General features: G+C 38.7%; 1 protein-coding gene across 5 annotated transcripts; it reads right to left on the bottom strand.

The window, feature by feature from the left end:
- Positions 1–32,361: 32,361 nt before the first annotated feature.
- LOC111158262 (histone deacetylase 2) lies at positions 32,362–61,895 on the bottom strand. Of its 5 annotated transcripts, XM_022520181.1 has the most exons (15): positions 60,811–61,035; positions 60,545–60,668; positions 52,036–52,148; positions 50,784–50,901; positions 48,661–48,735; positions 47,911–48,049; positions 45,720–45,861; positions 42,491–42,583; positions 42,300–42,408; positions 38,300–38,440; positions 37,971–38,079; positions 37,225–37,355; positions 36,005–36,160; positions 33,332–33,389; positions 32,362–32,685 (listed from the first exon to the last, which is right to left on the bottom strand). In XM_022520181.1, exons 3-15 carry the CDS (start codon positions 52,108–52,110, stop codon positions 32,655–32,657), a joined length of 1,377 nt encoding a protein of 458 aa, XP_022375889.1. In that variant the 5' UTR covers positions 52,111–52,148; positions 60,545–60,668; positions 60,811–61,035; the 3' UTR covers positions 32,362–32,654. The 5 variants fall into 5 exon arrangements, with proteins under 5 accessions (XP_022375889.1, XP_022375892.1, XP_022375891.1 ...); XM_022520184.1 differs by lacking the exons at positions 60,545–60,668; positions 60,811–61,035 and adding an exon at positions 61,624–61,895; XM_022520183.1 differs by having other exon boundaries at positions 47,911–47,968; positions 60,545–61,042.
- Positions 61,896–72,089: the final 10,194 nt, after the last annotated feature.

Genomic DNA, 72,089 nt, shown 5'->3' with positions numbered 1-72,089 from the left:
GGGTCTGTCGGGAATCCACAGTCGCCCCGCCCCCAAGCCGAGAGGCTAGTCTGCAGGGGGCGGCGGGCGGGGCGTCCCCAGGGGTGGGAGGCGGCCGGGAGCGGCTCTGCACATTCCCGCCGCCGCCCTCCCTCCGCCTCCGTCTCTCGCCTCCGAAGCCGGCGACCTCGCTCGGATCCTGTTTGCGTTTTACTTACTTCCTGCGCGGAAGCGCTTTGCGCGTGAGCTGAGCCGCGGGACCCTTTGGAGTTTCCCAGCCGGCGTTTCCTCCTGCTTGTCCTTCTCTCTCCTGCCTGGGTTGTTTCCGAGGGCGGCCGGCCTGTCGGGACCGGGCTCCCTGATGAATTACAGGAAATTGGCCAGGACATTTCTTCTGTCTCTCTCTCTCTCTGTTCCTAGAGAGTCAGAAAGCCTGGGAATGGGTTTGGCAAGAAGGTCTCTGTACCCCCAATCTCGATTGCCTCCAGGGTCACCCACGTCCTCCCCGCTGCAAGTGCAAACCTGCATCCTCCGCTCTCTGGGGGCTTCTGCCTTACCCGCACCCCCGCCCCCCACCCCTGCGTCCTCCTTAAGCCTTGTTTCACAAAAGGGGGCCCAAAAGTTGTTGGAGAAGAGAAGCAGGGATACTGCGCTCCGTCAGCCTGTCCGCGGCTGTGTGGTTGTCCTTCCTGCCAGCACCTTTGGTCATCCCAGGCGCCAGGCCCCACTGGGACGGCTGACGGAGTGCCCGGCCGTGGCCCTCTCTCTGTCTGTCTCTCAGTGTCTTCTTTACTTCTCAAAGACAACTGGATGTTGTTGCTGATTCTCTGGGAATGAGGTCAGTGGACGTTGTTTCCCCCTAAGAATGTTCTACTGTGCTGCAGAGCGGGGCAGAAAGACAGGAGGAATCCATGCGGGGGCCCCGGCACTGGCCTCCCTCCCACCTTAGCTTTACTCAAACCTGACAATACCCTTTCCTCCCAGGCTTTTCACCCATATATGGCCTATGTCAGCTCTTTAACTTTTCAGTGAGCTTTGGGTGGAGGTGGAGGTGGGTGGATAACCAGAGGTGGGGGGGGTGTGGAGCTTCAAAGGCTGAACTAAAATAAGAATGAGGCATTGAACACGTAGCCTCCCATGGAAGTGAAAAGCAGAGTGTCCACAGTTACTGGATGGTTGCCTACGACTTTATACTTGCCCACTCTACATCGTAAGCCAGCCTTCAGTCTCATTTCACAAGGGTCATTAGGGACCCCAATGCCCCCCAACCAACTCCTGTGGCCTTGTTGAGCATTTGAGAATTTAGATGTCTCTCCAGAGCGAGTAAATGGGAATTCCCATCCCCCACGCTGTATGACATCCACGGATGACGGTATACTCAGTGTCCCTCAGAAACTAAGCCAGACTTCCCCGAAGCACAGGCCTGACAAAGTCGGGCTGCTTATACTCACGCTGAAGGATTTAGGAGCAAGAATTTCAGCAAGGATGATGGAAATCTCATGGTCATCCTTTTTGGACCTTGCCTTAGTTGTTACACAGCATCACTTCTGCTATACTCAGACCAAACAGTCAGGAACACCTGCCTGTTTCAGGGGGAGTTCCCTCTGAACATCTGTGTTCCTCCTGATGAGAAGAGTATGAAAGGATTTGTGGAAGTATTAAACAATATTGACTGACCACCTCTCTGTCTTGCAATTTTTGTTTTCACACTGAGCTTTTCCAATTCGTCTGAGTGGTCTGTCTTCAACACCTTCAACACCACCTTCTACACCTCAAATAAAGGCTTTTTCTACACTGGAAATGTTAGCAGGTGAGGTAATTAGGCTTCAAAGATGGCCGCCTGAAGAACCAGGCCAGTACTGTGCTCTCGTGCAGTCCCTTTCCAGGCTGACTATGGGCTGCCACTGTGGAGGAAATGATCCTGTGTGACTTTCAGGGTTCAGTCACGAGAAGCCTTGCTGCTTCCACTTAGGTCTTTTGAAATGCTCATTCTGGGGAAAGTAAGTCACAGAATAAGAAGTCTAACCTGAGCCCACCATTCTTTGAAGAAGGGAGTCACATGCAGGAACCACGGGAAGACGGCGAATGTGTGGCCAGCCCCTGGTGATTTCGGCCATCCTCGTCACGTAAATGAGGAAGCCATCTTCAACGTCTAGCCTGGCTGAACGTTCAGATGACTCTAGCCCGACTCCCTTCTGACTGCAATTGCATTTGAGACTCTAAGTAAAAACCACCCAGATGGGTCTAGTTAACCTCAGAATCTTGAGAGATAATAATAAATTATTAAAGCCACTACATTTTGAGGTAGCAATAGACAACCAGAATACCGGGTTCCATCAATTCCGCCTCCGAATGTCTCCCCAATCTGGTTCTCTTGTCAGACCTTCAAGACCATTTACTTGTTAAGGTAAAGTTTGCTTTCTAGTTTCTGAGCAAGGATTCATGCCTTTAAGGGAGTTGACTTACAGGTAAGATATGCTCGCAAGCAACTATCAAATAAAGGTCAGTACAGAAAAAAAGTGCCATAAGAACTCAAAAAAAGAGATGGAAAGAATTATTGCGTCTGGAGCTGGTGGGCCTGAAGAGGAGGTAATATTGAATTGGATCGTGAATGCCATGTGTGGCTTTGTTTTGTAGAAATAGGGAGCTACTAAAGGTTTCTGAGCAGAAAGGTGATGTGATCAAAAACACATTTCATGAAAATGAATCTGAAAGTGATGTAAAAAGTCAATTGCATTTGGGAGACACGAGACAGGGTTGTTCGGTGGAGTTGGAGAGACCAATAAATGAGCTATCATGAAAGGGCACCCGGTGCCTCAGTCTGTTAAGCTTCTGCCTTCAGCTCAGGTCATGATCTCAGGGTCCTGGGTCGAGCCCTGATTCAGGCTCTCTGCTCAGTGGGGAGTCTGCTGCTTTCTCTGCCACTTCCCCTTGTGATCTCTTCCTATCTCTCAAATAAAATCTCAAAAATAAATAAAAGGGAAAAAAAGCAGCTATCATGAAAATCCAGGGAGGAACAAATTCTTAAGCCAAGGCTTTAGTAGTGAGAACAGGGTAAAGAGAATAGATTAAAGAACATTCCAAATATTGATATGACCCGGAAACATTACTTGTTTCACATACATGTAATAATAAAATCATTAACACAAATGCCCCCATTCCTTGAGTAAGTGAAAACAAAACCAATAATTCCACAGCTTTCACTTTTGAAGGAAATGTGTGTGTGTGTGTGTGTGTGTGTGTGTTCTTAAAGAAAGTATCTTTAAAAAGTACTTTATATTGGGGCGCCTGGGTGGCTCAGTCATTAAGCATCTGCCGTTGGTTCAGGTCATGATCCCAGCATCCTGGGATCCAGCCCCGCATCAGGCTCCCTGCTCAGTGGGAAGCCTGCTTCTCCCTCTCTGACTCCCCCTGCTTGTGTTCCCTCTCTCACTGTGTCTCTCTCTCTGTCAAATAAATAAAATCTTAAAAAAAAAAATACTTTATGTTCTGGGAGAAAAAAAACAACATTAACGTAAGTTAATGAATGTATGATCACAGATTATTCTTCTGAACATTTTTTGCTCACTTCTGATATATTTACACTGGTATACAATTTTTGTCACTTATTCATCCCTCTGAAACGTTAGTAGCGTTAGACACCTTCCCCTCCCCCTCCGCCCCTCCCACCCCGGAAAAATCAGGGCAATGGCATCTGATTTCAAAACCCACAGCGGCCCCTGTTGGGACAATGAGGTTGTTCCGAACATTTTTTAAAGTATGAGCTCCCTCTCGTGGTCAAAATAGTCTTTACATGTGATCAAATCTACCCCAGGCAATTTATATTTAAATAATTTCTGCGAGTAAAGTTTAACTTCCTCTGGAACTCAATTTGCACTTTAAAATTTTTCTTTGCTTTGTATTGAACAGAATCCATAATATTCATGCTGAATCTCAACATCTACTATTATTGTTGTAATTTGTAATGATCAGTTTTCAATAATGTGTTTATTGAGTTTCAGACCACACCAAAACACAGTTATCACCTAATTAATGTAAAGCTCACTTACTCTAAATTTCCCAAGAAAGAGAGGTCATCATTTATCACTCTATACAATGTCCTCGTTGATGAGCCCATATCCTCTCACAACTAGTTCAAGTTGAAACGATTCCTAAAATAAACATTTCCCAACTGAATCCCATCTGAATTCCTTCGGAAAGCAGCCCTGCTCAGCAGATTCCACTGAAATCACCTCTCACACGAGGGAGGTGGGTTGGGCAAAGCACCTGAGAAGAAGGCACTGATAAGGGTTGGGGGGAGAGAAAAGAAAGCGTGAGCACAGACTCTGTGACAGGTGGTAGGTTTTACAGTTTGCGTTTGCTATTTCGTTTGAAGCCCTGGAGAGATATGGTATTTGACATACCATTTTCAGACTCTTACAAGTCATAATAAGGCAGCAAAGTAAAGTAGATGCCGTCTCTGCCTTCGGGGTGCTCAGAGCTCTGGAAGAACCCCAGGTGTGGCTCTCCACCCCCAACTACAGCGGAGGGTGGGGAGCAACAGGGAAGACTTGCCTTCTCGGGGGGCGGGGATCCCAAGTGCAATCCTGAAGGGTACTGGGAGCTGGCCCGGCAGAAGGACACTAGGTCCAAGGGCCTGGAGTCACAACGGGCGTTAGTTCAGGTTGGCTGACACCTAGGGCGTGGGTGAATGATTACTCTCCCATTTTCCACATGACCTATTTGACACTCTGAGATGGTAATTAAGAATCCTGCCAAGACAAAAGTGGGCCCCCCGTGATTGCATCGCTGCCTGCTGTTTACCTCGACCTTTTTCACTGAAGGGAAATGACAGCCCGGATCAAGGCGAATGGCCGGAGGTGTTGATGTAGAAGTAAGTGATCACGGCCCACCTCTGAACATGCCTCCATCTTTGAAGCTAAGAATGGCCAGAGTTGTTTGTTTTCAGCAAAAGGAGACACCAGAAGTGGTTTGGTAGCCACTTATGATGAAAATAGAGAGCTAGCTTAGGGAGTGCAAAGAGGGGGTGGCTCTTCCCCTCAAAGGCTGTCCAGCCTCAGATGGGGACTGTAAGTTCTAACACAACCACCTCTCTTGGACACGATAGCCCACACGGCCGTGTCTGGTAGCCAGCTAAGACCTGAAGTGAGCAGGAGAGCTAAAATTGAGTGTAGTCAAAATTACCCTTGAAACTCCCTTAAGTTATCTGTAAAATGATCCATGTAAACGAAGATCTGTACATTCACCCAGTACCACGAATCCTAGAAAACCTGACGTGTAAAAACGACTCAGCTAGACTATGAAGAACACAGAATTAGCGCCTGTATGCAGATGTGTGGGTATTGGATCCCTTCTGCCTTTAAGATAGCTGTCAAATCCCAGTGAATGGGGCACTCAGGGGGAAATTCTAAATATTCCTGCTCGCCTGCATGGCTTATTTCATTCTGTATTAAAGCAAATTCTCTTCAACCTTGTAAATTACTTTACTCATTGTTCTGAGTTCCTTCAGTTTAGAGCAGAGGCACTGATCAAACCAGAGGTCACAGAGGAGTGTAACTTGCACGTTAACTATCAGATCCAAATCCAGATGTCTGCTGGATTTAAGTCTGAATTTTTTCCCCCTTAGGTTCATATTCACATATTCGTTGTGAAGTTGGAGAAAAGAATTTGGCCACCTTCTTCCTGTCTTCCTGGTTGGCATTTCACAGATGGTTCCCTCGCCTATCAGTCAGCTTCGTCAACGAGGGCATTCGTTGTCCATCTTCCTGAGTACAGTTGGACCTCCTCGGGTTTCTAAAGTCAGCTTCAAGTGATACGAACAGGTGATGCACTTCAGTTACAGCTCCCTTTCTTTGAATTTACAGGACGATTATTTAGTGTTATATATATTGATCAATGTCAATAAGCATTATCAAATGCTGTAAGAGAAAGGGCAGGGAGTTTCACTCTCTAGTCAAGCCTTTGCCCTGTCTTTTCTAAAGTAATACAAATACCATGGCACATCAAATTTCTATCCAACAAACTTTCTATGTCCCGAGTGCTTCCAGAAGCACAACAGGGGACAAAGAAATGAAGAATAGATGGTTCTCTGACCCTAAAGAGAATATTTCTTTCTTTTTCTCCTTTTCAAACATAAAAGCAGTTATTTTGGGCGTGCCTGAGTGGCTCAGGTGGTTAAGCGTCTGCCTTTGGCTCAGGTCATGATCCCAGGGTCCTGGGATCAAGCCCTGAATCGGGCTCCCTGCTCCTTGGAGAGCCTGCTTCTCCCTTCTTCTGCCTCTGCCTCTCTGTCTCTCATGAATAAATAAATAAAATCTTTTTTTAAAGGAAACACTTATTTTTGGTAAGATGCACTCACCACAGTCTGCTTCTCTCTGCTCCTTAAATTAAATTAATAATCATAAAATCAAGTATTACTTATTAAATTAATTAATTAACATTTCTATAACAATTCTTTAGAATTTAATGACTAGATTAAGGATATTTTTTCAATATTTTAGCTTCATGATTGTTAATATTATTAATAAAGGGTAATATAATTTAATTTATCCAATATTCTAGTTTATCTGTTCTAATTAAGAACATCTGGCAACTCACTAATAAGGAAATCAGTTTATAGCCATATTTATGTAAACACTTCTATCATCTCAGTACATTGTTATCATTATATCGGGGTGGAAATAAGAATCTATTTTTATTGAATATAAAAATATTTTTAAAAATTTTTTCTCTTTATACAAATCAGAAAAAGAATGATAAAGTATGTACTTTTACATTTTTCTCCTTCTTTTAATTTTTCTCTTCTTTTAATAGGTGTTTAATCATATGGTTGTAATTTGTTATTCTCAGGCTACTTAGAGATTTTGATATCTATCATGTATTTATCAACCATTTGATTTCTTCTTTTTTTAAAGAGCCTGTTCAGTTCTTCTGGCCATTTTGCTTTTTGATTTGTACTGGTATTTAACATTCCAGATACCAGGCTTTTTGTTGTTGTTCTTTGTATTCTAAATACTTTCTCCATTCTGTTTCTGTCTGTTAGTTTTTAAAGTAATAGATATATATATTTTTTAATTTAGTGTCTGAAAAAAGTATTTAACTTTTGTTTTAAAAGGTATCTTTGCTGGGTATAGAATTCTAGGTAGACAGTTTTTCTTTCCATGTTTTAAAGATGCTGCTTCATTCTCTCCTGGCTTGCATTGTTTCTAGCGAGATGTCTACTGTCATTCTCATCTTTGTTTCTCTGTAAATAATGTGCCTTCTTTCTATAGCTGTTTCTAAGATTTTTGCCTTTTTTTAAAAAAAGATTTTATTTATTTATGTGACACAGAGAGAGAGAGAGAGATCACAAGCAGGCAGAGAGAGAGGGGGAAGCAGGCTCCCTGCTGAGCAGAGAGCCTGTTGTGGGTGAGGCTCGATCCCAGAACCCTGAGATCACTACCCGAGCCGAAGGCAGAGGCTTAACCCTCTGAGCCACCCAGGCTCCCCAAGATTTTTATCTTTATCACTGGTTGTAATCAATCTGTTTATTATATTCCTTGGTGAATTCCTTTTCCTCATGTTTTTTTCCCTAGAGATTTATTGAACTTCTTGGATATGTGGGCTTATAGTTTTTCTCAAATTAAATTTATTGTAGTCATTATTTTATTAATTATTGTTTCTACTCTCACTCTGCTCCTTCAGAGACTATCATTTTGGGTCTATTAGACCACTTAATGCAATCCTACAGTACAGTAAAATTCTCATTTTTCCCACTCTTCCTCTATATTTCATTTTAAATAGCTTCTATTGCTTGTCTCGTTTACTAATGTTTTCATCTGCAGTGGTTTGTTTTTTTTTTAAGATTTTATTTATTTGTCAGAGAGAGAGGGAGAGAGAGCGAGCACAGGCAGACAGAATGGCAGGCAGAGGCAGAGGGAGAAGCAGGCTCCCCGCCGAGCAAGGAGCCCGATGTGGGACTCGATCCCAGGATGCTGGGATCATGACCTGAGCCAAAGGCAGCTGCTTAACCAACTGAGCCACCCAGGCGTCCCTCATCTGCAGTGTTTAATCTGCTTTTACTCCCACCCAGTATTTTTTCAACTAAGACATTATATTTTTTTTCATCTCTAGAAGTTCTACTTGCATCTTTTTCGTATCTTTGATGTTCTCACAAAACATGTTCAATCCTGTTTCTACCACTGTAGACATGTGGAACGTGGTTATAATAATGGTTTTAATCTCTCGTCTATATATCTAATTTTCTTACCTGTATAGTTTATGGGTGTGTCTCCATGATTAATTTTTCTTTTCATTTTGTGTCTTATTATTTTAGTTTTATTTTCTTGCTTGCCAGACATTATGAACTGTACCTCGTTAGAGACTAGATTTTTGTGTTCCAATAAACAATCTTAAGCTTTGCTCTCTGAGACATAGTTTATGGAAAAAACTTGATCTTTCAAGGTTTGTTTTCAACTTTGTTAGATGACACCAAGCAGCCAGTAGTCTGGGGTTGATTTGGGCCATTACTGTGGCGACGCCCTTCTGAGAACTTTACCTGATGCTGCGTGAATTACATGGTTTTCTAGTCGGGCTGAAAGAAACACAAACTACTTCTGCTCCTGTCTGAGCTCCAAGCATTATTCTCTCTGCTTCTGTTGGACAGTTCTTTCTCTGGTCTCAGGTATTTTCTCACAAGCGTATGCTGATCTGTATGTAGCTGAAAACTTGGTGCAGATCTATGAGGCTTTCTCTTTATACACATATACATGTATATATAGGCTCTGCCTAGGAACTCTAGTCACCTGACCTCCTGTCACTGCCAGCTCCATCTTTTCAACTCAAGGAGATAGCTGAACGTCACTTGTGTTTGCCCTTTCCTGAGCTGTGGCTTAAAAACTCCCTCTAGGAAGTAAGTAGGGGCAATTATGGTTATATTAATTTGCTAGGCTGCCTTAACAAAATACCACAGATTGGGTGGCTTCAACAGCTGAAATTTATTTTCTCATAATTCAGGAGGCTAGAAGTCCAAATCGAGGTGCTGATAGCTTTCTCTTCAGGCATCTGTTCTTGGCTTACGGATAGTTGCCTTCTTGCTGTGTCCTCACATAGTCTTTTTTCTTTATTGTGTGTATGCACAACCCTGGTGTCTCTTGGTATGTCCCAATTTTCTCTTCTTATAAGGACAAGTCATATTAAATTAGGGCCTATGCTACTTGCTTCATTTTAATCTAATACCCCCTTTAAATAAAGGCCCTAACTTCAAATACAGTCATATTCAAAGAGTCCTAGAGGTTTAGACTTCAACATATGAATTTGTGGGGGTGGAGGACACAATTTAGCTAGAGCAACGTTTGCTTTCTGTCTCTCATGGATCACTCTACTGTCTGATATCTGGAAACTATTATTTCATGTTTCACCCAATATTTAAGTTTTTTCAGGAGAGAGCTTAAATCTGGTACCTGTTACATTGTCTTGGCTAGAAATAAAATTCTGAAACTATTAATTTTGTTTATTTTTTTATTTCTTAAGAAACTATTAATATTTTTTTTAAAGATTTTATTTATTTATTTGAGAGGGAGAAGCAGACTCCCTCCTGAGCAGGGAGCCCAATGCAGAACTCAATCTCAGGACTCTGGGATCATGACCTGAACCGAAGGCAGACTCTTAACTGACTGAGACACCCAGGTGCCACAAGAAACTGTTAATTTTAAAGTAGTAAAATTTGTTAATTTATTTCTTGCTTACTCCAACTTGTGAAGATAACTCTTCATGTCATTTTCTAAAAGGTTTATGTCATGGCCTCCCCTCTTTAAGTCTTTAAATCTTTAATCTACCTGGAATTCATTTTTGTTTATGGTGTGAACTTGGAGTCCAATTGCATTTTTCCCCCATGAGGATATCTAATTGTGTCAGCCTTATTTACTAAAAAAAGCCCATTCTATATTCCCCCTTGCTATGAAGTACATTTTCATAATAAATCATGTGCTAATATATGTGAGAACCTGTTTCTGAGCCCTCTTTTCTGGTTCATTGGTATAATTTTTATTTCTGTACCAATCCTATATGCTCCTAATTACAAGTAAAAGTCTGATACTATTAATTGTTGATGAGGATGCACAGGAAAAGAAATACTCATAAATGCTATTGAGAATAGGATCAGTACAATCACTGTTTTCATTTCCTAGAGATGCTGTATCAAATTATCACATTGGAGTGGTTTAAAATAACATTATTTTCTCATCGTTCTTGAGGCTAGAAGTCCAAGATCAAGGTGTCAGCAGGGCCAGGCTACTCCTGAAGCCTCTAGAGAGGAATCCTTCTACGTCTTTGCTAGTTTCTTGTGGTTGCCAGCAATGTAGCTGTGTCTCTCCATCTTCTGCCTGTCTTGACTTTGCTGACTTCCCTCTGGGTATGTCTGCTTGTCTCTACATCACTCTCTCCTTGTAAGGACACTAGACAATGGCTTTAGCATCCACCCTAATCCACTATGACCTTGTCTTAACTTGATCACATCTGTAAAGACCCAATTTTGAAATAAGGTTACATTCACAAGTACCAGGAATTGGCACTTCAACATATCTCTTTGGGGGACACAATTCACCCACAAAAATTACTTTAAAAATGTGACATTTATTGGGGCACCTGGGTGGCTCAGTCGTTGAGCGTCTGCCTTCGGCTCAGGTCATGATCCCAGCATCCTGGGATCGAGCCCCGTATTGGGCTCCCTGCTCGGCAGGAAGCCTGCTTCTCCCTCTTCCACTTTCCCTGCTTGTGTTCCCTCTCTCTCTGTGTCTCTGTCAAATGAACAAATAAAATCTTAAAAAAAAAAAAAGTGACATTTATTAATATAGTTGAATACATACATAAGCAATGACTAGCAGCAGTTCCATTCCTAAATATACATCCTAAAGACACAATCACTATGTGCACCAGACTATATGAATATATTTAGTAATATCACTTATACGTTACATAAAGGTGATAAGGATAAGCACATTGTGGCATATTTGTGTAGTGGAGTACTATGATACAATGAAAATGTATTGAATGAATGAATGACTTGAATGAACTTGAATGAATCTTATAAGCATACTGTTAGGTAACAAATACTAGTCAAAAAAGAATACCTATAATGTAATCCTACTAAAATGAGCAATTCGTGTCTATATTTCAGGTCACGAGCTTCTACATGTAAGTTAAAGAAATTCATGCAAGAATTTTGACAAGAAGATGTAAGTATGAATTCTCTGTTAATTCAAGCTGTTTTGAGGAGAAGAGAGTTTTTCACTTTCCAAAGAGCCTGACAGGTTGGTTCATCCAAAGTAGAGTAGAGGTCAGTGAACTTTCTCTGTAAAAAAACACAGATAGTAAAAGCAGCCATAGAAACTACCTAAGAGAATGAGCATGGCTTATTCCAATATATTGTTACTGACAAGAGGCAGTGGGCTGCATTTGGTCCATAGACCATAATTAGCGGCCTCCTGATCAAAAGCACAAATCAAGTTATGTTGCCAACAACTCACGACACCCTTTTTGTTACTGCTCAAAAACCTTTATTTTATGTATTTATTTTTTTTGCCAAATTAAGTCCAATCTCCTTCCCTTACATTCATAACACTGCAGGATTTGAGGCCCCAACCTCTGTCTCCAATTTCATCTTTCTCCTCTGCTCCTCAGTCACATAATTTCAATTTGAATCTAGTTGGGGTCTTAGGTACTCCCTCAACATTCCCCCATGCTCCTGTTCCACGCGGACACTGTTCTCATCATACGGACTATTCCCATAAAAATAATACCATGTCTACACTCAGCTCCTCCTTCCCAAGTCAGCTCACATATGCCACCTCCTCTGTAACAACATTTTAAGTCATTGAGCCAATTTTCCCTTCTCGATTTCCATAAGACTTATTTCTCTCATACCTGCTGTAAGGCTCTTTTGTCCCTCTCCTTTTTGTTGAGCTATAATTTACACCTAATAAAATTCACCCATTGTAAGTGCATAGTTGATGTTTTTTTTTTTAAGATTTTATTTACTTATTTGACAGACAGAGATCACAAGTAGGCAGAGAGGCAGGCAGAGAGAGAGAGAGAAGAGGAAGCAGGCTCCCTGCTTAGCAGAGAGCCCGATGTGGGGCTTGATCCCAGGACCCTGAGATCATGACCTGAGTGGAAGGCAGCAGCTTAACCCACTGAGCCACCCAGGCGCCCCCATAGTTGATGAATTTTGACAGATGCATACAACTGTATAATCACCATCACAGTCAAGATAGAAAACATTTATATTATTCCCCCCCATTTTTTTTTTTTGTGCCCCTTGGAAGTCAACCCCATCCTCCAAACTCTGGCCAAAGGCAGGCTCTGGTCTTCTTGTGGTTATAGTTTTGCCTGTATTAGAATTTCATATAAGTGGAATCATAGAGTATGATGTCTTTTTATATGGATTTCAGTTAGGATCAAGTTTCTGAGGTTCATCCATGCTGTTTGTATCAGCATTTTGTTCCCTTTTAAAAAGCTGTATCACAAAATGTGCTAGAAGACAGCATCTGAATGGCTTCTGCTTTTAAGTCCTATGAATAGTGCTGCTGCGAACATTTGCATACAATTCTGTGTGTGGACTTGTGTGTTCGCTTTTCTTTGGTAAGTATCTAGGGGTGGGATTGCTGGGTCGTATGAAAATGCCAAACTATTTCCCGCCATCGCCGCGTGAGGGTTGCCATTGCTCACGTGCTACTAGCCCTTGGTCATCTTTAATGTTAGCCACACCAGTGGGTGTGGTGGTATGTCACTGCAGTTTTCATTTGCATGTCCCTTGTGACGTGCAAAAAAGTGGGCTACTTTTCATCGTGTCTGTTAGCCATCTCTGTAGCTTCCTTCCTGAAATGTCTATGTGCTTGGCCCATCTTTAAAATTGGCAGGGAGCACAATGTGGGGCTCGATCCCAGGACCCCGGAACACGACCTGAGCCCAAGGCAGACACTTAACAACTGGGCCACCCAGGAACCCTGTAAGTGTTCTTTATAAATTCTGGGTAAAAGCCCTTTGTCAGATATGCTTTGCAGATATTTTCTCCTACTCTGTGGCTTGCCTTTTTGATTCCTTAGCTGTTTTTTCTCTATGAAAAAAAATTAAATGTAATGAAGTCCATCCTCCCTATTATTTGCAAACTCCATAAGGGTAGGGATCTTGAGTGTGTAGCACATCACAGGTACCTGTAAATACAGGATAATAAGACTGGAAACTAATTATGTGGTGGGCACTATATTTGGTGTTTTTATATGTTTCTTTGCATTTAATTGTCACGCAGCTGTAGGTGGACATTCTTTTCCTCATTTTGATTCCTCAGTTAAATTCATCAGTTAAATGACTTGAAAGTGAGGGGGCTAGAATTCAAACCTGGGTCTGTCTGACTTTTCAGTCCATGTCCTTAGACACATTATGATGCCTCCCTTTGTTGGATGACTAAGCCAATGAGTGGATGAATGTTGCCTTATTTGTTCTTAAAGATTATGTGTGTGTGTTCATGTGTATTAGTAATTGCCTTTCTATGCATGAAAAACTCTTCAATAATACAAAGGACTGAAAAGAATGGCTAGCCATGATCATAAGGGAAAGCTGGGGAACCAAAGTAGGAGAGAGAGTTCATGTGTTTGTATCTTTTATTTTTGAACCAGGTGAATGTATTAGGTACTACATCAAAGTATTAAGTAAAAAGAAAAATGAAGCCCCCTATTTAGGACAATGGTATATATTAGAAATCAATAGAAAAAATAGTTTACCCACTTATGAAGAAAATGGTTATTAACGGTTCTTCAAAAGAGAGAGAAAAAGGAATCATTGCATTTCTGGGTGTCCAGAGGATTCCTCTTACAACATTATAAAATTCAAAACCTCTGCATGTGACTATAGACACGTGAGCAATTCTAGGCCAGGGGCGAGAGGCCATGACTTTGGAATTCCTTATTCATTCACTATATTAGTTCTAATGTCCAGTAGCCAAGCCCATCGACCCGTGCACTTTTGGCCCTCGACAGGGGAAGAGTCAATTACTACTGAAAGCTTTGGGTTACGAACATAGAATTTGTACCTGTGGTTGATTGCTGCCCAGATGCACAGAGGGACAAATGATAATGAGTTTTGAAAGACTCCTCTGCAGTTAATGAAAACACAAGGTATAACAGACCTTACTGGCCCTAATGAGAAGGTCTGAGATCGATTTAATTACTGGGCCAGGCAATGCCTACCCGAGATGCTCTGTCAGTTTCACAACTTGTAAGAACCAGCGAGGATTTGGTTGAGTGTGGACACGGCCTCGGTAAGACATGTTGAAGCTATTCATCATTCTGAAGTTTCATTACAGCTGGGACAGACACCGTACACTCCCTCGTGACTGGTAAGCGATCTCACTGAGCTCCTAAGAAGGCAGCTTCCTGTAAGAGCAGGTGAAACAGTGGCAGGGTGTCTCTGGTCTTCTCCCTCCAGCTTCCTGGCGGCCTGGATCACAGCATGCATCATCTGGGGAGCGAAAGTAAGACTCTTAATCCAGAAGGCTGGATGCGAAGGTAGATGAGGTCACAGCTGACACCAGGGACATTTGTAGAATGAGCCAGGTCGAGATGAGCTAAGGAGGAAAGGGAGATTTAGGAGTAGGCGTAGGAAGAACAGTGGTGGGCATATTTATGTATAAGGGTCATTATACATAAGTCATTATTAATGATTCTGAGAAGCAGACAGAGAGAAAGATAGGGCACTGCAAGCATCCCCCCACCACCAGGCCCTAACCCTAATCCTAAATCTAAGCCTCAGCCTAAGCCTAACCCTAACCCTAACCTATGCCATAGAGAGAGAGAGAGCGCCCTCTGCACATACAGTACACTTCGTCGATAGGAAACTCTGTGCAAAAGTCCCGAAGCAATTCCTTAAAAGTCCTCTCTCATCATGAGTTTAGAAAGATCTGGACATGGAAATGTGGCAGTGGCTGTAATGGGTGTAATAAAGCCCATTGGCAGGCCTGGGTTTGAACCCCCTGCAGTGGTAGTCCTCTTCAAATAAGAAGCCCTGAATAGCCTTGTCCCTCCTTAAGTGTTTTTAGAATTATCTTATTATAAAGTAATAATAGCTTTCACAGTGCTGAAAAGAACAGTGAAAGATAAGGGCCCACAAGCAGTGTGGGGCAGTAATTAAGAGTCCAGGATCTGGGAAAAAAATCTCAGCTCTGTCACTTTCTACCCTTAAAGAGATGGAAGCCAAGTTATCACTTTGCACCCCAATCATCTCATCTCAAAAACAGACTAATAATGGTAAGAATAGCATTTGCCTTGGGGCGCCTGGGTGGCTCAGTGGGTTAAAGCCTCTGCCTTCAGCTCAGGTCATGATCCCAGGGTCCTGGGATCGAGCCCCGCATCGGGATCTCCGCTCAGTGGGGAGCCTGCTTCCCCCTCTTTCTCTCTGCCTGCCTCTCTGCCTACTTGTGATCTCTGTCTGCCAAATAAATAAATAAAATCTTAAAAAAAAAATAATAGTATTTGCCTTCATAATGTTGTTGGGGAGAGAAACAAAGTAAGCATATAGTGTGTTTAGCATGATCCTGGGAAATAGGAAGCTTCCAATAAACTCTAGCTGTCGTCGTGATTACCATCGTTGTTCCCATCATTATTATTATTTTTTTTTTTTTTTTTTTGGGGGGGGGGAAATTTTAATCTTTTTTTTTTTCTTTTAAAGATTTTATTTATTTATTTGACAGAGAGAGATCACAGTAGACAGAGGCAGGCAGAGGGAGAGAGAGGGAAGCAGGCTCCCCGCTGAGCAGAGAGCCCGATGCGGGACTCGATCCCAGGATCCTGAGATCATGACCTGAGCCGAAGGCAGCGGCTTAACCCACTGAGCCACCCAGGCGTCCCCCATCATTATTATTAATATTATTATGACTCTAGTTTACCTTCCACTTCCCATATTTAGTCTCTTAACAAATCACACAGTACAAAATCTGATGTCCAGTTTGGCTCAGATTTTTGTGATCTTGAATGAAAATACATATGCCTGTTGGTCCCCAGTCACGTTCTTCTGCATCTCGGAACTTTGACCAGGTGTATATCCGGAGGTAAAGAAGGATATGGCCAATACACTTGTCATTTACATTATCTGACAGTGTGAGTATTTGCTTCCTAGGAGCCTGATATTGAAAACACATAGCATGGCTAAAAGCATTAAATAAGAGTTGATATCATTACACTAATCTGTGCTTTCTAAATTTACTGATGGAGGTGAAGAAAATAAGTTGGCATGGATTTTATACAATTTCTGGATCACACTAACCTAAATGCAAACAGTGCATTCAGATAAAAATATTGTTTCCTCCCATGAGGTTCCCAGTTTTGCAGACAAAAATGCCTCTGTGAAGTACATTGCTTGAGACTGTGAGTGGTCTTGCATTCTGGAGGAGAAATTACACAAGAACGTCACCACCACATTTTCCAGAAATAAAGATTCTCTGGCATTGAGTCAAAACCAACATGGGGTCCCCGGAAGGACAGAACAGATGGCGCCGGTGAAGCCAGCCTCGGGAGAGTGGACAGTAGAGGGTATCCTTGCATGGTCAATGTGGACTTCCTGTTTGTGGTCTGGTCCACTGAGATGGGGGTGAGAGAAGGCAGGAAAGAAACCAGACCCACAGTTGACGGATCAGCCAAAGCTCCGGGGAGAAAATAACCACCTCAGAAACTTCACAGAAAATATTTGCCCTGGAGGCTCTTCCTTAGAATGATGCTGAGGGTTGTTAAATGTATCCTGATATTAGGAAAATGAGAATTTTACTTTTTTCTTATACAGAAAGAAACACCAAGCAGAAAAGCATTGCCCTTAAGAACAATTTATGCATTATAAAAGTAGAAACCTCTTTCTCGCCAAGACTTACATTGAAATTCCTTCATCATCCCATATGCAACCTTGTGGATTAAAGGTTGGATTGATTTTTTTAAGTTCTTAGGATCACCTGTACACATCCTTGTGTGCTCCCTCTGTTCAACAGGAAGACATTTGAAACCACATGTGTATCTGCTCCCTTTCTGTAGTGTGTAGGCTAGTGTCAACACACTTTGTAGACAACTCAGTAGACACTGAAGGAATTAACGTTTCAAAATGAAACCATCATCTCCGCTGTTACCATTATCCTTACTTAGTTCAATTCACCAACCTTTATACTGAGTCCAAATACATTATCATCTTTACACTTTGTTAGAGCCATCTATGCAAAATTGGCAGAAAAACCTAGAGTAAACTAGAGTTAGTAATCATCTCCACATGTTTTTTATTTTTTAACCCCAAATTTCACAGCATTTTAGAAAGAAACACGACTGCATCTTTTTTTTTAATGGAAAAAATAAAGTAATCATAAAAATGAATGCAATCTAAATAATAGCTAATAAAAAGTAAATTATGGTAATTGATAAAATGGTATACTAGGTAGTCATTAAAATTATGGTATAGCTCTATATTAACAGAACACTTTCCTTGGAAAATTTTTTATTTAAAAAAATAAAAGACGTTTAAAATATATAAAATATGATATCTTTATTGTAAAAATATGTATTGGTGTGTGTGTGTGTGTTTGCCAATAGGAAAGTAATTAAAAGGTATTTAATGTTGGTTTTCTACCACGCATGGGGAAAGAGGGCACATTACAACTGATTCTTGTTTTTGCATTTTATATATTACCACATTTTCTTATATATTTCTTATATATTACCCCATGTTTTTATAACAAGGGAGAAGTATCATTTTACACACAGAAAAAAGGTATAGCCAATTTAAAAGAATATGTAGCAATAAAGTTAAAGAATTTTTTAATTATTCAAAATCTCATCACCAACAATTGTTTAAAATTTTTTCATGCTAGCTGTAATGTTTTGTAACAAAGCACGACAAAATTGACTGCCTTAAAATGCTATTATACCTAATGAATCTCTTTGACATTTAAGGATTCCCTGATCTAGGCTGAGTTTGGTTGACGTTATGGGCTGAATTGCATCCCCTCAAAATTCGTATGTTGAAGTTCTAACCCCTAGTACCTCAGAATATGACTTCATTTAGAGAAAGGCTCTTTAAAGAAGTAATTAAGTTAAAATTGGATCATTATGGTGGGCCTAATTCAGTGTGATCGGTGTCCTTACAAGAAGAGGAAATTTGGACACAGACATGCATAGGGAGAGAATGCTGTGTGAACATGAAGATGACCAACCTACAAGCCAAGAAGAGAAGCCTCAGAAGAAACCAAATCTGTCAACCCATCTTGATCTCAGACTTCTAGACTCCAGAACTGTGAAAAAATAAATGTCTCTTGTTTAAGCCCCGTCCTCCGTGGCATTGAGTTATGGCAGCTCTGGCAAACTACTAGAGCTGACAGGAGCCGGTCTCCAGCTGTAGGTTGGCTGGGAGCTCTTGCTCTAGGCCGAGTTTGGCGAGGTTGCTTTAACAGGGGCAGCTCATCTCCACATGTCCAAATTCCTTTTTCCAGCACCTGGCTAGCCCTGGGCTTATCTTTTTCATGGATGGCAGGAACACAAGGGGGAAAGTGGAAATATGCAAAATCTCTTAAGACTTCATTCTGGAGCTAACACACTATCACTTCTGCCTTATTCTATTGGCCAAGGCAATTTACGTGACTAAGCCAAAGGTGGAGATCAAACACAATGTAAATTAGAGTCCATAAGAAGTATGTCTACTGTGGGAGAGCATTGCAAAGTGGCACTGCACAAAGTATGGATATGCCAACGGGAAAGGGGGGTGGAGGGAATTGGGGCAAATAGTGTAATCTATCATGTCTTAGATGTTCACATATGTTTATATGATCTTAAATTGCCTACTATATCTATATATTTCCAATGTTATTTAATGTTTAATCTTATTCCACATTTTTAACAGGATTAATAATTTTCAATTTCATTAGATGTATAATACACCACATTAAACCCACTCTTTTCATTAATCAGGACTATACAGGTACAGAATCAATTGTAGAGTAGGTTAGTGAGGAACTAGAATAAAAGCAAATTTTCAATTTGCTTCTAACCATCAGTCTATGAAATTAACACATAAATTAACCAACATTTTTAATTCAAATGGGAAGTTCATAATAACAGTATAATGTTTTGTACATAGTGAGCATTCAATATATATTTATTGAGTAGATTCTTTGTAAATTTATTTTGAATGCAAGAACTGTTGCTAAAACAACACATTAAAAAATGTGAGAAATCTCATTTGTTAAAGGAAAACAAAAAAAATACATACAAAATACTGATGACAGTATTAACTGCATAATATTAAAATTTGGTATGCACCATCAGCCTTCTGCTTAGAAATACATGGAAGCATTTTATGGAACTGCTAGAACTTTTTATTCACTTTGATGGAAGACTGACTAAAATTTAGCAATCCTGATAGCAATTATTTTTAAATGTGATATTATTTTGCCCTCCAAAAACAGTCCTACATTTATAATGCAAAAGAATGCAAGAAATTATCGAGAATTTTGTTTTCTGAAGACTAATCAGCCTCATTTTTCTAAAAGGATCAAAGAATGACGAAACTTTACTGAAGTTTCCTTTCTAAGAGAAAGTAAGTTCCAAGTTCATTTTCCAAATCAGGAAGCAGAAGATTTTTTTTTGGAAAATATTGAAACTGAGAAGTAGAAAAAAACTTTTTTCCACTGTTTAATTATTTTTATAATTTGGTTTTAAAACATTACCACTATATATATTCCTAAAAAAGATTTTAGTGTCTTATGTAATCTGTAATGCAGTCACTTAAAAAGCATGTGGAAATTGCCGAGCTAAATAGCAGACATATACTTATTACATTTGGTACATGCCCCTACTCTAGGGATAACTAAATGTGTGTCTGTACTACTCCTTTGTCTCCTCTTAGAAACCCCTCTAGAGCTCTGTTATGAATTATATTGTTTAAATATGTCCACACTCAGTTTCAGGAGAGTTATTCCCAAGTCACTTTCAAACTGAACACATGTTGCATCTGTTTTCTGTTTGGGAACACTGAATGCTTGGCACTTTAATTGGGTTATTTTCCTTTGGAATGAAATAATTTCAAATATTTGCTTAATCAAAACATCAGTTTCCTTTTCCAGTTTCCATCATGGATTGTTGGTAGGTTTCCCAGACTCGGTCTCCTGTGCGTTGGAGAAGGACCCACCTCTCCTTGTGTGTAGGGGGGCAACAGAGAGAAATCAGGCGAGAGCTGGACCATTAGCTCATCCCTTCTTCATACCCTGCTCCTCTCCAGATTCCATCCACCTCATATTCAAATACTCTTGAAGTTAGAACTGTCTCACCTTTTTTTGATAATTTATAACCTTTTTTTTTTCCTTGACACTTTTAATGGCAGCAGAAAAAGTTTTCGCACAGGTGAATTCTGTGACGTCACTGAAAACTCAGAGCTCCCTCCCCTGCCAGATTCAAGCACAAGTTCTTGGGGCCCTTGATCTTTAGGATACATGTGTGTGAGAGAAATTAGCCTGGCAGCAGGGACAGGACAGGGCTGGGAGGATCAAGAGACTGGAGGGTAGGAAGACACACTGGTGCTATTGTCCATGGGGAAAAGGAGGAAGGTTATTGAAGTAGAACTGAAATGTGCTTCTGGGTAAAGCAGGTACTTTAAGGACTTGAAGCAAAGCCCAGTCCCTTAGGAGCCCCTGGACCCAATCTCTCTACACCTCCATTTCTCCGCTTAGAAAACAAATGTGAAATTAGCATTTGTAATTGTTTTAAAAACTTAATTATAAAGCTCTTTAAATGCCTAGTATTTTTTAAATTTAACATATAATGTATTATTTGTTTCAGAGGTACAGGTCTATGATTCATCAGTCTTGTGTAATACACAGTGCTCACCATATTAAATGCTTAGTATTTTTTTTTTTTTTAGATTTTATTTATTTATTTGACAGCGAGATCACAAGTAGGCAGAGAGACAGGCAGAGAGATCGAGAGGGGGAAGCAGGCTCCCCACTGAGCAGAGGCTTTAACCCACTGAACCACCCGGATCTCAGAGGACACTGACTGGTTAAAGACCTGTGCACATGATACCTGTCCGGAGATCACCAAGCACAGCTTCACATTCCAGGCTCTGTGCAGGAGCTCCTGAAAATAAATTTGTCGACATTTAAAGGCTTTCCCAAACTGTTTGAGCATGGGGCATTTTTCTTGTTTTATCAAGTGCCAATATGCCATAGAACTAGAGTCCACAGAACCGACTACGGGAGACATGGGTTTAAATGTGGATCCTGGGCTTTGTTACGGATTTTCAACTTGTCCTAAATGAAATTCAGATCAACTAACTGGAGGGCAGCCCCTGGAGACTGGTCTGCAGCCTCCCCAAAGGGCAGGTCCCTTTGTTCTGTGGCAAGTCTTCATCACGCTGGCTCAACAACAGGTTCGGGCTTTCCGTACATGTTCTTTTGTTATCTCTCTAAGATTCTAGTTGAAGGGGCGCCTGGGTGGCTCAGTCAGTTAAGCCTCTGCCTTCAGCTCAAGTCATGATCTCAGGGTCCTGGGATCGAGCCCCGCATCAGGCTCCCCCTGACCCCTGCCTACTTGTGATCTCTCTCTCTCTGTCAAATAAATAAATAAAATCTTAAAAAAAAAAAAAAGATTCTAGTTGAAAACAAAACAAAGCGAAATCTCAAAGTTTGCTTCTCTGTGGGGATTTTTTTTACCTTTAGCTTTCCCACCATTATCTGAAAGCTAGAAAATGTTAACAATATTTCAGTGATAGAAAGTGAAATTAATCACATTTTGTGGTCAGTGAGTTGTTTTAAGAAACTATTTTATCGGGGCGCCTGGGTGGCTCAGTGGGTTAAAGCCTCTGCCTTCGGCTCGGGTCATGATCTCAGGGTCCTGGGATCGAGCCCCGCATCGGGCTCTCTGCTCCGCGGGGAGCCTGCTTCCTCCTCTCTCTCTGCCTGCCTCTCTGCCTACTTGTGATTTCTCTCTGTCAAATAAATAAAATCTTTAAAAAAAAAAAAAGAAACTATTTTATCAAACTAGTATATATTTTCTTTGTAGATAAGTTCAAAATAGAAATAAACAGAAGAAATTAAAAATCACATTATGGACATTGGGGAGGGTATGTGCTATGGTGAGTGCTGTGAAGTGTGTAAACCCGGCAATTCACAGACCTGTACCCCTGGGGCTAATAATACATTATATGTTAATAAAAAAATTAAAAAAAATATTTTAAAAAATCACATTAATCCCATCATACAGAAACAATTACTGTTAATATTTTGACTTTTGCCCTCTGTACCTGAGTATTTATCACTTGAACAAAAATGTAGTGACATTATGTATTTGTTATGTAACCTGCTTCCCCCTCACTAATTAATATCTCTAAACATATTTCCATGTCAAGAATATAGGTTTAGATCATCATTTTGATGAGATAATAAATATCCCAGTGAATTAATAAACTATAATTCCTTACAGAAATTTACAAGAATGACTATTTAGGTTGTATTATAAACCACTACAATGAACATCTTGGAACTAATTTTATCATGTTTGCCAACAGTTTTTTTAAATCAGGCTTAAAACCACTTATAAAAATTTACAGTTTCACACGTTCTTCATATTTACAAGCTCCACCCTCTCTTGGAGAGCATGACACAAGAAGATTCGTTAGTCTTCACGCTTCTGATCAAAGAAGGAAAAGGGACGAGCCTTTTTTTCTCCTCAGCTGTGTTTTCCCTGTATATTTAAGGCACCCAGGAGCCAGTATCTCTGGGGACGATGATACATAACAGCCAAAATGTTGTCATCAAAACCTCGCAACTTGCTTTCAAAGTACCTTCATATCTGGGGCACCTGGGTGGCTCAGGTCACAATCTCAGGGTCCTGGGATCAAGCCCTGTATTGGGCTTTCCGATCAGCAGGGAGCCTGCTTCCCCCTCTCTCTGCCTGCCTCTCTGCCTACTTGTGATCTCTCTCTCTCTGTCAAATAAATAAATTAAATCTTTAAAAAAAAAAAAAAAGGAACTTCATATCTTCATTCACTAACTCTTGTCTTCAAATCCCATGTATAGTTTTGTTATTTATTTTTGTACCTGGAAAGTGTTTGGAGACAAGGTTATTTTAGCCTATGACAAGATGTGCAAGTTTCCAAATCATGATATATTTAATTTTTAAAAGTATATTCTAGCAACAATGAATCTCTACATTGGTATACTATTGAAAAACTAAGTGAATCCAGAAATCACAGATTAACCTTAATTGCCAAATTTTGTTCTGATCTATAGGATAGAATTTAAGTATTAATAATAAGTAACAAGAAAATGGGGCACCTGGGCCGCTCAGTCAGTTAAGCATCTACCTTCAGCTCTGGTCATGATCTCAGGGTCCTGGGATCCAGCCTTGAGCTGGGGAGTTGGGCTACTTCCTCTCCCTTTCCTTCTGCTCTTCCTGCCCCCCGCGCCCACCCTGCTCCCACTCTAGGTCTCTCTCTCAAATAAATAAATAAAATCTAAAAAAAAAAAATCGACCTGTTCTGAATATTTTATATAAATGCAATCATAAAACAGGTGACTTTTTGTCTCTGGCTTCTTTAACATAGTGTAAGGTTTTCAAGGTTTGTCTGTGCTGTAGTATGTATCAGTATTTCATTCTTTTTATGTCTGAGTAATGTGTCATATATACATAAGAGAAGTTGGTCTATAGTTTTTTCCTTGGGGCATCTTCATCTGGCTTTGGTATCAGGAAAAGACCGGCCTCATCAAATGAGTTAGGAAGTGTTTCTTCCTCACCTACGATTTTGGAAGAGTTTGAGGATTGGCGTTAACCCTTTAAATAATGGATAGAATTCACCAGGGATGCCGTCTGGTCCTGGACTTTTCTTTGTTGGAAGGTTTTATTAAAGAACTTCAATTGTTCTAGGTCTATTGAGACTTTTCTGTTTCTTTTTGAGTCCTTTGGTAATTTGTGTATTTCTAAGAATTTCTCCATTTCATCTAGCTTCTCTAATTGCTGGCCCACAATTCTTCATGTAGTCTTTTATATAGCTTTATTTCTGTAAGGTTGGTAGTAATATCTCCACTTCCACTGCTGATGTTAGTTATTTACATGCCCTTTCTTTTTCTTAGCCTAGGTAAAAGTCTGTCAGTTTTGTTTTTTTTTTTTTAAAGATTTTATTTATTTATTTGACAGAGAGAGATCACAAGTAGACGGAGAGGCAGGCAGAGAGAGAGAGAGAGAGAGAGAGAGAGAGGAGGAAGCAGGCTTCTTGCTGAGCAGAGAGCCCGATGCGGGACTCGATCCCAGGACCCTGAGATCATGACCTGAGCCGAAGGCAGCGGCTTAACCCACTGAGCCACCCAGGCGCCCAAAAGTCTGTCAGTTTTATTAATCTCTCCAAATAATTCCCAAATTTGATGAATATATGAATCTACAAACCCATGAAGCTCAGTGAACTCAAGAATTATGACTTCATGGGGCACCTGGCTGGCTCAGTCAGTGAAGTATGGAACACCTGATCTCAGTGTTGTGGGTTCAAGACCCACACTGAGTGTAGAGATTACTTAAAAATAAAATCTTAAAAAAATAATTATGAGTCCACAAAGAGATTTGCACTCAGTAGGGTCTCAGTTTGGTATGAAGGCTTTCATTTTCTCAATGTGTCACCTCACCTCCTGTGTTTCTGAGCCCAGAACCAATCTGGTTCAATTTCTGCAGAGGGCTAACCTCCGCTAATTGGGGTGGGGGAGGGGTGACTGCCAGGCTTCTCAGGGCAGAGAAAGGTAATCTAGGGATCTAAACACTTCTCTTAAAGACATCAACCAATCTTCCCATTTTCACCTCTAATCCGCACTGCAGCGTTCATGATGCCTCCCATTCTAAGCCTTTTGGAAGTTCTGGCAGGGAACTGACTGCTTCCTGGCTTTTACCCTTGCAAGAGAAGGTTTCAGTTACTACTCTTCTGTAACTTTCCAAAAACGATCATTTCTCTTCTCTGCTATAGTATCCTCTTACATTCCCCTTCTGGATTTATTTTTGTTTCTTTTTGATATACTAGGAGAGCTTTGGGAAGGACCAAAGATAGAGTCATATCTCATTTAATCTTTATATCCATCTGAAATTGATATTATACCCATTTTATAGAGGAGGAAACTGAGGCTCAGAGAATTTAGAAAACTTGTCCAAAGTCACAAGATAGTAAACGATGGATCCCAGTTTCAGTGGCCTTTATACCACCTTATCTAGTTTCATCAAGCTTAAGTAGACACAATCTGCTCCAATGTCATCTGGTTCCAGCAAGTGTCTAAAACAAGTGTTGTTCTAGAGTCCCCTATGTTCTCTAAGTAAAGTTCAACAAGTTTATCCTCCTAGTGCTCATACCCCAAGACTGGACAGGTTCATTATTTTAACCTTCACTCATAACTCAATACTCCTATTAGGCAATTGCCAGCAACGGTTCAAAAGGCAGTAAAGAGGAAACCAACTGGGAGTCAGAGTGGCTGAAGGATGCTTGGTAGTCGTGCAGGGAAAAAACCCAAAAAAAACAAAAAAAGAAATGGATTTACTGCTAAGGAAGGCCAAAGTGACTCGTTGGGCAACCTGAGTCCACAGATAATGGTTGATGATTTCCTATTCCACGGCACACAACAGCTAACACCAAAGAGTCCTCTGGAAAGAGGAACAGGCAGTTATCAGTGTATTTGCCTCTCAGCTCCAAACATACGGATGCACGGCAGTGTGAAAATTCAATCTTTTTAAATATTTCTCTTCTGCCAGTTGGCACAATACTAAGCTCTGTCAGTAGAGGGCGCTAGAGGGTACCGTGGCTTTTCTGGTTGTGATGCGCTCTTAGCGGTCTTTGCAGGTGCAGGGCTTCTCCAGCACGTAATGGCCAGAGCCTGGGCAACTCTTCTAGCTCTGAATCACCAGTCAGGTCCTGAATCACCAGTCAGCTCTCTAGCACTTGGCCCCTGTAGTGTATGATCAGCAGCACCCAGCAGCTAGTCGTTTCACCTGTACCTAGCCAGGCAGCTAGAGCAGTTTTATGGCTGAGTGCCCTCCACAAGACACCTTTCTATGAGTAGTTTTAGCTCCCACCTACAGGGAGGATTTCTGGCAAGCGTCGGAGAGCGGATTTCCGGGAAGCCCCACCTACGCAGTACCCCAGTGACTTCTCTGCCATCCAGTGAGCCATCAATGTGCCCTCTTCAGAGTCTTGAGTAGGGGAGGTGGCTCTTCTATAGGTACTCTCAGTGGTAGGGGTAGTGGCTGCTCCTTACATCTGCTATTACTGTATTTTTTTTCTTTAATGTTCTCATTTTTTACTAGGCAATCCCTCCTTACTTTAATCATGTTATAATTAATGGTAGAAGGATGGTAGAATGATCATTCAGAAAGCCCAATGCCTTACCATTTACTTAAAGATTTATGTTAATTTGATTTTCAAACAGGTCTTAAAAGGGTATTCACCACTGAAGGGAATAGCACAAAAATCACACCTAAGTCTATTGCATGTAAATATTAAACTATACAAATAAATGTGCCTGAAGATAATACCTTCTTCTTTTACTTCACGAAAAAGAAGTTTTATTTGCATTTGATCGATAGGGAGGATAAGAGCTAATAATGGTTTGGACTATGGATTGTAGAGAAAGTCTACAGTGGCTGTTGGCCACCACTGGAGCACACAACGGTACCTTTGAGCTTCTCAATCTCACTTGCAACCTAGTCAAAGGCAACAAAGTTTGAACTTTCCTGCTATCCTGCAGAATAATGAGATTTTTTAAGTCTTTCCCACTTAAAACATAGCATAAGTATAGTTTTAAAAGGCAAAGGGATAAATTCTTGTCTCTTTAAATCATTTAGTTTGTTTACCAGGCCATCGTGGCATTTAGCTGGTATCTGTTAAGCCCAAGGAATTCTGACGTTTCCTCTTTTAACTTGAGAATGCCTATCTGTACTTGCCTATACATCAGCCAATAAGTATAGACCACCTGATTGGAGGTCACCCTTGAAATGTTGATTTCCACCAGAATTTATTAATGATCCTAATCATAACTCTGTAAAGTACCAAATATCAAAGAGGTTAGGTACACAGTTTAGAGCAGAAGTTGTAAAACAAGAATCCAGTGCCCCGTCCCCCATATATTACCTTCACTATACTAGGCTACATTTCCTACAAATAAATTTCAATTCTCCTTTTCTATTGTGTATATTAAAGGATTAAACCCCATGAAAAACAGAAAATTCTTCTTCTTCTAATATTCATTTCTGTTCTAGTTTTTACGAGAGAAGTCATGATTTATTACCAAATACATTCTCTTGTGTGTTATGGACAGAAAGTTCAGGAATTAGAGTTATAATTGTTTTACTTAAAGAAAAGCCCAAATGAGTACGCCAAATTGTAGCCTAATTCAAATAGTATTGAATCCAATACTGCATCCAAAAGAGTCTGTTAGTATGTGTTACTCTGCTTGTTAAATGGACCAAGTGATTATAGGAGAAAATGCACAAAGAGCATTTAAACAATGGAAATATGCCATCTTGTGGTGAGGTGAGGAAATGCAGCAATTGTTCCGCAGTTGTAAATACTGTGACTCTCCAGAGCATCATCTCTTCACGTTAACATTGCTACTCATGTGAATAGCCAATAACAACGTAAGTCCTATTTTTTCTATAACCCATTCACAACAATTTTGCTTGACAGATTATCCTTAAGTAAATTGCAGGGGCATTAAGATCTTCCTAAATTTGCCAATTCTATCTTTCTTGCTAAAATCAGTTCTCAAAAGATTGTTTCTCTATTTACCATGGACCTAGGAGTTTTAAAAAGCATCAGACTGCACCAAAAGGCTCAAAGGCAACTCATGTGATGTTTAAAGAATACCTGAAGGGCACCTGGGTGGCTCAGTTGGTTGGGTGTCTGCCTTTCGGCTCAGTCCTGGGATGGAGTCCTGCATCTAGCTCCCTGCTCAGCTGGGAGACTGCTTCTCCTTCTCTCTCTCTGCCCGCCCCACCCCCCCAATCTCTCTGAAATAAATAAAATCTTTTAAAAACAAATGAATGAATAAATAAATACCTGAAGATCTAAGACTCTCCTGAATCATTTCAGCCCCATCTATCCCTCTTTACCTGACATGGTAACAATAGCAGCTAACATTTATTGATTCCTGCATTTCTTTAATCTCTACATCCAACGTGGGGCTCGAACTCATGACCTGAAACCAAATCACATGCTCTATGGACTGAGCTAGCCAGGCTTTCTTAACCGCAGCAGACAAGACTCATTGAACATTAAGTATGTATCAACTCAATCCTTGCAATAACCCTATGACATAAGAATGACTATCATCTTCCTCATTTAAATTAAAAAGGAATGGAGGCACAGAGAGGTTCGTAAACACAATATTATGGTGAAGAAAAAGAGATCATACGCTTTGAAATTTACTACTTGTGATAGCACACAAATCAAAGTTTTTATTTTAAACCTTGAAAACCTACGTCATTTATATCCCCATATAAGTTAAGAAATGTTATGAATCCCAGAGAACAGAGAAGCTTCAGGAAGATTTTTACTGAAGGCACTGGAACCAGAAGTTGCAGGTAAATTACTTCAATGCAAGAACTTCAAAAACTCTCCTCTATTGACAGAATGCTAGTGGCTTTAGTAGAAGGACAAAGATTAATTATATTATAGTACTTACTGGTACTTAAACAGTACCAATGCTGACTTGGAACAAGCACTCACCTATGTCATGAGGAAATGTGAAAAATTAAGAACAAAGCAACATCTTCATTAAATTAAAGGACCGTTTTTGTTTTTCCCTGAGTTGAGGTCTTGGTTTTCAAAGTGCATATTTAAAAAATGAAATGCTAGTGATAGTTGATAGCTACTCTACCCTGATCAGGAACATGATTCTCCCAGATGGTTTATATAATCTCATCTTGGGCTCAATGCCTTAGGCTCGATGGCTTTTAGCCACATGGCACACCTTCCTTCTTCTTCAAAGAAATTAAACTAAGATAGTTCTTATTGTCCCAGCAACTGAACTGTATGAATCTGCAAGTCATTACAAAAGATGATTTGAGACAGGAAAAGGAAGCTGTAAGGTTGTGTAAAATTTCTATCCTTTTGCCCAGAAATTATCTGCTTGTTTTTTTTTTTTTTAAAGATTTTATTTATTTATTTGACAGAGAGAGATCACAGTAGACAGAGAGGCAGGCAGAGAGAGAGAGAGGGAAGCAAGCTCCCTGCTGAGCAGAGAGCCCGATGCGGGACTCGATCCCAGGACCCTGGGATCATGACCTGAGCCGAAGGCAGTGGCTTAACCCACTGAGCCACCCAGGCGCCCTATCTGCTTGTTTTTTAATCAACATTTTTGTGTAATGTTCACTTGGTGCAACGTTCAAATCATCATGAAAGCAGCCAATGCTCCAGTGCTCCATTTCATTATCATCTTTGCTAGATATTACCATCAATTTTATTTTTCTTTTTACACTCAAAAAAGATAGTATGGCATGTATTCTACCTCCTCCTTCTTTCTTTTAATGGTAGATCTTGAGATCTTTCCATATGTAGTATGTACTTCTCATACTTGCTATGGCTGTATTCTTTCGGAACTTATCCCTCAACTCCTCCTCTACATTTAAGTCCTTTAAATCTTTTTATTTCAAACAATGTTGCATAATGACTTCTGAAAGTCATTTGCACAAGTATATTTCTCGAAATGGAATTTTGAATCAGATTTTTAATTTTTAAAAAAGATGTATGCATGAGAGCAGGGGGAAAGAGAGAGCACAGGGCTCTCTCTCACAACCCTGAGATCATGACCTGAGCCAAAACCTAGAGTCAGTCACTTAACTGACTGTGCCACCCAGGGCACTCCAGATTTACTTGTAATTTTTATATAGGATGTTAAATTAAGTCATTATAGGTTATAGCGACTCTCACTCTCTACTACAGTGTATGAGAATTTCCTCATCCCCTTGCCAACGTTTTTCAAATTTACAATAGGTTTAAAAAAAAAAGGTCAAAAAATTAAAAAAATTACCTTCATAGATTTTAATTCGCATTTCCTAAGTGGTTTAAGATCTTTCTGTATTTAAAATTTTATTTATTTGACAGACAGAGATCACAAGTAGGCAGAGAGGCAGGCAGAGAGAGAGGGAGGAGGAAGCAGGGTCCCTGCTGAGCGGAGAGCCCGATGCGCGGTTCAATCCCAGGATCCTGGGATCATGACCTGAGCTGAAAGCAGAGGCTTTAACCCACTGAGCCACCCAGGTGCCCCAAGATCTTTCTGTATATAATAACTATTTATTTTCTTTTCTTTCCCAGTATTCACATCCTTCATGCACTTTTTCAGTCTTTCTCTACTAGTTTCAGATATTAGCCTTTTTAATTGTGGCCAAGTTGTAATTCTGCACACTGCCGCCAGCCATGTCATTTCCCTCAACTTAAGAGCTATTTTGTTAGCCTCAATTTTTTTGTCAAATGTATCGTTTCTCCCGTAGTTTGGAGTCAGATTTTCTCTACTCCCAATTACTCTTTGAAGTCTCTTAAACAGTTTCTAGTACTTAGGGTCTCATTTTCTTTCCAATTTAAATTTTTCTAGTGGAAGGTATGAAACTTTTCCCATTCGACTACCCATCATCCCAACACTCCTTTAGGAATAACCCTTTTCTTCCCTCACCAATCTGAAATGTTTATCCATTATTAATTTCCAAATGTACACTGATATTTACCTAGTTACTCTGATCTTTTCTCATTAAACACCAGAACTTCTTTACACTTTCATTTCCAGAAATTATTATTGCTATTGTAAACAGAGCCTTTGGTCTTTCTACAGCTGTTTGGAGGTTGTACTAAGTCACTTGGGCTGAATGTGCATGTTTCACAATCCCCTTGAAGCTTCAGTTATATATAATGCTATTTGTAAATAGGAAAACAAAAGGTAAACGTGCCCAAGGAGGTTCATTACAGTACTGAAACAGATGTTTGGTGTGTCTTTACAATAGAACAGTAATACACAGCAGCTAAAATGAACTACCACTTGCTCAATGGTGTAAATCACAATATAAGAACCAAGTTACATAAGTATATGTACGTGATACTTTCTGTGTTTCATGAACACTAAACACATTACCTTAGTCCCTTAACGAAGGACTGAGTTAATACCTAATGTCATCAAGGCTCAGATGCTGGATTTGCAGCAAGAGTAAAAGCATGGATAAAATATCCACGAACTTCAGAGAAACAGTTACTTCTGCAAAGTGGGAAAGGGGAGTTAAATGGCAAAGTGTATAAAGATGTTTCATCCTGGTATAATATATTTAAAGGAAAAGAAAAACCACTTGAAGGAAATATGGCAAAAGTGAAAAAAAGTGTTAAATCTGAATCGGTCCATGGCTGTTCATTACCTAAATCGGGTGCTTCTGTGAATGTCTGAAGTATTTCTCAGCACAGGGGCTTACAGAGAAACATCTTCCACATCATCTTCTAGAATTTTTTGATTTTTATTTCAAAACAATCACTTCAGGTCTGGCAAAAAGGTAATTTCACTCATTTTGACAAGTTCCTAAAACATTATTTTTTCTGTTGCATATCCTAGAGTAAGTATAAATTACCCACTTGTCTGCTCTCTACCACTAGAATGTAGGCTGTGGCTGCAGGCGTTCTTCAATTACCTTCAGTTGGATATCCAAGGCATTAAAATGAACAAATACTCAATAAACGGAAAAATAAAGTTTATTTCCTTGGTCTGGAAGCTTGTGTGCAATAGTGGAACCTGAATGCTATGCAAAATGCAGTAAAAGGACCAGGTTTTGTCTAAATAGGTTTTATTTTAGACAGAGTTAATATGAATACAGGAAAATTCTGGTCAAACACAACCATACAATTCCTTTTCTACTTCGTACATAGTGGGGTTGGCAACGAAGTCACATACTGCTCAGTATGGAAGACAGTTTCCCTCTCTGATTAGGATTTCTTCTTTCAAATCAGAATTTTCATTTCCAGTTTTTGGGAATCTTTGGTTCAGCTCAAATATAATTCCTGATTTCAACCGCATAGCTTATATTATTAATTTAGAGATAAATTACTATAAAGAGGTGCCAATCTTCACTGGTGACTGGCCAAACTATAAAAACCAAGACAGCAGAACTGCTATTGCATTAAGAAAGAAGTACTGTAAAATACTCTTTCCTGAACAGTAAATGGATAACCTTGAAGTTGTAATCAGTTATCTTTCACTCCTAATGTATCCTAATTGTACAGAAAGTCATGGTATTTAGCCCCCCAAAAAGGATTTCATGTTGTAATAAACAGACAAAAGACAATCCAAGTACAATTTTTTAATAAAGATAATTACAAAAGATGGAAAAAATCAGCTCAGAAAGGCCAATTACTTCTTTAATAGATCAGTTTTTGACATAATAACACATCAATTTTAAATACTATCACATAAAGCATGGTGGAGAAAAGAAATTTTGCTTCATAATTAGAAAACTCACAATAAAACTTGCCAAGAAAAATGAAAACAAAACAAAAAAAAAAAGCCATTTTGAAAATAAATACAGTCCATGCCAAAGTAGTATAAAATGAAGCCAGAAGTCTTCCAAAAGAAAAAATTTTTCTTCCCAATATTTTCTCTTTTATGGTATCTGAAATTGGTGAGACACTCAAATTCAAGGGTTGCTGAGCTGTTCTGATTTGGCTCTGTTAAAAGAGGTAACATAGAATATTAGGGTTCTATAGGGTCATGCCCAGAAACACATGATAATGCCTTGTTTTTGGGGTACTGACTCCCTTAATCTTTCCAGTGATTTTTAGAATCTATTCCAAGTTATCCTATAGAGGCTGGCACAAAATTATACATGGTCAAGTATTTACATGCTTTATGATTATAAAAACCTCAATTATGATTTTGCTAAACATAATTGCATTATGAATTATGTTATGCTAGCCCCATGTTTAAATTTATCTACCTCACAACACTAAAAAATTTCATATATGGAAATTAAAAGAACCATGAAAAGATCACATGAAGTTACTAGCAAAAGGTCTCAAATACATTACGTACAAGAGTACAAACTAATTTATGTTGAGTTATACAGTATTATTATAGTCTTTATCATTTTTTAAGGCAAGCTACATAAGTAAGAGATGAACAAATAAACTGGATGGTTAAGATGGCATAGATTACCTTATCCACAAATATGGACGAACATTTAGAGTGCCTCATACAACTTACTGATGCTCTCAAGCAAGTTCAGTCCAGCACTTCCCAAAATACACACCCAAAGTAAAGGTATTTATTATTTTTATAGTATATAAAAATCACTAGATAAGGAATATAATTTACCCTTTGGTATCTGTTTTTTCACCACTATTGTCCTTAGATTTATCTTCTTCCTTAACATCTAAAAACAAAAATTGGGAAGAGTTTAAAGCCTATTTTAAAATACAAAATATATACATCTAAAAATATACTTTCCTTACAATATAAAAAGCTGTCATATACAAACAGTATTCATGAATTCAGTAACTACAGAAGCTTTGCTAGGTTCAAGGGTCAATGTAACAACCCAGGTCCTGCCCTTTTGAAGTTCTGTTTCACTCAGACTGCAGTATTACAGCTGGGCTTGTGCTGTGGAGAAGTTCAGCCTACAGACATAGGCACAGCACTGAGGGAGGCTGGGAAAGGCTATTACAGAGAGAGACATCTGAGAGGTGTCCTAAAAATGAATAGCTTTCGCGTGGGAAAAGGGATTAAGCATCCTGAACAGAAGGAAAACTTAAAAGGACTTTGAGGCAAGAAAGAATTTTTTAAAAAGATTTTATTTATTTATTCATGAGAGAGAGAGAAAGACAGAGGGAGGGAAGCATTTGGAGATCCTGGAATCATGACCTAAGCCAAAGGCAGAGCTCAACAGAGACTGAACCACCCAGACGCCCCAAGACAGAATAAACAGATTAGGAGGAAGAACTGAAGGATCACTGGGAACAACGTACTGTGAGAAGACAGGAGAAGTAGGTAAGATAAGCTCAGAGGCACAGTAGAGGCTAAATCCTACTGCTTCCACCATTCACTTTTAACCCTCACTGTATGTCCTGAAACTTTACAATTCTAATCAAAATCAATAAAAGAGTAATATTAACACTACAAACTCAAGACTACTAAAACAAATTAGCCCAAATGTGCTGAATTTCTTCAAAGCAGGATATGAACCAAAGTTCTGAAGCAATGACCTGACAATAAAGATACCTGATTATAAAACATTGTTAGTAAGCATGCTACACAGACATTTCAGGGGACTGCTCTAACAATACAAACGTGTGTGACAATAAGGATACCATGACTTTTTTTGGACTACTGCCTTAACTTGAGATATGTAAACTTAGTAATTCAAAGTACCAAAATGGAACTAGGAAGTGGAGGAAGAAAAAAGAAATAGCCCCAACTTTAGGTTTTGATTTACAGATTTTAAAAGTTTTCTGTAGTAATATTTCTTTATATGTAAGACAAGGCAATCTAAAACAAATGGAAGACCTTATAAGAAGCGCCCCACCATAAAGCAAATTTTTAAAAATTATCATTATCAGCAGTAAAAGTTTTGAGGAACCAAACACTAAGAGATTAATCCACTACAAGGTCATTAAGCCAAATCAAAAGATACTCTCATTTTTAGCTAGAAGCACAATGAAGACAAGAAGCACCCTAGTGAAGGTGCTTTCCCATTTGAGGGGAAAAAGCACAAAAAAGCTAAAGACTTTTAAAATGAGAAGAAACTTCAAAAGTGACAATAGTATGTACTGATGGTGAAAGAATGAAAAATGCTAGAAAAACAATACAGCTAAAGCTAAGCCCTCCTTACCTCAAACGTAAGTGGAATTTCTGGATGTCAGTCGGTACGTAAGAGCAGACTGGAGCCATCATTGTGATACATTCAAAGTTAGTTTTGAAAGTTAGAGAATGGTAGGTAGCCTACAGAGGAGTGAATCACGAGTAAAAGAATCGAACCGCAAGTGTCAGATGTGCTGGGGAATCTAACCTCTCTAGTTAAAAAAAAAAAGAAAAGAAAAAAGAAAGAACATGACAGGCAGCTTACTCATGTAACTTCAGTGTTGACAGATATAAGGAAAAGGATGCTGGCCAAGTATGTCTATCAGTTTTCCACATGCAATAGGGTCAAAATTAACAGTCAACTAAAACTCAAGTTCATCACCATTACTTGTATACAGGTATCAGGTATCTGGTATCCATTCCGTCAAGGAACGCACCAATGTTAAGAACATATTTAAGTTACTGTGTTCCCTAGTCACGAGCAGCTCAACCTAGCATGGAAGTACATAAAATCCTATTATGAGGCATTATATGTTAAATAAAATGACCAAGGTATGTATAAGTACTCTGGGAACTGAGATAAGAGATAAGAGATTCTGGTAGTAAATTTACTGCCTAAGGCATCATTTCGTCAAAAGATAAGCTACCGGCATTTTTAAGTTATGGCATCAAAGTATTCTACCTCCCCCTCCAACCCAGCTTCCACCCTCCTATCTTTCCTCAGAGTTTTTATGTTTTCATCATATTTTCATCAAATTTCTGAGCAAAGTGTACTCTCTCTCAGTTTTTTTCACAATGTTGAAACTGGTCTAAGGATAACTCTTTTTGTGTGTCTTATTCCTATCAAATAAATGTTAGGTGGTTAAAAACGATCTTAGAATCTGAGCTCTGCTCAGGGACGACCAATGCATGGGTCACCACTTTGTCTTTACCCGGTCTGTACCACAGTGTGACGTCTGCTGCTCTACGCCTGTGTCAGCGAGAGGCAGTAAGGTTTCCTATACTGTAAGAGCAAATGTGACTAGTAACATTAACAGAGCAGGTAAGGTAAGCCCCTTTACCACATGGAAAAAAGTCATAATCACCCTTTAATACTTGCACAATTGACTTCAGGATTTCATTAAAAAATTGCAGTGAAGCTCATTTTAAAAACTTACAATTAAAGTACTTTTACCGAAAAATAAATCTGACCTGCTTTTTTGTCCTCTGTTTCTTTCTTGTCTTCTTCAATTCTAGCTTTCTTTGCTCCTTTCTTATGATCAGCCACATTTCTACGTCCTCCTTCTCCTTCATCCTCAGAATCTGAGAATTCTTCATCACAAGCTATTCGTTTGTCTGATGCTCTAACTGATTATATAAAAATGTTAATGAAAGTTGACAAGGCAGTCAGTCACAGGTTTTATAATTGTTGTAACACAGTCATATACAAATGTGCCAACCAATTTCCACATCTCAAAGTACAGGGTAACAGATGCTTAATAATCCTAAGATTAGAACTAAATGCATGGTTTGTTCAGTAATGAAAATTTAGATTTGATCTAGGAAGAAGTAATTCAAAGAAACATGAAAAACACTTGGGGAGCTCACCAAAAAAAATTTGGAGGGAAAAACTATGTTTTACTAATAGGAGGGGGGGATACTATCTTTATCTAAAGAGTGACCATTTATTTCAGAGCTAAAAGGAGATGTAGACAGTAACATTAAAAATATCATTAATACCAAGTATGTTAGAAGGTCTACACCACAACATATACCATATTATGCTACAACTCTAGCAACCAATATTAGTGGAATGAGAGACAAGAGAATCAAACAGAAGGTGCTTAATGTTACTGAACTCATTCTCATTTGGATAAATGGCATAATTTTCCAATTCATTCCCAAATACCAGTGCAGGGTCCAATGTGGGGCTCGATCTCATGACCCTGAAATCATGACCTGAGCCATTATCAAGAGTCAGACGCTTAACCGACTGAGGAACCTAGGTGCGCCTTGATTGTATATATAGAGTCACAGGAACTAAAAACACTGACACTCAAATGAGGCTTTAAGATACAAGAGGGGTGCCTGGGTGGCTCAGTCGGTTAAGTGTCTGTCTCTGGATCAGGTCATGATCCCAGGATCCTGGGATTGAACCCCGCATTAGGCTCCCTGCTCTGTGAGGAGCCTGCTTCTCCCTCTCCCTCTGCCTACAGCTCCCCCTGCTTGTGCTCTCTCTCTTAACAACAAAACAAAACAAAACAAAGTCAAATCTATGTAAGATTAAAAATGGGAAAAAAGGACAACAATAATAGTGTCCTCATGGAACGTGACCCATAGTGAAATTCTTGGACCACCAAAACCTTTAATTTGTAGTGCTATTTTTCACAAATCAGAAGAATGTAACAGTACACATCAAGGCATCATCTTACTGGAAATTCTCTTGTCTGGGTCTTCTCCATCTTCATCTCCACTGTCTTCATGAACAGCATCTTCTGGAATAGCTTGCATCTGGACGCCAGGTGCATGAGGTAACATGCGTAAATTTTCAAATAAACGCTGTCTAAATTACATATGCGTATTTGTTAGACAAAATTCATTTTTCAAGTTTCTCTTAAATGTAAGAGGAAACATTAAGCAAAAATTTCATCATTTATCTGACTTAACCATTGAGTTAAAATAATAACATAAAAGCAAGATACTTCACAGACTATCATTAACTCACCTAATACTCAAAATTTTCAACATAGGTACTATTTCATCCCTCATTTCAATGATGAGAAAATGTAAGCCTAAAGGCAAAGTAACATGCCAAATGTCACAGACCTAGTTGTGTCTCAGAGAGAGGACACAAACTTGGGTCTGTGTACAATAGCCCTCTAAACACTTTGCTCTTGGAGTTAAAGTTTATCAAAATGTTTTGAAAAGGAAAATTTCACTTTCAAGTAAGGCAAGAAAGTATACAATTTACAGTGCCCTTAGAAATTTAAAAATCCATTTTAAAAGAAAATGGAAGTATTTTTGAGCTATGAAGCACATACATTTTCATTATCTCAGAAAAAAATAACCAGTGATCTTAAGGTTTCAAATGCTTTTGAAAAAGACAAAGGAAGTATCTGATATATAAAAATGAAAATAAAAATAAAAAGTTCATCACATCAATTCAATGATCTCTTACTTTATCTTTTCCATATATTCTGGAGTGTTCTGGTTTGTCATGTTTGAAGGACTAATATGCAGTTTGAAGTCCGGGCCAAAATACTCAAAGTAATCATTATATGGCAATTCTATTAAAAACAATGAAATAAAGCAACATATTAAAAGCTCAATTTCACACAAACCCATGCACAAAATCCAGATTCAAGCTGTGAAACAGTCCCTAAGAAAACTTTTAAGAGTGACCGCTCTCCTACTTACATGGTTTGGAATCGACTCTAATCATTCATCTGTCCATTTATATACACTGACAGTTTTGTACCATACAGACATCACAATATGACTACTTACCATTGGGAATCTCACAATCGAGGGCAACTGCAGTCTCGTAAGTCCAACACCGAGCAACATTACGAATTGTGTATCCACCTCCCCCAAGCATCAGTAATGGTAAATTAAAAGTTTTCACAACTTCTACACATTTAGCATGACCTGAGACCAAAAAAAGATTTGGGTAACAACAAATCTAAATATTCTGACAGTTTGACAAGTAAGTTTTAAAAAGATAATGGATGCAAACAACAAGTTTTACTCAACCAAAATGGCTTTTCTAAGTATTTAAAGAGTATGTAAAAATTTCAAGAAATTTCTAGTCCAAAATTTTTATTTAAATATCTTTCACACAGTGATATATAGAACACAGTAAGCTATAAGTGGCTATTTTAACAAGTGTCCCTAACAGAAAAGTGAATTATAGAACTAAATTAACGTAAGAAATATGAATAGAACACCTATTTTTATTAACATAGGAAGACATTATGTGGTATGAAGAGTCTACACTGATGTGACATTACATGGGGAAGAAAAGGTTACAATGAAACATGAACAATCATAGGGCGCCTGGGTGGCTGAATTGTTAAGCCTCTGCCTTCAGCTCGGGGTCATGACCCCGGGGTCCTGGGATCGAGCCCCGCATCAGCTCCCTGTTCAGCGGGAAGCCTGGTTCTCCCTCTCCCAGCCAAGTAAATAAATAAAATCTTTAAAGAACCATGAACGGGGTGCCTGGGTGGCTCAGTGGGTTAAACCTCTGCCTTCGGCTTGGGTCATGGTCTCAGGGTCCTCGGATCGGGTCCCGCATCATCAGGCTCTCTGCTCAGCGGGGAGCCTGCTTCCCTTCCGCTCTCTCTGCCTGCCTCTCTGCCTGTGATCTCTCTCTGTCAAATAAATAAATAAAATCTTAAAAAGAAAAAAAAACCCCATGAACAATCTAAATTTTACCACTTTTCCATATAAACATAATGCAGACAAATCATGAAAAGCTATACAACAAAGTTTAACTGTAAGTTATCTTCAGGTAGCAGTACTATGAATAATTTTCTTAACTTATTTAAGATTATAAAATTACTCTCTATTGCTATTAAAAAATACTTCAACAAATATCTATGTGTAGAAATTTAAATGGAAAGTAAACCTAATATAAAAACAAAATATTTTCTTTGGATAAATGTAATTGTTTAATAATTAGTTTTAAGTTAGTCACCAGTATTAATGATGTATCTATCATTCAGGCATACAAACCAATCTTTAAAGAAAAACACCCTTCAATTATAGAAGAAATCCATGCTTACTGAAGAATATTTGGAAAAAATTAAAAAAAGTACAAAGAAGAAACTGTTTAAAACTCCATTATCCAAAGATAGTTTTTCAAGTATTTCATGGCAATTCCTTCTTAGTAAGATTTAATGATTTTTTTCATGTAATTGTATATTTGTGAGCATTTCCATTGAGTATTCAACGGTTGCAATATAAAATTCATAACCCAATTTCTATTACTGCTACTAGAAAAACATGAGCTTCTTATAATAGATTAAAAAAACCACTTTAGTATTTTTATTTTTTTTTTTAAGATTTTTTAAAAAATTTATTTATTTGACAGGAAGAGAGACTCAAGCAGGGGGAGTTGGAGAGGGAGAAGCAGGCTTCCTGCCAAGCGGAGAGCCCGATGTGGGGCTCAATTCCAGGGCCCTGGGATCATGACCTGAGCCAAAGGCAGATGCTTAACGACTGAGCCACCCAGGTGCCCCACACTTTAGTATTTTTAAAGACAAAATAAAAAGTTAACTCATAGACTTCTGAGTAAAGACAGCTAGCTGGCTAAACAAAAAGACTTTTCCTTCTCCTTAAAACCTGATAAAAATGACTCATAGTATTTTTTAAGGGATAAAACCAAAACCTATAAAAAATGAAGAATGGCAGAGAACACACAGTAACAACATAAAGTAAGGTAGAAAAGAGATGGACAAGAGGTTAACGGACTTTAAAAGACCTGAGAAATCTAAATTGAAGCTGGCAATGGAGAAAACTTAGAATCAAGTTTAAGAACTGGGATTGAAAATATCCTTAGCGCTTTATATAACTGAAATTCTAACAGCAGAAATGTAAATTACTATAAAAGTAAAATACTACAGTTTACGATTATGAATGTTAAAACTTTTAAGCATGAAAACAAAGCATTTTCGAAGTGCTAGGACATGAAAACGGACTGTTAATATCCCTTTTGTACATCAGGAAGATCATATCCATTTTGAAGCGAACAGATGGTTATCAACACATTAAGTTCAACAATATGAAACTGCTATTTGACCACTATTGACCTACCAAGAAAAGGGGCAATCAAGTTTGTATGGATCAACCTAATAAAAGTAGAACAGATTGTACCATTAATTCTAAAGCTAACTGGTATAGAAGCAATCATAACATTAAATAAAAGACTTTAATATCTAGATTTAGGTATTTAATTCCACTTAAGCCAAGTCATTTTTAAAAAGCTGTTTGAGAATTCTTCACATCTTAAGAGGCAATTCAATGCAAGAACATCCATTTGTCAACTGAAGATTCAGAAGGAAAACAACTACAAAATCATGTACAATATTCATCATTACTATCCCCATATAATAAATTTTAAGAACTTATTAAATAAAATTTAGGATTTATTCTTACACCCTAGAAGTTCATTCCATGACGGTGAACTTTCACTTTGATCTGGACTTACGTTGCATGTTAATTTCAACAATGGATCAAATTTAAGTTTTGGTGCTATCCTCCCAATCCCCCACACATCTTTTCTCAGAAAGCTACCTGAGAATGCGCTCTAACAAAATAAGACAAAAATTTAGAGGAAGACAGAGGAAAGAGCCATGGGGGAGGGGAGGCATATAAAAGAGAAACGAAGAGCGCTTTTCCCACCAAGTCTATAGGAGATACTCGTCCAAACAGTAACAGCGCAGAAGGTTATTCTTCAAAAAGGTAAAAATGATGGAATACTTGATGCAACTGAACATTTGAAGCTATCTGGATACTGGTGATTTAATAATGAGTAAAGAGAAAACTAGAAATGAGGCAAGAAAAATATGTTTATAAAAAATTTAAAAAAAATTAATAAAAATGAGGCAAGAAAAACAAGTTATACAATAAGAGATCTGATAAGCTGAAAAGTGCTTTAATGTTGATGACGCTGTAAACACTGAATGCCACACCAAAATTCTAGTATAATTACCAGATTTAAGCTATAAAAATGAAGATACCGGAAGGATGTACTCAAGTACTGGGGACAAAGTGGTGAAAAAGAGCTAAATCCCTCTTCTTCCATGACAGGAACTGAATATACAAAGCGAAAATTGAAAGTAACAAAGTTTGGGACACCTGGCTGGCTCAGTTGAAGGAGCATGCCAACTTTTTTTTTTTTTTTTTTTGAAGATTTTATTTATTTATTTGAGAGAGAACACGAACTGGGGGAGGAGGAGAATCTCAAGCAGAGTCCGTGCTGAGTACAGAGCCCAGCGCAGGGCTCCGTCCCAGGACTGAGATCACGACCTGAGCTGAAATCGAAAGTCACACGCTCAACCTCCTGAGCCAGACAGACGCCCTGAGAAACACGCAACTCTTGATCTCAGGGTTTTGAGTTTGAGCCCTATACGCTGGGAGCAGAGATTAAAAATAAAATAAAAACAAAAATAAAACAAAGTTAGTTTGCATGTTATTTGGAGAAAGAGAAACACCCAAAGGAGCAACAAAAAACAATGAAAACGGCTGCCTTGGCTGGGCCTGCAAGGGGCTTTGGGACACTCTTCCCGTGCGAGTCTGCCACCACCACCAAAAACCCAAATGAGCTGAAACGGCATTCCAAATGCATATATACATCTGGCAAAAGCCAATGAAAAATACAAAACGTGTGATTCTGTGTTAATATAGTAGAGGCAAAAAATTATAATGATTAACTTTAATGGGAAGTTCTCAGAGAGGAAAACAAAAAAGACACCCGTTCCTGGGACTATCACCATTAAACACGTACCTTTGACTGTGAGATTGAAGCAACCAAGCCTATCACCGGACAGCGAGTCCGCGCCGCACTGCAGCACCACAGCACTGGGCTGATACATCTCCATCACCTTTGAGATAATCTACGTACAAGACAACAGATGTTAATACCTGCAAAATTATTTCACAAAACTCCATTTTGAGTTTGAAAATAAAAATACTTACAGGCTTAAATATCTGCCCATAGGACTCATCATCTATACCGTCTCTCATTGGAAAATTGACAGCGTAGTATTTGCCTTTTCCTGCACCAATATCCTAAAATACACAATTAAACAGCTCTTAGAAACTGTTTCATAGTAAAAATGCCTGACATGCTTATTAAGGAAGTTTTTTAAAAGATTAAAAAACTAGGCAACAATATCCAATTCTGAATTCATCTTTTAATTTAAATACAGGAGCAAGTGTAAATTCCATTATTCATGGATTGTTTTATTAAGCTAAAGAGAACCAATTCCAATCAATCTGTAATAGCTATTTTGGGGAGAAAGAAATTTAACAATTAAAGGCAATATTACACATTAGACCAAGAAATAAATCATGAACAGAATATGTAAGACAACGTTACGAGTAAAACTGCAGAAAATAAATACTCTGAGCAAAAGAATCATGCAGGATAATTGTCTCTATAATGCAGAATCCTTCTTGTGGCTCACGCTCTGGTCTAAGTTTATTTATGATGAAAGAAAAGCTCCAACTTCCCTCAAGTTTTGACAACTGCAGATTAAAGCACCAAAACCTGCTCTTTAATTGGGCTTGAAATAAATTTTGTTTCTACTTGTTGAATTAAAACCACTCTAGGCATTAACACTTCTCAAAGCAGCAAAAGAAACTGAGAGCTGGGTTCAGCAAGATATACACTTAAAAAATATATATATACCCACACACTACATATACCATTTGTATTATTTATTATGCATGTGTAGATGGATGTGTGTAAATGTACCTGAGAGCACACACACATAATTCCTAGAAGAAATGGTATAGCACAAAAATTGCGACAAAATAGTTCTTTAACTGCAACACCAAAGAACTGGTGGTAACCGATTCTTAATGTGTTTTAAATTATGTCTCAGTATACACGGAATCTTTAGAACGACTACTGCTTTTATACAAGTCTCCCTTTAACTCTCATATAACAATCTGAGTTTGATTCATTTTAAAAAAGCACAGTTTATCCTTCAATATTAGAGTTTCCATGATCCAACTTCCAATGAAGAAAAAGTGGAATTAATTTATCTTCCCCAACATTTTTTCCTGAAGAAATCTAAATGTTTATATATACCTAAATACAAACCATTCAGATGTGGGTAAACTAAAGCATGGTGAATCCCTAAAATCCTGCTCTAAAAACTAAATGTGGAATATACTTTGACATTAAGATTTCAGAATACGGAAAGCTGATCAGCACCTCTCAACTCCAGCCAAAAGCTGACCCCTCAGCTGCTGCCCTTGTTGCACCCAGATTTATCCCTTCTAGTTCTTACTCTTAACTGCTACTTTTATCATACCCTTTTTTCCCTTAGACTCTTGCTCTAATAAAGCCAAGCAGTTTTAACAATGACCTAAACTTGAAGTAGCTTTCTTTTCTAATTTCGAATGAACTGGCAGGCAGAAAAGGGAATGCTTAGGGGCTCCTGGGTGGCTCAGTGGGTTAAGCCTCTGCCTTTGGCTCAGGTCGTGATCCCAGGGTCCTGGGATCAAGCCCCGCATCAGGCTCTCTGCTCTGAGGGGAACCTGCTTCCTCCCCTCTCTCTCTCTGCCTGCCTCACTGCCTACTTGTGATCTCTGTCAAATAAATAAGTAAAATCTTTAAAAAAAAAAAAAAGGAATGTTTATTAAATTAACATCAAAGATATACAAAAGTTTTATGAAATTCCAAATATAACTCCATGCATAATGACTGATGTTGATTTCCTTACAAAATTTTGGGGACTCCTTTATAATAACCAAAGGGAAATTATTATGATGACATTTCACACAATAAGTGTAAAATCTTTAGTGAGTAAAAGAGAAATTCAAAGTCATTCTGAAATCTTTAAAAAAACACCTATTCTCCAATACTTTCTAACAACTTCAATCAATCCTAAGAATATTGTCAGAAATGAAAACAGAGGCCACGTTTTACTAATTCTGACATTAATTAGGATTATAGTGAAAAGAGACCTTCTTTAAGCTTAAAACTAGGAAGAGTCTTCGCTGAATTTCCACTGAGTACAATGGCTGTAGACCAAGGAATTCTACTGGTTTAGAGTAGTGGTTCTCAAACGTTAGAGTGCAGAATCAGTTCCAGAGGCCTGACAGGATGTTCCCAGTGAAACTGCTAGTTTAAAAGTCATACACTAAGAATCACTGTATGTAAAGTTAAGACCAAGAGGGAAAGGCACTGAAGGAGCTAAGAGGCATGGAACTGAAAATATATATTTGCAATTTTAAAAGCCACATAATTTAAACTCAAATAAACAACTAACCTTCCATCCATTTGTAAGTACAAAAAGATTTTACCATCACAACTCTTACTGAAAGAGCACCATCTTATGGTCAAGTAAAAAAACTCACATATAATAAGGCCACTTTTCATTTGGTTGTCATACAGCTCTAACTACATACCACAGATACGAAAAATAACCTTAATACTGAATGCCATGATAAGAGAAATTCCCCATATAATCCAGGCTGAATTTAAAATGACTATTTAAATTTATGACTAAATTTCAACATGCATGTAGTTTGGTCTAAGAAAAACCAGCAAAGCAAAAAGCTTCAGGAACTTTGTACAATCAAGATTTGACCAGTGGTTTTCACATTCGTAAGATTAAAAAAAGCACTAAATTGAAGAAGATAACAGAAGTATAAAAGCAATAAATGCACTTAATGTAACAGGCAGGCAGGATAAGTTACGGTATTCTTTCTCTCTCCAAATGATATAGACTACAAATTTCAGAAGCCTAAGGAAAAAGAGATGAAAATTAGGCCTATTAAATCAAGACTCATCATAGAAGGAGGGCAAGAACCTAAAAAAAGAGTTATTTTCTTCCCCCAATTTTTACAGTCAACAGCAATGCTGGCTACTTTCAAGTAGGTTTTAAAGATGCAAATAAACATCTAGAAAACTTCTTCGTGCTTCAGGGATGTTCAAAAATAATTACTCAACCAAAGAAATTATTTATGGCTGAGCAAGAGAAAGTTCTCTCAGTTCTCACTAAATTTTTGCTTATAGTCAACAAAAGTGAATTCTGGCAAATGTTACATAGTATATAAAATGACTCAATTCTGCATACGAGTTTCAAATGAATGACTGAAGAACAGTATTAGTTTAGATATGATTATTAGCTTCCTCCATTCTCCTAATTTTTTTATCACAATACTTATTCAGACAGAAATTCAGTCTTACCCTTAAGTCTCCTGTTCCGGGAAAGTATTCCCCATATTTATGGAATGATACAGTCATTACACGATCTGTCGTATAAAAAGCTTCTTCAACACCATCACCATGATGGATATCAATATCAATATATAAGACTCTCTGATGATACCTGAAAACAATGCCATCATTTAAGTTTCTAAAAGGTTTTAAAAGATGAAAGAACCACCATGGGTTCAGAAAACCCATTTTTGAGCTCTTGCACTTCAGAACGTTTATCCCCTTTCTTACTTTATTTCCAGCCTAAGAGATCATTCAAATATCTAAAGTTACAAGTTTGGCCCTTAGATCTTTAAGTCCTTCTTTTAGCCCCACTCTAGGTAAGAAAATGTATTTACTCTCCCTGGGAAATCTTCCCAATTCTCCAAGTTTTAAAAACATACTACATGTTTCTATATATTAACAACTAAAGATTATACTGTACTTAGAGGATTATTACTTTAAAACATCTCTCTAGTAAATTTTCAGTGTTATAAAACAATAGCTGGTGATCTATTTTATAGCCCAAATCTGACCAACAAAGTCTTTTTGTAAAGCCTTGAGCTAAGAATAGTTTTTATACTTTTAAACCACTGAAAAATAAAATTAAAACAAGAATATTTCATATGTGACAAGGGAATGGCAAATTTCAGTGTCCATAAATAAAGTGTTACTGAAACATGGCCATGTTTATTTGTTTACAAATTATCTATGGCTTCTTTTGTGCTTTCAACTGCAAAGTAGAGTAGTTGTGACAGAAACCACATCTGGTACTCTCCTCATTTCCTAGTGCTGCCTGGAGCACTACAAATTGTGATACAATTATAGCTCAAATGTATTTTAGGAATCATGTATATCACTACACTGTGACATTTTTTTTTTTTACCAGTACATACCCATGTCAAAACAGAGAAAATGAAATGAACTTTGAATGTCATACTTTCATGGCATGGTGAACTGAGGATTATTTTGTTACTAAATTAAATGGCAGAGCTTTGTGTGTTTATATAATGATACCACCACTACGTTACAAGAAAATAATATAATCTGACATTATCAAACTAAGCACTCATTCGAATATTCTCAACTCACAGGAAAGCACCATTCAGCAAAGTTATGGGGAAAAAACAAGAATATCTCATTATAATAGTCTTTCTTCTCAAAAATAATAAAAAAAGCTGTTAGTCAACCAAGTGGTTTGTTTATAAGTGGCTTATCAACAGTCAATTAAATTATGACTGTTCATACCAGTTAAAGAAATCTGTCTATACAAATTAAATTAAAACCTGTTTAAGGCTATAAGCATGTAAGCAAAATCACTGCCCAGAGATGAAGACACAAGAACCAAAATCAACAGGGAATTAAAAACCAAGGCAAATAATTTCAAGTGGTTTTCCTTGGCTGTGAATGAGTTAAATGAAACATTTTAGTTCTTTATCTGAGGAGTCAATACCAAATTTTAAATGACTGAAAAAGCAGACTCTATAAACAGTGTGCATGGAATTACTACAGGCAAGAACATTTTGAAACTGAGAAAAAACTTAATTCACTATAATCTGAAGTGGCATCTGCTAAGACATGTTACAACTGAACATGGTTAAAAAAAAAAAAGAAAAACAAACAAAAAAAAAAAACCCTGTAAATTTCCAAATTTTTAAGTCCCTCTATGGATATCTCAAACTGCAGTCAAGGATAACTTTACCTCTAATTCCTTTAGTTATTTAGAGGTAATTATATCCATTAGTAGAGAACAAAGCCTCATTCCATGTGGAAACTAGGCAATTAGCTAGACTCATTCCATGAACAAATCTCCTTTAACACAAGGTTTCAAATTTTTGCCTTCAAAAGTTAAAACTTATAAAATGTTAGAACATAAACTTTCAGGGTCCTGTCATCTTTCATTAGTTGAAACTGTAACTCAAAATCTAAATCTCCGAACTATTTTTGGTCTTTTTTAAAAGGATATTTAATGGGAGTTTTAAACATGTATATGCATTTCTCATTATTAATCCAAGGAATGGGGAAATGTCCTGTATTTCTACAATGGTTTGTAATGAAGAAGGCTCATCTCTGAACTATTTTTAACCTACAATGTTGCCTTGATATTTTTGAGAAGTTACAGATTTCTATGGTTTTAATTAAAACTTTTTCATAAGAAAAATATCAACATAAATTAACTTACTTTAGTAATTCAAGGATGGCAAGTACAATATCATTAACGTAACAGAATCCCGATGCTTCTGACTTCTTAGCATGGTGTAACCCTCCAGCCCAGTTAACGGCCATATCAGTTTGTTGTCGATTTAACTTCACGGCCCCGGCTGAAAGGCAAGACAGGGTAGACTCGGAAGTTTAAAGTAAGAAGTTAATACAACTAGACAAAAGCCCTATAGGAAAGAGAATGCCATGTACAAGTAAAAGAGTTTAAAATTACAGAAAGATAAGGCTCATCATCTGGGACACCGACAAGTTTTTTCTTAAATGTATTCCTATAGCTGTGTTCTGATTTAAATGAGAGAGTATATACAGAAACTGGTAGCTAGAAGATATATAGAGGAGAGAAATCTCTACGTGAAAATACAACAGAAACAAGAAACAAAAAGTTCAAGTCATTATGATCATAAAACATGGGGTTTATTTATTTTTAAAGAAAGAAGGTAACTACTTTTATTTATTATTTTTTTAAAAGTGAGCTCTACGCCCAGCGTGAGGCTTGACCTCACAACTCCCAGATCAAGTCACATTCTCTACCAGCTGAGCCAGTCACGTGCCCCAAACGTGGATTTTTAAAGACAACTGTACTACTATAAACATACAGGCTACTTTTTGTTTTCAAAATCCACTACCACCAGAAACCTCTGCTTTAAACAAATAACCCAAAAGTTACATACCAAATTTAAATCAACTTTTAGAACTGAATCAGGACACTTACCAACTGAACCACCAGTTGAAAGCTGACAAAACTCAAAGAGTCCATCAAATACTGGACAATCCTCTCCAACATTAACTGTGAAAGACAGGTTTCAGTTAGAAGCCACTCTGTGAATTAAAGGTTTCCTTCCAAAAACTACTTCTAACGAACACTTTTTATATTTGATAGAACACACATCACAGAAGAAATCTAAACGTTGATATTTAAAAATAATTTATCATTTTACCCAAGGTAATTAAAGTGTTACGTATGAAACACCACCACCAAATCTTACCAGGATTATTTGTAAAACATCTTTGCTCTATTACTAAAAAAATTAATAGCCATCAAAATATAAAAGGCATTTGATTTATTTAATTAAAACATACACTTAAATTTTAGGCATTTCTCCTTAAATATACAATAAATTAATCAGGATTCTAAAAAATTTAAGCAAGTTTAATCCCTTTATGGTTTACTTTCTCAAAAATCCCTAAATGCACAGAACATCCATTAACTTTGAAATGTATTTTAATGAGTACTAAAAAAATAAAGCAGCTGATTGCCTACCCAATCTTAAAGGATGGTAAGAATTAACTAGGTTCGTAACAGCCAAGACATAGAAGGAAGGGGTATATAAAGCACAATGAAACAACACATACAGATCCATGACACATCACAATATATTTAGTTCCTTAGTACTGACAGGATCAAAGGGACTTATTATGTACATGACCCATTCTCAGCCTCTTCCCACCCCCAATTATAACCTTTTAAAAAATAAGGGTAATTATTTTACATAGCTTTTTATACTCATAATTTATTAGCACTATAACAAATGCATTTGAGTTTCTTACTGCTCAGATATAATCATAATCTTAATATAATTATGTAGTAAATCAATCCTGTTAATTCATTTGCCCAATCTACCCAAACTTTTAATTTAAGCCTGATTCGCCATCAAAAAAACAGGGACAAATGATATGTTCTATTTACATTATAGCATTTTACTGAGTAAATGAAATAATCTATAGTAGAAATGCATATGAAGTTCTACAAATGTTAACAATGTCTAGCAACTACACTTTAGTATTATTAAAATTGTTCTTTTTAAAAAAATCATCACTGAAGACTATAGAAGTTTACTCTACAGAACAGAAACACTGATGAGAATGAACTTTAGTATCAAGCTTTCAAAAACTCTGTTCCAAACATTTTAGGATGACGCTTTGCATTCCACTTTCAAGCCAACCACTGCTAATAATAAAATACTTTTTATCTATATAAAAGAGAATACTATATAGAAGAAAATCAAAAGCTTCACTCACAAAGGGAAGGAACAGATTATATATTACAATCCACATTAACTAAAGCACACAAATAGAAGATGAGATATATATACCCCAGGCTAAGGCCAATCGAAGTATAATTATTATTATTTTTTTTTTTTTAAAGCAGGTGAGTAAGGTCTCCCCACCAATATCCATTATCCCAAAGTTGGAAAGGGACAAGAACAAAGAATAGAGGAACATCCAAATAGCTTTTTGGCAGTTTGGCAGACAAATAGGCTTCAGGTAGATTTTGTTTTTTAAAGATTTTATTTCTTTATTTATTTGAGGGAAAGAGAAAATCTCAGGTTGACTCTGTGCTGAGTGCAGAGACTGATGCAGGGCTCTATCTCAAGACCCTGAGGATCATGACCTGAGGTGAAATCAAGAGTCAGACGCTTAACCAACTGAGCAGCGCAAGCACCCCCTCCTTTTTTCGTTATTTAAAATAGCTCTGAGGGGCGCACCTAGGTAGCTCAGTTGGTTAAGCGTCTACCTTCAGCTCAGGTCATGATCTCAGGGTCCTGGGATCGAGCCCTGCATCAAGGCTTCCTGCCAACAGGAAATGCCTGCTGCTCCCTTTGCCTGTACTCTCTCTTATCTGTCAAATAAATAAATAAAATCTTTAAAAAACTTTTTTTAAAAGATAAAGTAGCTTTAATATTTTTACACTGACTTTTCAAACCAACAACTAATTTAAAAAAGTATTCTAGATCAGGCAGAATTCCTAGATTTGGATAACTCTAATTATATGCTTATAAAAATACTCATTTATACTTATAAATACTAATATATACTTTTAACACAGAAACGTACATCTCTGCATCTGCTTACTATACTCAGACATGTTATCTGGTCTTATTGAACGTAGAAATTTGATGTACTCATCACTGTGGTATTTTGTCATTTCTTCAGCAGTGGCTTTATGGGGCCTCTGTGAAGAAAAACATAGGTCAGAATTGTGGAACTACAACTGGTTATATCAGAGTTACCAACACAAAGTATACGATTTCCCCTAACAGTCCTCTCAAAAGAACTAGGTCTGACAGAACAAAATAAATTCCAAAGCTAATCCAAATTTATACATGTGTTTTAGAAAACAGTAACCAATTCCAAGCTAATTCCTACTCCTTTAAAAGCATTACACAGGTCTGACTCCAACTATATATTACTCCTACTATTTTAGTAGAAATTGGTCAACACTTACAAAGTTGAATCTGTGTTCAGAAACTACTTTCACTTTTCCCATCATAAACTTGTTCTATATCCAGTGAGAATGAAATTCATTCTCAATTATAAGTCTTTGTCCACAATCACTCTTTCTTTCCTTTGTCTATCCTAATTATTCTTGTTCCCAAGAGCTCAATTTCATTTATGACATACTTCTCCCAGATTTCCAGGAAGATTTATCCAACTCCTCTTCTGTAAATGTTTATATTTGAAAGAAAGTAACTCATGGACACCCAGTACTGCTAACTGCTTCAAGTCTTTTCTCTTGTTGTGTTTAAAAAAAACAAACAAAAAAACAAAACAGGGAAGTTAAGGTCTCCCCACCAATATCCATTATCCATCCCAAAGTTAATATATAATTCCATCAGTGCAAAAACATTTAAGGCGGTTGTATCCTAAATGTTAGCTGTACTGTGCATGATCACTAACACATTGTTCCATATGCCAATAAGTATTTGTAGAATTTTCTACATAGTTCTTTCTCGTAATCACTACCCAGGTCAACTCTTGAGCAGCACGGCCAGATCAACCACTACTTTAACAAAGATATTTAGTATGCTAAACTGAGCTGGTTCTCTAGAATGTGAAAAGATGGGGTATGAGAAACTTTTAAAACATGGTTGAGGAAGAGGGACAAGAGAGGTCATAGCTCCCACACTCTCAGTTTCCTCTGAAGAGTAAAACAAAAAGAGGATTTTCTGTTTTCTTCTAGAAAACATCATGTGCTACATGCCCTTCAAAAGGAATAAGAAACAAGTTTCAAAGCAGATTGAGAAAAAAAAAAAAAAACAACAAAAAAAACCCCCACTTCTGTGTATTTATCAAAAGGTATACTCACATATATTTCCATTTTTCTATATAAGCCATAATTTAGCAGCAAGTTATGGGTCATGCGGATTCTATGAGGTTTCATGGGATGACCCTGTCCATAATAATAATTTCCAATATCACCTAAAATAGAAAAAAGACAAACTGAATAATACAGTTAAGGGAATCTTCACAACAATCTAAATTTACGTATATCCATCATTAGAAGGCACTTACCACCTAAATAAGATTTAAAACCTTAAATGATTTTAGATTTTTCAACCTTCAAACTGTATTAGAAAACCAAAAATACTGTGTACACATTTACAAGTGATAACTCCATTAATATATGTTTATTTATAAATTAAAGCAAGCAAACTTTTCTGATTTTCAGTTTACCAAAATTTCATATTAACCCTAATAAAATACTCTATAGACACTTACAAAAGTTTGAATTACTTAAGTTTTAGTTACTTTAGTTTTAGTTATATAATTGATAAATTTTTTCATATTTATGAGCAAATTCAGATGTCTAAAGTAAATTCTGAGTTTCACTGTTGCTATTTAAAAAATTTAGAGCAAATATTGTTTCTTGAACATTTACTGGCATCCCAGAAATTCTTTATAGTTGGAATTATGGGGGTTAAAACGTTCTACACATCCATCACAGTCTATAAAAGGAAATTTTTGGCAGATGAAACTTAGATCCTAAATAAAGTTTTGCTCTGGTAAGACACACTCATGACATTTAAGATAGTAAGGATAATTTGTCTCATTCTTCATGATTAAAACTTATAACTGCCAGCCTATCTTTCTATGACATCTTATATACTAGTGTTTTAAACCAAATTTTCATCTATCGAATTTCAATGAAATCAATACTTTTAGGTAAAGACCCTGTGTTTTTATAAAATAATATTAAGGAAATCCTTAAAAAATACCGTTTTTTAAATGTAACAAGCACTTTTTGCAACAACCTGTATTAAATTAGAAATTACCATTGTTATTAATTCTAGTCTTTAAATAAGTAATTCCAAGATTTTATTAGGTCAACCTGATTTTAACGGCTTGGTATTAATCATTTCAACGTAAGTTGATACAAAAGCGAGGTATAAAAAATGTCATCTCCCCACCATCAGGATCAAAAAAAATCTTTCAAAACCCTGCCTAAATACACCCTTTTTTTGGTTTGTTTGTTTAATAGAAACTGAGAACTCAAAAACTGTTTCTCTCTCTTCCATATATTTGATAACAGTCCAGGATGAACATTCCTATTGCATAACCTACCTATTTCTAATTACCATCACTGCTTGAGTTTGTTGGTATACCACTAATTTACTTAATTCTTCATTTCCAACACAAACTCTCCTCTGAAAACAATACATACAGTCATTTTAAGGGAAAGCCACCTTTCTCAAAACAAGAGCCAATGACAAGACTAAGACAATACAGACAAGTAGCTAAGCAGGGCTAAGGGGAGGTGCAACATTCCTCTGCATTTACCGCAGTCCAGAGGCTATGGGTCACACAAGCGACCTGTAAGAGCATCAGCTGCAAAGCTCCTCTCTACATGGCTGGCACTACACAGAGCTCCTTGAAAGCAGCCGGGTTTCAAATTCTTAAGGTATGGAAAGCCCACTAGAATTACAAGGCATCATGTACCCAAGTTAATGCCAGGGAGGTACTTCTGTTATCATTACTACCAGAAGAAATCACAAGAGTTGGAATAAAGAAACTGTCTTCACAGAACTTCCAAATACCTGTGTAAGATTTACTAGTAACAGGGAATGTCTCTAACATCTATTACATTTTAAGACCAAATATTCCAGTTATAGACATACTGAGAATCCAGTGGGAAGCCACAAATAATAGAATATGAAAGATGATAACCTACAGAAGGGAGACTACAGTTGGAATTTCTCAGCAAGCCTGTTTAAAAAAAAAAAAAAAAAAGAACGACAACAGCAGTAGTTAACATTTACTGAGTGTTCACGAGAAGATTCTACTCTAAGCACTTTACATGTATTATCTATTTATCTTCTCAATTAACCCTATGATGTAGGTATTATTACTATTGTTCCTATAGTGAAGAAAGGTGAGATGCAGCTGAGTCAGGTAACACTGCCAAAGTAACCTAACTAGCAAGCCAGAAGAGCTAGATTCAAACACACGCAGAGCAATGCAGATAATCTTAAGGAGTAGATACTAGGAAAGCAATGGCATTTTCAGTCACTAAAAAGAAAGGGAAAGGGAAAGCCTGGCAAGAAAAGGATGCAATATGTAATACAAATATTTTAATCAAGGTTTAGGATCTTTGTTATTTTAGAGAAAATGAGTATAAGAAAACTACCTATTCAATTCATGAAAGTAACTCACTTTTTTTTTTAAACCAACTGAGTCTTCAAATTTTGTACGAACATATATAGCTTTCAGTAAGTTTCTCTGCTATAATTAAGGGTCCCAGGCCCATCAAAAATATGTGCATTTCCTAAATGACACGTGTCCACAAGAGGAGCCAAGCCAAAGATAAGTGCTATTTCATTTATCAAGAATTCCCTCAAAATGTAAGGGGGTTATAAAAGAAACCTCTCCGAACATTTTCTGGCTTAATCCCATATCTCAAAATTCTCTACAAGTTGCTCTGTAGCTATCCACTTCTTATTAAATATAAAATTTCTTTTCTTAGTTTAAGAACCTACACATTCCATTCATGACTTAAATGGTTAGTAACAGAAGTTGGACATTGTAAATGTTATCTTGATTTTTATCAAAATACACAAAAATGCATTACCAATGAAGCAAATACATCCAGAAAAATTAGCGCAAGGTGGTTCCTTGAGTATAACAAACTTTAACTGTCGATGTGAAGAAGTTACCATAGAGAATTAGGTACCCACAAAATTGTAGAAATTGCTCACTCTTCAGAAGAAGCTATCAGAATGAAATGGCTACTAAGGTCTATACTCTCTTATCCAAAGTACTTGGGACTAGATGTATTTTAGTTTTTTTTCCCCAGGTTTTATAAATGTAGTATGTTACTTATGCTGTATCTCATGTGGTACCCTGGGGTCTGCACAGAGTTCTATAATCAAACATTAATATTTTTGCAGCAAAAGTGTGTGAATATTCACAAGTCAGCAGAATAAAGACTATAAATATTAATTCAGATTAAGCTTTTAATTCCAAATGAGTTACAGACTTTTCTTCCCATTTTCAGATAATTCTGAATTTTAAGATTGTAAAATGTGACTTTCCCCTGAAAAGATAAGCAGGCTACAAAAATTATCCAGGAAAAAAAAAAAATGAAGCAAGAAAAAGCTATAGTATTATTTTTACCTTCCACACACTACTTACTTAGTCCACTAGTAGCTTAAACACTCTGGCCACTGGCTTCCATAACAACACTGTCCTGGACTGTATTCCTACTGCAGAGCCACTCTGCACCAACCTTTAAATATCAGAAGTTTCTCACGTTCATTCATTCATTTAACAAATTAAGAGACTGTTGTGTGCCACACACTATTAGGTGCTGGATTAGTCAGTGAACAAGCGTGATGCCCTAAAAATCCTCTTCTCTGCAATAAGTCACCTAACTTCAATCTATAAACTTAGAGCAGTTGTCCACCCTTTATTCTGTACCACCATCAACCACCTCCAGCTCCATTTCTAATCCATCAGCAAGTTCTATCTGTTGTACTCCCAAAACCTCGCCTCAGTGTGCCAATTTCTGTTAGCCACAACCATTGTATTCTATGTGGACCAACATGCATTCAGTTCTTGCTTTCTGTCTTCCATTCATCACTCTTCACCATCCTTTCTCCACCAGAGTTCTATTTAAAAATCCTTCAGTTGTTTTCTACTCCCTGAACCAAGTTCAAATCTCTTACTACAAAGTTTTTGTGATCTGGCCCTTTACTTAGCCTAGCATCCCACTGTTCCTCCAGGTCTTTCTTTTTGTTTAATGTGCCAAATCCTAACTACGTGGCCTTTGTAGCTGCAGTATCTTACAGGACAACTCTTTTAAGGCTGGCCCATTATTTTCCTTCAGGCCTTCCTTGTCTTGAACACACTACAAAGGCCCCCACTCTTACTATCTAGCATACAGTTTATTTCCTTCTTAGGACTTAAATAATCTTTTGTCTACCTGGCACACAGTAGGGACTTTAAGCCCTACTTACTTTCCTCAAAGATAAACCCGAAGTTGATTTCATGACCAAGTATAAACTAACTTATTGAATTAGAGAGGAATAAGTCTTATTAGCCAGTACAAACATCCTTATACTTTTAACTTTTTAAAAAATATTTCCTTTATTTGAGAGATAGCAAGAGAAAGCACAAGCAGGGGTGGGGGAGAGGGAAAAGCAGGCTCTCCGCTGAGTGGGGAGCCCGATGTGGGACTTGATCCCAGGACCCTGAGCCACAAGGCAGACACTTGAAGGCAGACAAAATCAACTGAGTCACCCAGGTGCCCCTTTATACTTTAACTTCTAAATCTGATCTCATCTGTGTTTCAATGCTATTATCATTTCCTAAGAGGTTACCAGTTCCATCTATTTCCTTAAGCATTTGTCAACTGAAGCATTTACAAGTTTTTGTTAGGAAAAAGAAATAATTACTTAATACTTCTTTTTTGTATCAGTGGAAGGAGTTCCACTCTTGTGTCACCAAAAGAAAAAAGAAAAATCATTAGATGCAAGATACTGACCTCTTCTTGGACATTAAAACTAGTCAGTATGGTAGAGGATAAGGAGTGGACTGAGGTCAAACAGGGATTCTAATCTATTTTCATCTGTAAAACAGACAAAATGCCACTGATCCTACCTGTCTGTAACTCAAATTGGTTGTAAGCAGCAGAGAGTGTTATATAAAAGTGCTCGATCCATAAAGATAAGGTACAAATCATTTATTTACCAGTAATTCAAAAATATCTTTAATTTGTAGTTAGATGGTAGAGATACAGATGTAAGCAAAACAGACTGTCCTCAAACTTATATGCTAGTGAAGAGGACAAAATTTTCATGTTAGAAATAGGATAACAGTATAAGTGGTAAGGAGAAAAGCAATAATCAGCATTAAGGTAACAGGAAAAAAAAGTCTGATTAGGTGAAATCTGAAGGAAATGAATAGTGAAGTATAGCTTGGGAAGAGGACCCAAATACAAGAAAAGCTGTTTTATTTGAGGATTACACCCTACTATGTTTAAATAATGATGTGTGATTAAGACTATTGGCACAAAGGACTCCGTGCTCAGTGCGGAGTCTACTTGTCCCCCTCTCTCTGCTCCTTCTGCCCCACTTGCTTGTTCGCGCTCTCTCTCTCAAATAAATAAAATCTTAAAAATTCTGGTATTTATAACCTGCTGCTGAAAGTCATTCAGCACTCTGATTTGCTGATTACCTATTTTGGAAGAAATGATTACCTATTTTATGGATGATATTTACACTACAGCTAAGAACACAAGCAATTTTATTAAAGGCTATCTACCAAAAGACTTTGGCACCGCTGTTACAAATAAAGGTCTAAGAAAATCTGTCAATTAGTTGGCTGCCAAATAAATTCTTATAATCTCCTAAACTACGGGTATACTGGGAGGCATGATCTTGGTAACTTTTATATTCTTTGAATAGTGTTGAGAGTTTTTCACTGCACCACTGGTTTCCAAACATTTTGATGCACCCTATTTAAAGAGGAAAAAACAAAAGCACAGAGCAGTATCTGCACAATTATGTAAATTATGTTTATATAAAACCCTATTATATTGTATACATTATAAAACAGGCACTAAATGTGATTGGCCTAAAGCTTAATTCAAAATAAAGTACACTTAATATTTCCAGATAAAATATTATAAATTATTATTTTTTTTTTAAGATTTTATTTATTTATTTGACAGAGAGAGATCGTAAGCAGACAGAGAGGCAGGCAGAGACAGAGAGAGAGAGAGGGAAGCAGGCTCCCTGTCAAGCAGAGAGCCCGATGTGGGGCTCGATCCCAGGACCCTGAGATCATGACCTGAGCTGAAGGCAGCGGCTTAACCCACTGAGCCACCCAGGCGCCCCTAAATTATTTTTTAATGAAGATTTTATTTATGTGTGAGAGAGATCATGAGAGAAGGAGCAAGGGAAGGGCCAGAGGGAGAGGGATAATCTCCAGCAGACTCTTGTGCTAATAAGCACAGAGCCAGACACAGGGCTCCATCAAGGCCCTGAGGATCACGACCTGAGCTGAATTCAGGAGTCTGACACTTAAGGGACTACTCCACCCAGGCGCCCCCTAGATAAAATACAATTTTGAGTACTGTAATACGGGACTAACACAGTTGGTTTGCTACTTACATTTAAGTACAGAATTCACATCATTTTATAGTCAGAAGGTATCTCAGCCACTAGGCATATCATTTTACAGAGTACCGATAATCATGCAATATATAAAAGATGACCAAGATTTAGAACTAAATTTTTGAAAACTTTGTGGGGGTATGGGTTAAATATCTACAGTAAGAAAAGTGAACTTCTCTTACTTTCCTCAAAGATTTAAGGATACCTCCTCATCCATCAATGCCTGAAGGTTCAGCTGGAACCAGCATTCCAGTCATCTAAAAAGTGTAATACTGAACACTGTTAAAGCACGCAGAGAAGAATCCATGTCTTTAGACGTTCCTTTCATTTGCTAAATATTCTGTGTTGCCAAGAGTGTGCCTAATGGTCGCACTAAGCCTAAAAGTAGGACTCCTATGGTTATAGAACCCGCTATTTCATTCCTGTATTTATCTTTCTTTTTCCTTTTATCAAGCTAAAACAAAATAATTTAGTAAGCTAGCAGGTTTTTATTTTACTTTTTTAAAAGATTTTATTTATTTATTTGACAGAAAGTACAGCAGAAGAAGAGGAAGGCAGAGGGAAAAGCAGGCTTCCTGCTGAGCAGGGAGCCAGATGTGGGTGGGACTTGATCCCAGGACCTTGGGATCACGTACTGAGGGGAAGGCAGCCACTTAACCAACTGAGTCACCCAGGCGCCCTAGGCTAGCAGATTTTTAGTTCTAACCCAATCCACACTGTTTACCTTCAAATCTCCAAATTCTTTGGTGCAGAAACTGCTTTACTTACATCTACTCCTGCCCACCCCGCCAAAAAGAAAAAAATACCACTACCTTTTTAAGATGACAAAATAGGGTTTTTTAAGTAATGAAAATGTAAGCTTTTAGAATTGTTCAAAGTTTAGTATATATACTATCACATACTAATAATTGGCATAATGATACCCAACCCATTAAATTTCTACGAAACAGTTTTATTAGCCCCCCGAAACCCAAAGAATAGTCCAAATGAAAGCAACTAAAAATTCCATTCTGAAAATGAGGCATGAGCCTTAGACAAAAGGCATATAACCCAATGAAAGATTTACTGCTGGCCATCAATAAAGCATCTGAATGGTCTAGAATAAAGTATTAAGTGACAATCACTGGACTTGGATATTTCCACTCTACCTATCAAGTCCATTTCCTGCCCTAAGCATTCCATTCCCTCAGCAAAGGCTCATCACAGAGAGGCCCAGAAACAAACAGCTATTCATAAAACTGCTACTGAAGTGTACCCCTGGGTTCTACAATTCAGGTCTGGTAACAAGAAGTTACAAGCAGCTTACGTCATCAGAGCCTATCACCATCAATAGCAACCAACAGCTGTAGGAAGAGCCCTAGCACCAGCCTCCCCAACTTTTTAAACCTTTCTTTTACCCCAACCCGACAAGAACAAGTCTCTAAACATTAGGAACAGCATCTTTTTAAAAAATTAACTCAAACATACAGTTATTTACTTTTCAATTTGGTCAGGGAATGCAGGGATTGGATTTTACCATTGTCTCAAAATATGCATGAGAACTTAAAAGAATGACTTTACCAAATATAATTCATATTAAATCAAAATGTACTCTTTAGTCCTCCAGGATGGCATAATTGCGATTTGTATTACACATATACGTAGTGCTCTCAAAAGATATTTTTAAAATATAGCTGTTAACTATTTAGTACCGCCATTAAATACCAAACAATTCAGATTTCTTCTGTATGATTTTAAGTTCTTCCACAAATGACACAGGTGCTCATTTTATAGTCAGGCATTAAAAGATTCATCTTTGTTAGCTGAAGTAATATGGTATGGACATTTTCAAATTAAAATCAGACTTACTCTGACCTAGACCTCTAAGGTCTTTCCACCTAAGGTTTTGTAATATAGAGATAATACACCATATGCAGGAAACATCTTCCAAAATGGGTATTGCTTCAAACAGACCAAATAGGACTTGCAGATCACTGAGCCTAGGTTCTTAGAAAAATATTCGAAATCCTTCTCTCGAGAGTAACCCAGTAAAAACTATTTACCAAATTAATGGCTTTGAGAAATCTGCAAAAACAGGTTACTACTGCATTTCCACAGGAAACAGGATTCAAGAGATTTAATGTTACTGCTCAACTTTCAAATCAGAGAACCCCTAGAATTACATGATCTTTCATAATTTCTGCACCGCAAGCTCGAGCTTACCTGATTATTCAGTACTGCTGCATTACTCCTTAAAGTTTTCCTACACCAAAACTCCCAACACCTAGAAACAGCTTTCAAACAAGATGCCCATGCTCTCCTAAACCTCCAAAGTAGGGTCCATTTCCTGATCGAACAAAGAGCAACAAAGAAGTGGGTGGTAACCGCCTCTCACAGAGGCAAGCCAGAACCCATCCAGTCTGATCTGCAACACAAGCAGTAACAGCTCCATGTTTCCCTAACACCGTCACATTTCCCGCGAAGACTACCTCAAACTCGAAAACCCCATTTTTTATCGAGGAAGTGAAGCCTTTTCATTTGAATCCTGAGAAAGTGGCGCTCAAAGAACCCGGCGAACAAAGGAGAGTGATGGAGCCCGGGCGAAACGGCAGAGTCTGTGTGTCCCAAGGCGGACGTAGGCCCCCACCCTTGGTAACTACTCGCCGGGACCGATCGGGTCGAGGGGTCCCGGCTGAAGCGGGAGGCGGAGAAAGGAGCAGAGGCCGCCTGCCAGCCCGAGACCGAGAGGAAGGGAGGGGCGGGGCGGGAGCGAGCGGTGACGGGGCGGGGGAGGGGGAAGAGGGGGCTGGGGGCGGGGCTCTCGCGGCCGCGGGGCTTTGTGTGAAGTGCGGGCCGGGGTAGATATTTTGATTCGGGGGGGGGGAGGGGTCGGAGCCGAAGCAGGGCACCCCACACCTCAGCCCCCGCAAGTGGCAAGCAAAGAGAGAGGGCAGGCCATCCCCTTGGCCACCTCCACGAAGACGGGGTAGGCCGGCACCGTCCCACAGGCGGTCGCCTGCGGGGCGGCGGACCGTACTGCAGAAGGGAGAGCTGCAGGAGAGAAAAGGGGGCGTCCACCTGGCTCCCGCCGCAGAACCCGCGGGGGCCGCTCGCCGCGGAGGGGCTCCCCCTGATGGCGTCGGGTCGGGAATGGGTTAAGATGCGGCCAGACGCCGGTCCCTCCTCCTTCCCACCCCTCAGCACCGGCGCCCACTCGCGTCGGCGGCCGCGGAACCCGGCGCGGCTTCGGGCCTGGATCCCCAGCCCTGCCCACCAAGCCTCCTGCTGGCCGGGCCTCTCACCATCATAGTAGTAGCAGACTTTCTTCTTGCCGCCTCCCTGACTGTACGCCATGGGCTCCCCGGCCACCGCCGCCTCCCGGCTCCGGCTCCTCCTCCTGCTGCTGCTGCCGCCGCGGCTCGGCGGGGAGAGAAAAGGGCTGGAGTGAAGGTGGGGGTGGCAGTCCCGCAGGGAAGGGCTGGCCGGAGGGAGGAGAGTAGGGGACGCCGGGAGGACTCGGTACCGCCCGGCCGAGGGGCCGAGAGCTCGGAGCGGGGGGTGGCAGCGGCGCCAACTCGCGACACTGGGGAGGGGGAGGGGGCAGCCAAACCACCTCCGGAGGCCGAGGGGAGGTGGGACGTGTCCACTGTGGCCTTTACAGGGGACAAAGGGGTCCGACTAAAGAAAGAAGTCTCTTCAGTCTTGAGATAAGAGGCTTTCTGTCGATTAGCACTTGCAGAGGGCGACGCCAATTGCAGTCGTGAAACGAAAAAAATGGTTAATCTGTTGCTTCGCAAGTAGATAGAAGGAGCGCAGAGCCGAGTGAACGCTCCCCCCCTCGATCTTCGCGCGGTGGTTGCGCCTATCCGGAGCATGCGCAGTGGCGTCTTCCCAACCGTAGCCTGGGCCGCCTAGACCCCCTCCGCGTCGTCCCGCGCCGCTCCCCTCCCCCACTGTCGCGAAGCTCCCGCCCGAGCGGACCACGTGCCGCAAACCGGGCGGGGAGAGACCACTACTGCACCCCTTCCGGCCTCTTCGAACGCGCTAGCGTACAGCCCCCGGTCCCTGGGCCGGGTCGCTTCAGGTTTCTCGTTTGTTCGTTTGTTCTTTCATTTTTTTGCTGGTAATTGCTCCGAGATTCTGACCTGTTAAGGGGACCTATTACAGATAAGGAGTTGTAGAGTGTACTGCCTGGGTTTGTTATTTATAGAACGCATTTGCATTGGGCGTAAAGCGCCATTCTGAGCATTTGCACTTATAGTATTTTCATTGATATCTATATATGGTAGATACCTGGTACTTCACTTAAGACTCTCCCAAACTCTGGGATGTGTTATTTCTATTACTTCTTTATAAATGGGGGCAGATTAAGGAACCTGGTCCTCTCAACTGTTGAGAATCTGGGGTTTGAATTCATTCAGTCTTTCCCCCAAATCCACACACCCCTTCTCCATTGCACTACTGCTGCTGGCTGGACACTGGAAGATTGGAGCAGAAAGCTAAAAGAAAGCATTTCAAAACTCATGGAAGTTAAAAATACCTGGGTCTGTTCAAGTCAACAAATATTTATCAAGTACCTATTCCAAGCCAAACACATTGCATGTGAAGGGTGGGGGTACTGACAGCTTGCAATATAGTACTCTTATCCCAACTATATCTTTTATAATATTTCCTAAATAGCCAAATACACACTCTCTTCCATACCCATCCAAAAAAAAAAAAAAAAAGGAGGGGGGAAGTCTTCTTGAAGCAGGAAGCAGGAGCCTTTGGAGCCACTACCAAAAATGTCTTCTTTATTTTGCTATTTGACTTCAAAATCCCCAAGGTATTTATAGTTAAAGCAGCAATTTTCTTGGATCTCACCCCAAGAAGATTAGGTCTGAAGTAACCTCTTTCCCCACCCCCCTCCTGCCAGGTCTTTTAACAAGCACCCCATGTAACTGATAATGGTTGGTACCAGAGCAGTAGTGTGAGAAACACTGGCTTAAAGTTAATTAGGAGGTATTGACTTTCACAGTTTTACTCTATAAAGTCCCAAATCAACTTGGTAGATTCTCAGAAGAAACTAATATTCTCAGAACCAACACAGTGAAGTCTGAAATGAGACTTTATTTACTTCAGGAAAATTTCCCAGCCTCTGGGTACCACTCTACCCCCAGGTCTGTTTCTTTGTCCTTCACGTTGTCTGTCCTTGGGACTCATACCACTGTATCTCAACACCATGTTAAGGTTGCTCACAACTCCTCTGAACTTCTCATTAGAATAGTTTAGCAAGAGGAGGGACTATGTCTGTCTTGGATATAATTGTATTTCTATGCCTATGACATGGGACAAGTCCCTTAAACTTTTTTTGGTCTGAATTGTCTTATATGTAAAATGAGGCAGTATTATTTGAAGAATATTTTCTCATATGAATATTGAGTGGCTCAAAATATGGAATTGTTTTTAAACAATGAAAAACCATGTAAATGTATGGAATTATTATGATTATTGTCCCAATATTAGTAATAATAATTATTGTTTGCATCCACAGTAGCTAACCTTGAACATGTGAGAAGGGCCTGGGCATATTTTGATTGTTGAGGAACTTGTCATTTATTATTTAATAATTTTACTTATTTTTTAAAATATTTTATTTATTTTTTTGCCAGAGACAGAAAGTACAAGCAGGGGGAGGGGCAGAGAGAGAGGGAAAAGCAGGCTCCCTGCTGAGCAGGGACCTGACAGCAGGACTCTGTCCCAGGTCCCTGGGATCCTGACCTGAGCCAAAGGCAGCAGTTGCTTAATGACTGGGCCATCCAGGCGCCCTTATTCAATAATTTTAAACTATTAGAAGCAATTATTTTACCCTTAGAAACTGACATTAGGGAAGGATATCAGGCCGAGAGAATTATGTGCCGAAACATCTATAACGAACTTTAGATTATCAGAGCTAACATACACTTATTGAAGCCGAATGACAAGTTCTAATTTCATTTACCATATTCAGACTCATCTCTATCAACCCTTTTTACCATTAGATAAAAGAGTTTTAGACAGTATACAGGGGAAGGGAACAAGTTGAGAACATGTTCATTCACAGAATGCATAATTGAGGATTGTCTTTATTCTTAAACGATTTTCCTTCTCCGTCTATATGAGTTTATAATCTCAAAGATGTTTAGTGCTTTGGGATTATTCAGTGAAAGGATCTGTTAAACATAAATGGGTTATTTAGACTGTATAGAACCGACTGAGTATTTAGAAACTATTTAGAAAGCGATTGCCTCAGCTTATGCTAAAAATGAAACCCTGATACTAACTGTAGCAGATAGTCTAATTTTTAGTTACTATAAAGGAATTGTTCATAGTAGCTTGTTTCTACTCTAAGGAAATTTAGGTTTCTTGGTGTTAAATTCGATGTAGCAATTCCATAAGGTAATACAGAAGGTGGAGAAGTGTAATAACTAACACTGGGGTATTGTCACAAGCTAAACCAGCCTCAAGCTGAATTCTGATTTCCTCAGAAGTGTGATTCCTATTTTTACCCAGTACTATAAGCCATAAATCAGTCATCTGAACAGTAGCACTGAACAAAGATTACAGTGCTATTTGAACTGTGCATTTGTGTAATAAAATTTAAAACTTTCAAATTTTATTAAAAACACATTTTTGGGGGCGCCTGGGTGGCTCAGCGGGCTAAGGCCTCTGCCTTCGGCTCAGGTTGTGATCTCGGGTTTCTGGGATCAAGCCCCACATTGGGCTCTCTAGTCAGCAGGGAGACTGCTTCCTCCCTCTCTCTGCCTAACTGTCTGCCTGCTTGTGATCTCTCTCTCTGTGTCAAATAAATAAATAAAATATTTCAAAAAAAACATATTTTTGTTTTTTTATTTTTTAAGATTTATTTATTTGAGAGAGAATGTGCGTGCCCATGATGGGTGGGGGGAGGAGGTAGGAGGTAGTGGGTAGGGGCAGAGGGAGAGGGAATCTTAAGCAGACTCTTCTGACCTGAGCCGAAATCAAGAGTGAGACCCCTAATTGACTGAGCCACCCAGGAGCCCTAAAAACTTATTTTTGAATCATAGCTTATTTGCTGAATTATTCAGTTGCATTGAACTTTTCAAGTAACCCCTGTTAGCCTGTTAACCGATCAATGCTTTGTTCCTGTCCCTTAAAACAAAGTATTACTTTGATCCACTTAAACAAATTTTCTAGTAAAATTCTAGACCATTCTGTGTCTGGGAAAGATCTACGTGCTGGTGTCTCCCAGTCACCCTGCATGTGTATCTTAATTCTTCATTTTTTCTATGTCAAATTTTTTAACTTTCCTTCAAATGTGATAATTACTTCTTTCAACTGAGCACCAGCATTCTATAAATGGGGGAGGAGTATGCTTGTTGGGACCAGCAGGTGGAAAGCCAAATGATGAAGATGGTAAAGCAGGAGGATAGGGACCTATGTCCTTGCAGACCTCATTTATATCTGTACTAGACCTGTACTGTCCACCTCTGGACTTCTGGTTACCTGCAGGGGGAAAAAGAACCCAATTCAAAACAAATATTTGGTTAAACCATTGTAGTCAATATTTTGTTAAATGCAGTTGAGTACAATCCTACCTCATGTGAAATAGGAATTAGAGGTTAGTGGCTTCTGGTAATTTCCACTAAGAAATTACAGATCTCTGTTGAGAGCTAGCTTTCTGTGGGTGTTTGAATGTCTTGAGAGTGGAGGTACTAAATGTGCTTCTTTCCAAACGGTCTATTCAAAGTGTTTGTATAGAGGACGGCTTTGGAAGATAGAGAAAATGGCTTCTTCTGGAGCAAAGGTAGGGCTTGCTTACTACTCATTATAAAAGATTCAATTTCTCTGAATTCAGGATTCATCTCTTATAATGCAATGCACGACAAGTGTAGGAACTGAGGCTTGGCAGCCCCCCCCCAAAATAATACTTATACTCTGGTCACTGCTGTGGTTGTGAATAATAAATTATCTTTGTCTTTAGCACAGGAGTCTTGTGCCTTATACTAGCATCTATGAAACTGTGGTTGGCTAGCTTGTTAGCTTGCAAATAGGGTAAAATCTCAGACCCTTCTCATTTCTTTAGTTTTTGGTGATGAGGTTAGGATGCTGAGAAAGACATAACTTTCTAAAAATGGAAAGGTAAGAGCCTTGTCAACCAATGGAAGTTGAGGGAAGTCCATGGGAACCAGTGGCAAACATCTGACCATGTTGTATAATCAACTGGGAATTAAATGGCCCTACAGTGTATTGCCTTTTAATGAGGAGGAAACAAGGTATTTCAGGCTGAATACCAGGAAATAGGGTTGCTGCTGCTGCTGTTGTTGTTTTTAAAGATTTGTTTATTTTAAGCGGGGAGAGGGGCGGTGGGAGAGGGAGAGAGAATCTCAAGCAGACTCTGGAGATGTGGGAGTGTACAACCCTAAAATCGTGACCTGAGATAAAACCAGGAGTCGGACGCTTAACTGACTGCAACACCCAGGAACACCAGTCAGGAAGTAGGTTTACAAACAGATGGCTGGACAGTATCCTTCTTGTGTAACTTTCCTCCTGGCGGGGGTACTTCTTCACCATGTCAGAGACACTGTCAACCTGACCTGTCCTTGGAGACATAGGGTGATCTCGCTAGGGATCCCCAACAACTGTAATCAACACTTTCTTTCTGGGGATACCCTATTCATTCCCAGGACTGTACTTACGGTATGGAAGCCAGGCATTAATTTTACTGCTTCCAAGATCACAGTAACGTGCACCCTAGCTGTAGTCATAAGAGATTTTCAAGTATTTAGGGACGCACCAATAGATTGCATAGGCTCCAGATGACAGTGGAGATCTCTCTAAAACAGAGCCACCCTTACTTAGTTACTTGGAGGAACTCCCCAGAGGAATAACGGACTCATTTATGTGCACTCTGTTATCCTGATGATGTGAGTCAGTCGGTTAGAAAAGATGATAAGAAATCTGTCCCTGAGTTTAGCTAGAGTGATCAGTGATGCCACCTGAGCCTTAGAAGGCCGGTCTGCCTCAACTCACTGGCCAGAGTTGTTCTAGATACTAGAATTGCTCTAGAAGGCAGATTTTGGACCATCCTCAATGCATCAGCTGAACTTGGATTAATGCCTCGGAGCAGACAGGAAGGTCAAATCAGAGCCATAAGGAGAAAGCCAGTGGCCTTCTAAGGTAGATGCTGATGGCATATGAGATCCCAGGAACCCAGGACATGATTGAGGTCAATATGACAGATTAGTCTCATCCTGCCACTTGGCTATTGGTGACAGGGCCTTAATTACGTGCTGTATGAGACAAACTGAATGAAGCCTCTGCCAGTCAGATTAATCAGAGTGGTCAGGGTTGTATATTCATGTGAAAATGTCAGTTCTCTGAAGAACTCGTGGGGCAGATTGTTAGAAGAGGCTGGGCCCTGCACGTTCTTGGCGAGTGTCCCACACGTTCTTGCTGAATATGCTAGATGGCCAGGCTTCTCTGTCTCCTGAGACTGGGCAGTTTCTAAAGCTAGTCGCAATGGATGCCTAACTAGGATGGTGACCATATCCTGTCTAATGTACTAACGACTCACTCTCAGGGTAGAAGAGACTGGCTTCTGGTTGCATGCTAAGAAATCTGGGTCCTTAGTCGTGGGTTTCTTTTTTGCTGTACAACCCACTGTATGTGCACATTGTCCTCTGGGTCCACTATGTGTTTTTTCTGGGACTTAGGCGGGCAAAAGCAACAGATACCAGTTGATGTTGCAGCTCATGCAACTTGATGCTCATGCAGCTTACTGTGCTGTGGGAAGTGAAGTACTTTGGGTCCGATCCAGGAATCTCCTGAGGTAGCCAGAGTCTGTGAAACTAACGAGTTAACTTAATTAGCTTGCAAGAGGGGATAAAATCTCTGTGGCTCCGGAGTTTGTGACCAATATGAAGTGTTGTTAGCACTGAGAAATGTTTCCTTACACTGTGAACCCACAGATATATCCAGCTTAGGGTGAATTCTAGATTCTTCTTTGCCATCTTGAGGGAGAAATGTGAAAATTCCTAGAAAACTGCATATTAGCTCCAGATGAGTTTAATTGGGAAACTGCATCCGATTGGTAGTTAGCAGAGGAAAACTGATACACTTTTATCCCATTTGTGCTAATGTGAATACAAGGAAGTTGAGGTATTAAACAAAAGCACTTAAATAGAACCACAAATTATTAAAAATTCAGTATCTTTTTAACTATGAACCTGGACAGGGGATGCTGACAATCTAGAACAGATATTATGTAGGAGCAGTGAAGGTTAGATTATGCCAACTGACTTTCTCTCCACCTTCTCTCGCTCTTTTCTAACTGACCTTTTTTTTTCTTTTTTTCTAGTTCCATTGAGCTATAGTGGACCTATGACCTTTTTCATCCAAACTTTACATTGCCGTGCCCCAAGAGATTACCACACTTCCCTTAACATCGCAGTGACCTCCACCTGAGTGGGCATAATGGCAGAGACTGCATTGTTTAGTGCTTTCCTTTTCTCTACAGTGAGGTCTCATTTTCTGAAGCATTAAACTATTCCTATAGATTCTGGTATTAGTTGACCTAGTGGGAGATTTGCTTCATAGGATGTTCACAGTTGATGGCCTGGTACCAAATTTTGCCACCTTGCTTTACAGGAATAAGTTGATACTAGATTTATAGTTTTTCTGTTGATATAATACATATTTACATTTGTTGGTATATTAATATGTTAAAAAAATTTATCAGACAAAACTTTAAAAACAGGATGTTAAGGCTTGGTTTTTGGTGTTTTGGGTTTTTTTTTTTTTCTTCTTTTCCCTCCATCGGTTGCTTTATAATTTGCTCTTATTGCATTTCATTTGTGATGCTATGTTAATTAGCCAAACACATTTTCATTTTTCTTAAGCTTAAGCAACTAGTATTTATATGAGGTTTGGCTCAAGAAAATATTTTGCTTAAAAATAAGACAAATAATATCTAAATTCACATAGCATTTTCCTAACCCTTCATCCCTAACTCTCTCTTTTATCCTCTACATGCTATGTGCAATTTATATCTTAGCATCTGTATTTTTTTCTTATTCATGCTTATCTCTCTTTACAAAATTGTAAGATACTTCAGGGCATGTGTATTAGTTTACTAGAGCTGCCATAACAAGATACCATGGACTGAATGGCTTAAACAATAGAAATTTATTTTCTCACAGTTTTGGAGGGTAGAAGTCCAAGATTAAGATGTTGGTAGGTTTGGTTTCTTCGAAGCCTCTCTCTTTGGCTTGCTGATGGCTTCCTTCTTGCTGTGTCCTCACATGATCATCCTTTTGTTTCGTCCATGTCCTAACATACTCTACTTTTGTAAGGACACCAGTCATATTGGATTAGGACCAAACCTAACAGCCCCATTTTAACTCAGTCACCTCTCTAAAGGCCCTAACTCCAAATACAGTTGCATTTAGAATTTCTAGGAATTAGGGCTTCAGAATTTTGAGGGAATACAAGTCAGTGCACAACAGGAGGGAATCTTGTCTTATATGTCTGCAGATTTTGAATAACTGATGTAAATGCACACACCATTATGTTCTAAAATTAATCCAGGCTTTGTAGTGCATCAGAATACCCCCACTTATGCTGTAACTACTCTATAAAATATATCAAAACAATTTACTTTGAAATTTCCTAGACAAGGGGATTACAAGGGTGAGGGTTCTTTGTTGCCTCTTCTGATTACAATAAACAAAAAGAAATGCATTAGAAGGGTACAGGTGGTTCACGAAGTTGGTGGGAAAGCCAAAGGATGGCTTGAAAAATTGACAGGAATCAACCAGTAAGACAGATGATGAAACATAGCTAAATATCTTCATGAGAGGGGTCTGGTTACGTTGTTGCTTCCTCAGTGGGCATTGGCAACTGTCGTTGCTACCATCACCAATACCAGCTCAAGACCTTGGAGTCAGCTGCCACTGTCATGCCAGGGTCATGCATTTTCTCTGCCTTCTCTGTGTGTTTACTTCTACACAGAAGTTGTGAGGAGGAGCATCCAGTAAATGGCTCTTAGATTATATGCTCTAGCTGTCAGGAATCAATGGGAGCCAAGTGTGTCATTTCAGTAGAAGATGAGAATTTGGCTTCCATAATGCATGAGTGGCAGACTGCCCAAACATAAGAAGAAGGTCAAAATACTAGTCACCCCAGAAGTGTCCACCTCAAATGTTAGCCTTTTGATACAACTAACTCTGATGGTTTTCTCTTATCCTGAAGGTCTTCCTTTCTTTTCATAAAATAACTTGGAAAACTTAATTTTTCTTATATTCAATGAGAAACTAAGCCATTTGTTTAGGAACCAAAGAAAAATTACTGTTTATCTCAGGCATCAGATCTAACTTTTGTCATTGTGATGGTTAATTTTGTGTGTCACTTTGGCTGGACATAGTGCTTAGAGATGTGGCCCAAAAATATTCTGGATGTTTCTGAATGCTGGTTTGTTTTTTTTTTTTTTTTTTAAGATTTTATTTATTTATTTGACAGACAGAGATCACAAGCAGGCAGAGAGGCAGGCAGAGAGAGAGGAGGAAGCAGGCTCCCCGCTGAGCAGAGAGCCCCATGTGGGGCTCGATCCCAGGACCCTGAGATCATGACCTGAGCTGAAGGCAGCGGCTTAACCCACTGAGCCACCCAGGCGCCCCAATGCTGGTTAGTTTTACATGTCAATTTAATTGGGCCACAGGGTGCCCAGATATTTGGTTAAACATTATTTTGGATCTTTCTGTGAGGGTATTTCTAGATGGGATTAACATTTGAATCAGTCAGCTGAGGAAAGCAGATTGCCCTCTATAATGTGGGTGGGCCTCATCCAATCAGTTGAAGTTTCTAAATGGCAGTAAAGACTGACTTCCTCCTGAGCAAGGGAAATTCTGCTTGCAGATGGCCTTCAGACTTGAGCTGCAGTATTGACTCCTCCTGCGTCTTTAGCCTGATGGCCTTTGGACTTGAAATACAGCATCAACTCTTCCCTAGGTCTCCAGCCTGCTGACCCACCCTGCAGATTTGGGGCATGCCAGCCTCCATGATTGCAGGAGCTAATTTCTCAAAATAAGTCTCTGTTTATAGATACACACATCTTATTCATTCTGTTTCTCTGGAGAACCCTGACTAATAAAATCATAAAGATAGAATGAGTCCTATGTCACTGAAGAATAAGCTGTGTGTTGCATGACTGAAATCTGGCCGGCCACAACTCTCTTATGTTGATGCTTTATGTTGATGTTTAAGCTATTAGGACACCAATAGAAACTAAAGAAGAAAATAACCGAATAGATAATTCAGTTTTTGTATTTTGCTGAGTTTCCCTCTACACTGTATTTCCAAGTACTTTCCAAGTACTTATAACAGGCAATAAAGATTTTTGCTACTCCCAATGGAAAAATTATTCATCATCTTTATAATAAAGATTTATCAGAATTTAGTTTAGCTCGTTTTGTTCTATTAAATACATTTTACCCACTAAATTATTTCCTTAATTACTTACTGCTTTCTGTTACATTACTTGCAAACACTCACTGGCTAGGTAGAATGGAAGCTGGGTTAATTATTTACCTTGCTTTTATTTCCTCATTTAATTATTATTCTACGAAAATTTTGAGATAATAGGAAATAACTTAAAATTGTAGATTCCCCAAAAGTTAATTTGCAAATTGAACTTCGATATATTAAAATTGTATATTAAATAATTAAAAAGTAAATATGATGGCATTTTCTGATTATAAAAGTACTTGCTCTA

This window comes from Enhydra lutris, unplaced genomic scaffold (genome assembly GCF_002288905.1).
Source record: "Enhydra lutris kenyoni isolate GAN:26980312 unplaced genomic scaffold, ASM228890v2 scaffoldscaffold58, whole genome shotgun sequence".
In the NCBI taxonomy this organism is placed as follows: Eukaryota; Metazoa; Chordata; class Mammalia; order Carnivora; family Mustelidae; genus Enhydra; species Enhydra lutris.
Note: the sequence above shows the minus strand (reverse complement) of the source record. Positions and strands in the feature narration are given on the sequence as shown.

Excerpts from the sequence above, each read along its gene's own strand:
- LOC111158262 (XM_022520184.1), bottom strand. The coding sequence starts at position 61,675 with ATGGCGTACAGTCAGGGAGGCGGCAAGAAGAAAGTCTGCTACTACTAT. Across the intron at positions 48,736-50,783 it reads TAGTAAGCAGATGCAGAGAT|TTAATGTTGGAGAGGATTGT; the intron begins GTACGTTTCTGT and ends TGTCTTTCACAG. Across the intron at positions 42,409-42,490 it reads ATGGGCAGATATTTAAGCCT|ATTATCTCAAAGGTGATGGA; the intron begins GTAAGTATTTTT and ends TCTTGTACGTAG.